General features: G+C 43.8%; 1 long non-coding RNA gene across 1 annotated transcript; it reads right to left on the bottom strand.

Annotated features, from left to right (window-relative positions):
• Positions 1-49,251: 49,251 nt before the first annotated feature.
• On the bottom strand, positions 49,252-70,489 carry LOC134969995 (uncharacterized). The gene is made up of 3 exons (XR_010189605.1): positions 70,435-70,489; positions 53,430-53,484; positions 49,252-50,155 (listed from the first exon to the last, which is right to left on the bottom strand). It is a non-coding gene; the product is annotated as an uncharacterized LOC134969995 (long non-coding RNA).
• Between the last annotated feature and the right edge of the window lie 1,600 nt (positions 70,490-72,089).

Raw genomic sequence — 72,089 nt, 5'->3', positions numbered from 1 at the left:
CTCTGTGCCCCCCAGTGGGACTGTGGCAACGGAGGTACATAATGACCCACCGTGGGCCGCTTTTTCCACGCTTCTACATACGCTAGTTAATAAACTAACACCCCCTATAAAACCCCCTATGCCGGGACAACCGTATGTGATCCCTGCAGCTAACCCGCCGTGGGCGGACGATTTATCTGCTCAATTGAAGAAATTGTACCAGTCCCTGACTACTAAAAAGTCTGACCATCGCTCGCCTAAGTCCAAGTTGTCCTCTACATACCTCTGTGTCGTCAAGTATACTATCCATCCATACCTGTGGTGCATTTTAGTTGTGCGCAGTATATATAGTAGGAGGACAGTGCAGAATTTTGCTGACCACCAGTATATAATATATAGCAGTACGGTATAGTAGTCCACTGCTCTACCTCTGTGTCGTCAAGTATACTACAAAAGTTCAGTAAAATGACCCAAAAATCAAAATTAAAAGCGTCTGATGAGAAGTGTAAACTTGCCAATTTGCCGTTTACAACACGGAGTGGCATGGAACGGCTGAGGCCCTGGCCTATGTTCATGGCTAGTGGTTCAGATTCACATGAGGATGGAAGCACTCATCCTCTCGCTAGAAAACTGCAGTGCCACTCCTAGATGGGCCAGGTGTTTGTGTCGGCCACTTGGGTCACTTAGCTTAGCCACACAGCTACCTCATTGCACCTCTTTTTTTCTTTGCATAATGTGCTGTTTGGGGACTATTTTTTTTAAATCTGCCATCCTGTCTGACACTGCAGTGCCACTCCTAGATGGGCCAGGTGTTTGTGTCGGCCACTTGGGTCGCTTAACTTAGCCATCCAGCAACCTTGGTGCACCTCTTTCTTTTCTTTTGCAATAAATCCAAAGACAAAAAGTAACAAGTACAAGGTAAAAGGTAGAGCAACTCACTGTAGTTAGAGAGTTAGAATCCACTGGTAGTGCTGGCTGGTAGTGGAAAGCACAAAACCTCTCAATGAACATGTACCCATTTTATAGCTGAGTAAATCAAGACAGAGAGGAGAAGACAAAAGATGGTGGTAGGGATAGTGAAAGGAACAAGAGGGAAGAGGCCCTGCCTGTGAATTTACATTCTAAAGGCAATAGGAGTGGGGTAACATTCTAAAGCTCTAATAATCATCAGAAGCAACTTCTCTTCAGTCTACTCTGCTGTACACAATATACAACCTGTATCTAATTGTCTCGGGTACACTGTGACCTCTCAAGTCAGTCTCTATTGTCAGGAGGAGCTATTGGTCATCCTACATATTCAAAGACTCTTGTACTTGATGCTGACTTGGGTGTACACCTGTTTGCGAGCATATCTTGCAAGTATTCACACTGCACCTTCTCCAGAACCAAGCATACACAACTATTGGTAATGTAAAATCATGCACATTTCAGGTGTAACCATTAATATGCCGGTTTCCGGGTACATAAGATGCACCAAGTATAGTCTGATGCAAACGAAATTAAACAGATAAGAGGAGAGTGCACAGCAAAAAGACATGTCACTCTGTATACAGGTGAATATACACATTTATTTCCATTACACACAATGCAGGAGCAAAAGTAGCGAATTCGCACTGAACTCAACAACAGGACCTGTGTGTCCATCTATGCTGTGGTTTACCTACATACTGTACAACTTTCTACTGATGCATCTTCTGTTTCTGCTGTTGTATGATATCTTTAATTGGAACCCTCAATGCAGTCATGAAACTATTATTTAATCCTGCCAACATCCCCCTCTAAGCTACAGTATCACTACCTGAGATTAAGGCTTGGGAAAATCCAAGTATTAACAGGTGTATCGTATTCCAAGGGATGAAGTTGTCCTCAACATTAGTTCTTATAACTGAAGTGAAGAGGTTTGTGACATTGAAAGGCCAAATCACTGGAAAATCTCATGGGAATCGAGTAGCACCACAAGACAACCCAAGTTCTGGCGTTACAGTCTTTACACTCAGGTATTGCTTTTCTATTACATGGACTGGTTCTCTATATATTTTCAATATTGACAAGAATATCAATATGGTTGTAATTAGTGATGAGCGGGTTCGGTTCCTTGGAATCCGAACCCCCCCCCCCAACTTCACCCATTTTACACGGTTAACCCGAGCGCGCACGAACGTCATCATCCCGCTGTCGGATTCTCGCGAGATTCGTATTCTATATAAGGAGCCACGCGTCGCCGCTATTTTCACTCGTGCATTGGAGATGATAGGGAGAGGATGTGCAGCGTTCTCTCAGTTTCTGTGTTCAGTGTGCTGCAAATATCTGTGCTCAGTGTGCTGAAAATATCTACGTTCTCTGCCTGAAAAACGCTCCATATCTGTGCTGCACTGTAGTATATAGTAGGAGGACAGTGCAGAATTTTGCTGACCAGTGACCAGTGCCACCAGTATTATATAGCAGTATGGTACAGTAGTCCACTGTTCTACCTACCTCTGTGTCGTCAAGTAGACTATCCATCCATACCTGTGGTGCATTTTAGTTGTGCGCAGTATATATAGTAGGAGGACAGTGCAGAATTTTGCTGACCACCAGTATATAATATATAGCAGTACGGTACAGTAGTCCACTGCTCTACCTACCTCTGTGTCATCAAGTATACTATTCATCCATACCTGTGGTGCATTTTAGTTGTGCGCAGTATATATAGTAGGAGGACAGTGCAGAATTTTGCTGACCACCAGTATATAATATATAGTAGTACGGTACAGTAGGCCACTGCTCTACCTACCTCTGTGTCGTCAAGTATACTATCCATCCATACCTGTGGTGCATTTTAGTTGTGCGCACTATATATAGTAGGAGGACAGTGCAGAATTTTGCTGACCACCAGTATATAATATATAGCAGTATGGTACAGTAGTCCACTGCTCTACCTACCTCTGTGTCGTCAAGTATACTATCCATCCATACCTGTGGTGCATTTTAGTTGTGCGCAGTATATATAGTAGGAGGACAGTGCAGAATTTTGCTGACCACCAGTATATAATATATAGCAGTACGGTACAGTAGTCCACTGCTCTACCGACCTCTGTGTCGTCAAGTATACTATCCATCCATACCTGTGGTGCATTTTAGTTGTGCGCAGTATATATAGTAGGAGGACAGTGCAGAATTTTGCTGACCACCAGTATATAATATATAGCAGTACGGTATAGTAGTCCACTGCTCTACCTCTGTGTCGTCAAGTATACTACAAAAGTTCAGTAAAATAACCCAAAAATCAAAATTAAAAGTGTCTGACGAGAAGTGTAAACTTGCCAATATGCCGTTTACAACACGGAGTGGCAAGGAACGGCTGAGGCCCTGGCCTATGTTCATGGCTAGTGGTTCAGATTCACATGAGGATGGAAGCACTCATCCTCTCGCTAGAAAACTGCAGTGCCACTCCTAGATGGGCCAGGTGTTTGTGTCGGCCACTTGGGTCACTTAGCTTAGCCACACAGCTACCTAATTGCACCTCTTTTTTTCTTTGCATCATGTGCTGTTTGGAGACTATTTTAAAAAAATCTGCCATCCTGTCTGACACTGCAGTGCCACTCCTAGAACTAGATGGGCCAGTTGTTTGTGTCGGCCACTTGGGTCGCTTAACTTAGCCATCCAGCGACCTTGGTGAACCTATTTTTTTCTTTGCATCATGTGCTGTTTGGGGACTATTTTTTTAAATCTGCCATCCTATCTGACACTGCAGTGCCACTCCTAGATGGACCAGGTGTTTGTGTCGGCCACTTGGGTCACTTAGCTTAGCCACACAGCTACATCATTGCAACTCTTTTTTTTCTTTGCATCATGTGCTGTTTGGGGACTATTTTTTTAAAATCTGCCATCCTGTCTGACACTGCAGTGCCACTCCTAGATTGGCCAGGTGTTTGTGTCGGCCACTTGGGTCGCTTAGCTTAGCCATCCAGCGACCTTGGTGCACCTCTTTTTTTCTTTGCATCATGTGCTGTTTGGGGACCATTTTTTTAAAATCTGCCATCCTGTCTGACACTGCAGTGCCACTCCTAGATGGGCCAGGTGTTTGTGTCGGCCACTTGGGTCGCTTAGCTTAGCCATCCAGCGACCTTGGTGCACCTCTTTTTTTCTTTGCATCATGTGCTGTTTGGGGACCATTTTTTTAAATCTACCATCCTGTCTGACACTGCAGTGCCACTCCTAGATGGGCCAGGTGTTTGTGTCGGCCACTTGGGTCACTTAGCTTAGTCACACAGCTACCTCATTGCACCTCTTTTTTTCTTTGCATCATGTGCTGTTTGGGGACTATTTTTTAAATCTGCCATCCTGTCTGACACTGCAGTGCCACTCCTAGATGGGCCAGGTGTTTGTGTCGGCCACTTGGGTCGCTTCGCTTAGTCACACAGCTACCTCATTGCACCTCTTTTTTTCTTTGCATCATGTGCTGTTTGGGGACTATTTTTTTAAATCTGCCATCCTGTCTGACACTGCAGTGCCACTCCTAGATTGGCCAGGTGTTTGTGTCGGCCACTTGGGTCGCTTAGCTTAGTCACACAGCTACCTCATTGTACCTCTTTTTTTCTTTGCATCATGTGCTGTTTGGGGACTATTTTTTAAATCTGCCATCCTGTCTGACACTGCAGTGCCACTCCTAGATGGGCCAGGTGTTTGTGTCGGCCACTTGGGTCGCTTAGCTTAGCCATCCAGCGACCTTGGTGCACCTCTTTTTTTCTTTGCATCATGTGCTGTTTGGGAACTATTTTTTTAAATCTGCCATCCTGTCTGACACTGAAGTGCCACTCCTAGATGGGCCAGGTGTTTGTGTCAGCCACTTGGGTCGCTTAGCTTAGCCACACAGCTACCTCATTGCACCTCTTTTTTTCTTTGCATCATGTGCTGTTTGGGGACTATTTTTTAAATCGGCCATCCTGTCTGACACTGCAGTGCCACTCCTAGATGGGCCAGATGTTTGTGTCGGCCACTTGGGTCGCTTAGCTTAACCACACAGCTACCTCATTGCACCTCTTTTTTTCTTTGCATCATGTGCTGTTTGGGGACTATTTTTTAAATTCTATGATTTAAGCTGTTTTTGAGGGTTTTTTTGTAAAAAAAAATCCTGAATCCAAAACACACCCGAATCCGACAAAAAAATTTCAGGGAGGTTTTGCCAAAACGCGTCAGAATCCAAAACACGGCCGCGGATATGAATCCAAAACCAAAACACAAAACCCGAAAAATTTCCAGTGCACATCACTAGTTGTAATAATGTCGACATGCTTGCCATGTTGATATTGGTCACATCAACTTACATCATGTCAATACCGATAAAATGTTCCCGGTGGTCCAGTAGTGACTAACCTGGTTTGGTGTGTCCGGTGGCTCCAGAAGTGTCTTCCGACTCTGGTGGACAGCTGGCAGTGACTGATCCTGTGGTGCTTCCAATGGTGAGTAAAATTAATCCCTAACCCTCTCCCTATAGCCTAATCCTAATCTCCCCTCTACAGCCTAACCCTCCCTCTACACAATGTGTCTGGCACTCACGCTTTGAAGAATACAACAGGTCCGGTGCACAAACTCTCAAACGAGCATATGGATCCCACACAATTGAGGCACTCTGCGGAAATAACTGACAACACCACTGCCGGTACAGTCAACATTTCAGGGACCTCTCCCTTTTATCAAGACACAACCAGCACTAATACAAGAAGAAATATATATACAAAAACAATCTCTTATCCAACACCAATCAATGAGCAGAATCCGCTCCCCCCAGCCGCCGGTGCATGTCTCCACAGCTGCAGCTCATGCCGCTGAGATCAGCGTCCAGGCGGGGGGGGCGCGGCCCTCGCCTGCTGAGTATAGGTTGCCTAGCAACATTCCCCACACCGTTCACCAGCCAACCGCCGCAGCCTGAAGCCGCTGACCTCACTTGCGCATCACTTCCCCCGTGGGCGCGGCTCGGCTGAACGGCATCTGACTGGCCCGTTGCCACGAGGGGTTGCCTGGCAACCACTCTAAACAGGAAAAAGTCACGGATCCCAGATCACACCAAATGTGCAGATGAAATACACATCGTGAAAACAAGACATGACATAAAAAAAGAACCTGACTATGTAGACCCTAAGGTGTTCTGATCGTTCTCCCTCACTGACAGTGGGGGACGACCAGACGCAATAGAAAATGTACTATACGAACTATATACATGGAACCAGAATAATACTTATATGAAGCTACCCTTACTAGTGCAGCTCCAAATGACAGCATGGACTCGCAAATCTATCTACTAGTGTACTATTGTAGGTGAAACAGCACCACATTTCTGTAATCAATGGCTAAAAGAATCAAACCAGCCAAACCCAGCCTCTCTATACAGATATTACAAAAAGCAACTGAAGCTTAACGCTTCGTTAAGACCATGGGGATGCACCGTCTGCAATTTGTGTATCTACCATGCCTCTTTCTGTAACAGGGTTTTACCCCTGTCACCCCCCCTCACTCTATCCGGGATGTGATCAATAATTTTGTAGCGGATGGTCGCCAGGGAGTGATGACAATTCTTGAAATGTCTTGCCACCGGCTGATCACTTCCTTTCCCCTCTAGTGCTGCCCGAATGCTGGATCTGTGTAATGCAAATCTTTCCTTGACCTGACTTACACTTTTTCAACATATAGCAAGCCACATGGGCACTTGATGTAATAGACGATAAATTTGCTGGTACAAGTAAGGGCATATTTAATCTTGAAGGATTTCCCTGATCTGGGATGTAGAAACGTATCCCCTGTTTCCAGGCAACTACAGGTTGTACATCCCGTACATCTGTAGTTCCCGAGTTGGCGTGTAAGGAAATGTGATGGCTTTTCCGGACCTAAATTCGAAATATCGTTATGTACTACAAAGTCCTTCACGTTACGTCCTCGCCTATATGAAGCCATCAATGAGGTATTTTTTCAATGAGGCTAATTCTTTGTCCCTGGAGATCACAGGCCAAATCCCTTTGGCCCTGCTATATAGATGTTTACGGGCAGTTGTGTAGTCCTGTGTCCACACCATCCGAGACTGTTCATCCATGCGTGTTTTAGTCCTTAGTGCCTCATGTCGTGAAATTGCTAAAGATTTTTGCATGGCTTTTTGAAGAGAATCTGTGGTATACCCACTGGCTTTAAATTTTTCTGCCATGTTTGAAATCTGTATGCAAGCATCCTGCTCGTCGCTGCAAATTCGCCTTATGCGCAGAAATTGGGAAAACGGAAGGCTCCACTTAGTAGGTTCCGGATGAAAGCTGTTTGCTCTTAGGACCGTATTTCGGTCGGTGGGCTTGTAATACATGCTTGTATTAATACTGAAGTCAGACCCTAGTGAAACAGCTACATCAAGATAGTGGATCTTTTCGAAACTATATTCAAAGGTGAATTTAATAGCAGAGTCCTTTGCATTAATAGATGTCACCATATCTTCAAATTCTGCTTCCGTCCCCGTCCAAACCATGAAGATGTCATCTATGTAGCGACGGAAAAGTAGGATATTATCTGCATAACCTTCGTCTCCAAAGAACAGGTGTTTCTCTACTTCGCTCATAAATACGTTGGCGAAACTGGGTGCCACACATGATCCCACCATCTCTTACCCAACACTAATCAATGAGCAGAATCCGCTCTCCCCAGCCGCCGGTGCATGACTCCACAGCTGCAGCTCATGCCGCTGAAATCAGCGTCCAGGCGGGGGGGCGCGGCCCTCGCCTGCTGAGTATAGGTTGCCTAGCAACATTCCCCACATCGTTCACCAGCCAACCGCCGCAGCCTGAAGCCGCTGACCTCACTTGCGCATCACTTCCCCCGTGGGCGCGGCTCAGCTGAACGGCATCTGACTGGCCCGTTCACCAGTATTCCCCACGAGAGGGGCCTACAGGCGATGGAAACATTCCTGAGGAATCAACCAGATTATTGTGGTCCCGATATTGGCTTTTTTATTACCCTCCTAGGTCTCACATTAGGGAGAAATTATTTCCTGTTTGATAACAAGATCAACCACCAACGGACTGGGTGCGCCGTGGGATCATGTGTGGCACCCAGTTTCGCCAACGTATTTATGAGCGATGTAGAGAAACACCTGTTCTTTGGAGACGAAGGTTATGCAGATAATATCCTACTTTTCCGTCGCTACATAGATGACATCTTCATGGTTTGGATGGGGACGGAAGCAGAATTTGAAGATATGATGACATCTATTAATGCAAAGGACTCTGCTATTAAATTCACCTTTGAATATAGTTTCGAAAAGATCCACTATCTTGATGTAGCTGTTTCACTAGGGTCTGACTTCAGTATTAATACAAGCATGTATTACAAGCCCATCGACCGAAATACGGTCCTAAGAGCAAACAGCTTTCATCCGGAACCTACTAAGTGGAGCCTTCCGTTTTCCCAATTTCTGCGCATAAGGCGAATTTGCAGCGACGAGGAGGATGCTTGCATACAGATTTCAAACATGGCAGAAAAATTTAAAGCCAGGGGGTATACCACAGATTCCCTTCAAAAAGCCATGCAAAAATCTTTAGCAATTTCACGACATGAGGCGCTAAGGACTAAAACACGCATGGATGAACAGTCTCGGATGGTGTGGACACAGGACTACACAACTGCCAGTAAACATCTATATAGCAGGGCCAAAGGGATTTGGCCTATGATCTCCAGGGACAAAGAATTAGCCTCATTGAAAAATACCTCATTGATGGCTTCATATAGGCGAGGACGTAACGTGAAGGACTTTGTAGTACACAACGATATTTCGAATTTAGGTCCAGAAAAGACATCACATTTCCTTACACGCCAACCCGGGAACTACAGATGTACGGGATGTACGACCTGTAGTTGCCTGGAAACAGGGGATACGTTTCTACATCCCAGATCAGGGAAACCCTTCAAGATTAAATATGCCCTTACTTGTACCAGCAAATTTATCGTCTATTACATCAAGTGCCCATGTGGCTTGCTATATGTTGGAAAAAGTGTAAGTCAGTTCAAGGAAAGAATTGCGTTACACAGATCCAGCATTCGGGCAGCACTAGAGGGGAAAGGAAGTGATCAGCCGGTGGCAAGACATTTCAAGAATTGTCATCACTCCCTGGCGACCATCCGCTACAAAATTATTGATCACATCCCGGATAGAGTGAGGGGGGGTGACAGGGGTAATACCCTGTTACAGAAAGAGGCATGGTGGATACACAAATTGCAGACGGTGCATCCCCATGGTCTTAACGAAGCGTTAAGCTCCAGTTGCTTTTTGTAATATCTGTATAGAGAGGCTGGGTTTGGCTGGTTTGATTCTTTTAGCCATTGATTACAGAAATGTGGTGCTGTTTCACCTACAATAGTACACTAGTAGATAGATTTGCGAGTCCATGCTGTCATTTGGAGCTGCACTAGTAAGGGTAGCTTCATATAAGTATTATACTGGTTCCATGTATATAGTTCGTATAGTACATTTTCTATTGCGTCTGGTCGTCCCCCACTGTCAGTGAGGGAGGATGATCAGAACACCTTAGGGTCTACATAGTCAGGTTCTTTTTTATGTCATGTCTTGTTTTCCCGATGTGTATTTCATCTGCACATTTGGTGTGATCTGGGATCCGTGACTTTTTCCTGTTTAGAGTGGTTGCCAGGCAACCCCTCGCAGTGACGGGCCAGTCAGATGCCGTTCAGCCGAGCCGCGCCCACGGGGGATGTGATGCGCAAGTGAGGTCAGCGGCTTCAGGTTGCGGCGGTTGGCTGGTGAACGGTGTGGGGAATGTTGCTAGGCAACCTATACTCAGCAGGCGAGGGCCGCGCCCCCCCGCCTGGACGCTGATCTCAGCGGCATGAGCTGCAGCTGTGGAGTCATGCACCGGCGGCTGGGGAGAGCGGATTCTGCTCATTGATTGGTGTTGGGTAAGAGATTGTTTTTGTATATATATTTCTTCTTGTATTGGAGAAGTCCCTGAAACGTTGACTGTACCGGCAGTGGTGTCGTCAGTTATTTCCGCCGAGTGCCTCCATTGTGTGGGATCTATATATATATACATATATATATATATACATATATATATATATATATATATATATTTATATTTATATAATATCTATCTCAAGGGTCCCAGCCCATTCACTCTCTAATGGTTAGGGAAACTAATGTGGTGGCTGGCCATACCCACTCTGGAGACTGGTCACACCCCTAAATGTGGGCCCCTACAACTGCATTCCCCCGGTGAGCCATTCTTGCCCCAGTCCAACACTGTCCAGGTCCATGCCTCCTGTGCTTAGGCCTTGCCCCCTGACAAGTACCTTAGGCCCAGCCAGGCTCTATACTGCCCTGGCTGGGAGGCATGCCATGCTCCTGTGAGTGGGTGCTTCTCATGTAATAGACACGCCCCAAAAGAGGTGTGGCTATGCCCCCAGCATGCTGTGGCCACACACCCTCCAGGGGGGCCCACGAAGTTGTTGTACTGGGGCCCAGGATTTCTCTTGGCAGCCCTGGTTGTAAACCCCCTTACAAGCTAAACCGCTTACAAGCTAATTTATAAACATATTGAAGACAAAGTGCAAATGAATGCCTATTGAACACCACTACTAGATTTATCCTAATCACAGTATGTTCCATTTATAACTATTATTTTGGCCCCATTTAACATTAAGAAAAAGGTGTGCAATACAGCACCTGCTATCGCTGCCGATCGCAACGCTGTTTAGGTAACTGCTACTAGTGGTTACCACTACCATGCCAAGCGGCGAGCAGTATAGTTATTTAACCAGGTAGTATTTTTTTTTCTTCCCTCTTGCTGTTGACGATTGAAGAGGATTAGTACAGAGAGCAGGAGGGAGGGGCGGAGATCAGGTGGGTTACATGCTCCTGATATGCCAGTGGCAAGACAGCAGCTCAAAGCAGGGGGTCTAAGGGAGGTTTCAGTATCCTCCAGGCATCTACAGTGACCAATAATGAGGACCAGTTGCATGAGAATCCAATTTGATGGAGGTGTGAGACCGCCAGATGCAATCCCTGGTTTCAGTCCCGGCTGGAACCAGGTGGTGCTAGGGTTCATGGGAAGGTCAATGTGGCCAGTTCAGAGCCAGATCTCAGCAGCTGAGTGTGGAGATCATTCAGTGGTCCGTTGTTATGACCTATGTCGATGCTGTGTCTTTGTATGCAAGCAGTGGATCTGAGAAGCTGGTGGTAGGTGTCTCTGTACAATAGATGGCACCTGCAACATTTACATATCTTCTCAGATTCAGATCCTTCTGATGATGCAGCATAGATGTGATTAACATCCACCTCTGAATCAGTCCCAATTACCTCTAGTACTGTACAGACATGTAGCATGAATAAGCCGAATCCACAGGCAAATGGATCCGATATGAATCACAGAGACCAATCTTATTAAATGAAGTCTAATATGAGAAAAATACAGTGCTTATATACAAAAAACAATTAATAAGAATGACATACAAAGATAGTTTTAGGCAAATACTTTTCTTATAAACAAAAGGAAAAATTGAACAGCCTTATATAAACATGAATCTGTGGGAAGACACAGGAATATGGAAGAAATTAAGTCCTAAATTTTGTTCAAAGTTTTGAATTCGGAATATGGCACTCATCCCTATATGGATGTCAGGGAGACCCCTCCCCCACCCTCTTTACTTGGCCTTCTGTGTCAATGCAAATTAGCCAACATCCTGCTCGTCAACACAACATTCTTTTGGTTTGGAGGGCAGGGTGACACTCCCCAGGCCATCCTCGTGTTGCTGAAAAGAGCAACCCCAAAATGTATAAGACACCATAGTTATCAGTCTGTTGGATCATTTGCTAGCAGTCCCAATGGGCTATACACGAGTCTGCCAGCCTCCTCCCATCTAGTATCTTCTTAGACAACTAACCACAAGGGGGAAATTACACATCAAGGGTCACTCACAGAAGAAGAAATACACTTAATAAAGGGTTACATGTTACATCTCATGATCCTTAAGATTGTCACAACAGCACCCTACAACCACCACAAACTATTAATAACTTATCTACATAGCTTTATTAGCCCCTACTGCAGTATACTCATACTAATCCTCATAATATATCCTTAACATACCACACACTATGTTACATTAGTACCTATACTCCCATATCACATTAATACTGCATCACCACACTTTCCTGCTAGCCTGTTTTGCAACTGATAGCTGTGAATCAGACTCGTCTGTCTGCTTCTTGCCTAGCATCTGCCACCTGCCCTATGTGTGCTGTAATGTGGAGGAGGAGCAGCACAGATTAAAGGGAAAAGTGAGGGAGAGAGAGGTAAAGGGATATTTTCTGCAGTTATTTTAAAAATAAATTGCTTAGTCATAGCAAATGACACTTTTTATTTTCTTCACAGTTCCTGTATCTTTTAGGGTTAGATTTGCTATATTTTGTAATCTGTATTCATTTGAATTATCTGCTAAACTGTCTTTTACTGTATATGTTTTACACTCCTTGTATTTGCATAGTAAATTTTCAGTACATTCTTGGTTTTTTTCTTTTTACATTGCTTTTCGTTATTGAGCATGGAGCAAACAAAAACCAAAGCACAGTACAGCAGTGAAAATATGGCAGTACCAATAAATATACAAAGAATAGTAAACAATGAAATCTAAAACAGGTTAGGTCCATACATGACTAAGGCAAAGTAGGCATGACTGGCACGGATGAAGACAAAGATAATATTCACACTTAATAGTTGAGGGCAAGGCAATAGGGGCGTCATACAACAGCTGTCTGACTTCGTACCATTGCGTTGAATGAAAGCATTGGTGCAGTTTCTGTTTAATACTGTCAGACAAAGAATACGTGAACAATTCCCAGGTATTATAACAAATTTCTGTGCTCTCCTCTTTATGAATAGTGGCCTCAAGCCAAACCATCCGGAAAGCCTAAAACAATTTGGCCCTAAATAAAGACATGGATGGTGTTCACTATGAATCCACAATTTCAGAACACATATGTCAGCAACCGCTGATTGAATTATCAGCAATTTTTAATATTCTGTAACACCATAATCAAGGAAGGAGCAATCCCCAAAATCATCCATTCCACTGTTGAGAGGCAATAATTAAGGAGATAAGTCATGGCAAAACCATAACCCTGTCTCCAGAAACAAGATACAAGAGGACATACAACATGCAATGTAAAAACATAGCATCAGGGTTACCATACTTAGGACAGGCCCCGGATTTGGAAATACCTATTAAAACTCTCAATGTGGAAAAAGATATTCATGGTAATTATTAAAAAACTATTCCCTATATATCATAGAGGACATTGGGGTAGATATATGGAGCAGTGAGAAGAGTGGAGAAGTGAGCCAGTGGAGAAGATTCCCATGACAACCAATCAGCTGTTACCTATAATTTTATAAATGCACTAGATAAATGTTACTTCAAAGATGCTTGGTTGCCATTGGCAATTACACCACTGGCCCACTTCTCCACTCGTTTCACTGCTTCATACATCCATTGTGTGTAAAGAATACTAAAATGTTTTAAGAAGATGATCCAGTGTAACGTGGTTGAAAGTTTGAAACCATGAGGCCAAACCACTTTTGGTCTATTTCAGGTCCATGGGTGTATGTAAAAGTTTATAATGAATTAAAATGACTTTTCTACCCCTGAGAAGCCTAGATAACATTGTGTCCAAAGTGTTGGACCAATCTAGGAAAGAGAAGTGTCTAATCACTGAACTAACATAATGCTGGGCTTGATAGAATGCTCAGGCCTGAGAGCATGGTATGGTGTACATGTCTACTACTGCTTGATTTTGGAGGGAAAACCAAGCTTCAATATCAACCAGTGTCTAAATATTAATAATGCCTTTAGAATGCCAGGAGGTGAAGGTCAATGCAGATTGTCCATTTTAAAATTCAGGATTAGCCAGCAATGGCAAGAATAAAGAGTGATGGCTATTGTACCCCAATGAAGTCTGGTGAAGTGCCACGCAGTACAAGAAGATATTACCAATGGATTTTGAGAAATGTCATTAGGAAGCTCCTGTTTATGGTAATCCAGAAAAGAAAGGAGATGTTGGTTGGGTAAAAAAGATTGGTCAATATCGGCTGTGGTCTCCAAATCCGAACCATGAGCCCAGTCCTGAATATTATGAACTATCCCTGCACGACTGTATAATTTCAAATTTGAGAAATTAACTCCCTTATTAGCTGGAGTTTGTTGCAAGTTTAGCAAACTTTTGTTTTGTCAAATGATTTTATGAAAAGCACTATAAAGTAGTCTTTCATCTGATGTGGATAACAGAATGGGCAACATCTGAAGAATCCCAAAACTCAGAAAGCGTGAGAAAAAGTGGCGCAACTAAGCACTTCTAGAGACGTATATTAAGGTTAGCTTACACGATGGTGGATTGATACAGTAATCCAAACTTCAGATAAATAACAATACACCTTCCATATATATGGATACTAAAAAGACGACACAAGAACACAAAACATAGTGTAATCCAATTAAGCCAATGCTGTATCTTTTATTGGTTACTGGTCCAACTCACATGGCATAGATGGTATATTTGCATGTAGAAACCATAAACTTTGTATATGACTGTTTCCACTTCATGAAGATGCAAGACGTGAATACTCCAATGGGCACTTAAAATAAGAAATAGCAATAGTGCAATACCGTCTGTGTGTGATTAAAAGACTATATTTTAGTAAAAACACTCACAAACACAGGTTAAAAACCAACATGGAAACAGAGAGGTGTTGCATGGACATCAGGGACTACAGGAGACAACAGCCAGCAGCATAGATGTATAGTCACCACAAGTCCCGGTTACTTGGGGATGCCCCCAAGCTGTCAGATATGTCCTCCGAATCCCCAGTCAGTCCAGCACGAACAGTCCCGGCTTAAGCGCTTTCGGATAATAAATCCTTCATCAGAAGCGTGATGGGACATGCACGCTCACATCCCTAAATAGCAGCCTAATTCTAAACTGAAAAACTGCTGTGGATCATCCGGCTGAACGGGTCCGTGGCGTAGGAAATTACGTTTGCGTTCCACTCCCGTCCCGGAAGCCGTATTACCGGAAATGATGTATGCGGGTCAGCAATGGGCGTGCTATGCGTTCCATTCGGCTCTATTAGCGATCCACATTCGGTTTCTAGTCCATGACTCCAAAGGAGTCCATACATAGCTCCACACATAAAAAAGATAATGAAGAATTATACAACACAGCAGGAATATCGATATTTAAACCACCTCTATTAAAAGATGAAAAAAATAAGAAGTAAAACGGGCAAAGATGTTCACTTTAAGACCAGAGAAGAGATACACTATTTAAACAATTAAAAAATTAAAACTATCATCATAAAAACCATTTGAGTTCGAAATCGGTATTAAGACCTGCAGGTACTAGGGTTTTTAGTTTATAAATCCACTTCATCTCAGTTTTGGATAATGCAATGTCAATTTCCTTATTGCGTGGGGTAGGATTAACAGTTCGGATACCCCAAAAGGATTTAAAGTGGCAGGGTTTGCATGCATGTTTCAATTTAAAGTGTCTGGAAACTGTATGGGTGTCTAATCCCTTTTAAACATTATAGATATGTTCGGACAATCTTGTTTTCAGGTTCCTACCCATCTTACCAACATTTATTAGACCGCAATCACACTCCAATGCATAAATGATGTTTCTAGAATTGCACGTAATAAAGTCTCTTATCGGGTAAGAGACACCCCCTACTGTAAATTCTTTTATTTTACTTGCACCCTTTGTGCACTTACACATAGCACAAAGGCCACATCTGTAAAACCCTATACTTCTAATACTAGTCCTCTTAGGGGCCTCAATTGAACTACGTACTAACTCGTCCTTAAGCGATTTGGATCTTCTATGAATAAAATCCGGCTTAGATGGTAATAATGGACCCAAAACAGAATCTTTACCAAGCACCTTCCAATGTCTTTTCATTATAAATTAAATTTCTCTTTTGTTAGTTGAAATTTGAAATAAAAGACCACTGGTAAGCCTTTTCTCTAGGTTCCCTTCGATTAGTACCCCGTATTAAATCTCTCCTATCCACAGCTTTTGTTTTCTCCTGGGCTTTTGATAAGACATCTTCATTATAACCTTTCTCAATAAACCGATCATGTAGTTCACTAAGTTGTATATCACACGTGCTCAAATCAGTGCAATTACGTTTAACTCTTAGAAATTGGCTATACGGGATCCCATCTAGCCAATGGTCGTGATGTTGGCTAGCCCTTTCAATAAAACTGTTTGAGTCAGTAGGTTTACGATATAATTTTGTATTCAATAAGCCATTCGTTATATAAATACAAAGATCTAGATACATTATCTCATCCCGGCTCATAGTGGTAGTTAGTCTAATATTAAATTGATTAACATTAAGCTTTTCGATAAATAAATCTAACTCCTTTGAGTCCCCATTCCATACAAATAGTAAATCATCAATGTAGCGATGCCATAGCACCAGGCCCGCCCCGAGCCGCTCTCCATGCCACACTACCTGTTCTTCCCAGTAGGCCATGAAGAGGTTAGCATAGCTCGGGGCGAACCTGGTGCCCATAGCAGTCCCCACACGTTGAAGATAATAATTGCCGTTAAAAACAAAATAATTATTCCTTAATATAAATTTAATGCCATCTAAAATTAAAACCTTTAAATCCACGGTATAGTCAGATGATTCAAGAAAGAAAGATACTGCCTCTATACCTTTATCTTCTTCTATAATTGTATAGAGTGAAGACACATCAGAACTCACAAGTACGAAATTATCTTTCCATTCCAATTCATCCAGTATAGTCAAAAGCTGTCCTGTGTCTTTCAAATAGGATTTCGTTTGCTTAACTAGGGGTTGTAAATAGTGATCTATCATCATTGAAAGATAAGAGGTAATGCTGTTCGTCCCCGATACTATGGGTCTATCTGGTGGGCAGACCGGATCCTTATGGATCTTAGGTAAAGAGTAGATGGTGGGGATTGTAGGATGTTCAATGTTTATAAATTCAAACTCATCCTTTGTTATAACACCCTTGGACAATGCTTCTGTGGTCCATCTACGTAATGATTCACTGATTTTTAAAGTGAGGTCTACTTTTATTTTTAAATAAGTGATCCCATCACCAAGTTGACGGTCTCTTTCAGCTATATAGTCTACTTTATCCATCAATACAAGACTACCCCCTTGTCAGCTGGCTTTATGATGATACTCTCATCACTCCTCAGGGATTTCAAGGCAAACCATTCTTTTTTGGTTAGGTTACACTTCTTACGTTTCTTTCTTAAAGTCTGTTCAACATCGTCTAATACAAGTTTGCTAAAGCAGTCAATAAAACTGCCTTTCGCAAATGATGGGTAAAAGGACGATTTAGGTTTGTATTGGGAACCGGAGGGAACTTCGGTATCACCCAAACCATCATCCTTTTTATTAGCAAAAAACCTCCTCAGAGTCAGTTTGCGTACAAATTTCTGCAAGTCAACATAAAACTCAAAGGGCTCTAATTGACTAGTAGGGGCAAACTTCAACCCTCTAGTTAAGACTTTTGTCTCATCTACTGTAAGAACTCTCACTTAGATTGAATATCTTTACTGTATTTGGATTGATATTTGGAATTTTCTCCTTATCTTTGATACATTTTTTCTTAACTCCTCCCCTTTTCCCCCTTTTAGTTTTTTTATTAGCCTGATGGGGATTTAAGGGTTTGGTTTTCACTAAAACACCCTTCTTCGTGGTGGATTCCTGTCTAAAAAATGAGTCCTCTGTGGTTTTTCTCCTCTTTGATTCCACCTTTTGTAAAGGGTATCATCATCCACAGAGTACATCTCTTTTCTATCCCTCCAATTAAAACTTTCTTCCCTTCTATCTGGCCTTCTAAAATTCTTCTTCCTATAATCATCTCCGAATTTATTCTGTGCATTTCTTCTCCATATTCTATTAGATGTATTCATTCTTTTCCTTCCTCTATATCTTACTTCTTGCCATTCACTCTGTCTATCCGGAATTGATTCTCTAAAACTATCCCTTCTATCTCTAGTAGGTTTGAGATTTCCTTTAACTGATACATCATTATTGGTGTTCTCAATAGGATTCTCAAACTGATTTTTATCCTGATTTTTATCCTTATTTTTATCCCTAAGATATTTCCTTTTCTTCTCTCTTTAATTTCCCTTGTCTCTTTGTTCAATTTTCGCACTATTTCTATTTCTGCTTCTTTTACATCTTCTAAGTCTAACAGAGGTTCTAACGTAGTTCGAAGGCCCAAGATCTAGTCCATGACTTTCTAGTCCATGACTCTAAAGGAGTCCATAAATAGCTCCACACATAAAAAAGATAATATAGACTTATACAACACAGCAGGAATATCGATATTTAAACCACCTCTATTAAAAGATGAAAAAAAAGAAGTAAAACGCGCAAAGATGTTCACTTTAAGACCAGAGAAGAGATACACTATTTAAACAATTAAAAAATTAAAACTATCATCATAAAAACCATTTGAGTTCGAAATCGGTATTAGGACCTGCAGGTACTAGGGTTTTTAGTTTGGTTAGTATTTTTTCACCTATCTAATCTTGCTGCTAATATGTTCACGTTTAGAGACAATAGAAGAGATATCTTTGATGAATTGTTTGGGGATGAGGTTTCTGATGTTAATTTATGTGATGAAGATTTAGCGTATATCTTACATAATTTAGATGTAGCTCTCCTTAAAGAAAATCATTTATGGTGGGAAATAAATACACTTGAAAGGTACCAAATGGAACAATTAATTCCTAAGGGCCTGAAATTATCCAAAATTCCCACCTTCAATGTCTCCAATGAGGAGTTCAGGCAAGAATGGGAGTCTATTTTGGATAATTGTTCCCATAAACTGATAGATCTTATACTAAGAGAGAGGAAAAAAGACTTACAGGCTTTAAATAATGAGATCTTGGGCCTTCGAACTACGTTAGAACCTCTGTTAGACTTAGAAGATGTAAAAGAAGCAGAAATAGAAATAGTGCGAAAATTGAAGAAAGAGACAAGGGAAATTAAAGAGAGAAAGAAAAGGAAATATCTTAGGGATAAAAATAACGATAAAATCAGGACCGTCAACTTGGTGATGGGATCACTTATTTAAAAATAAAAGTAGACCCCACTTTAAAAGTCAGTGAATCATTACATGGATGGACCACAAAGGATGAGTTTGAATTTATAAACATTGAACATCCTACAATCCCCATCATCTACTGTTTACCTAAGATCCATAAGGATCCGGTCCGCCCACCAGGTAGACCCATAGTATCGGGGACGAACAGCATTGCCTCTAATCTTTCAATGATGATAGATCACTATTTACAACCCCTAGTTAACCAAACAAAATCCTATTTGAAAGATACAGGACAGCTTTTGACTATACTGGATGAATTGGAATGGAAAGATAATTTCGTACTTGTGAGTTCTGATGTGTCTTCACTCTATACAATTATAGAAGAAGATAAAGGTATAGAGGCAGTATCTTTCTTGAATCATCTGACTATACCGTGGATTTAAAGATTTTCATTTTAGATGGCATTACATTTATATTAAGGATTAATTATTTTGTTTTTAACAGCAATTATTATCTTCAACGTGTGGGGACTGCTATGGGCACCAGGTTCACCCCGAGCTATGCTAACCTCTTCATGGCCTACTGGGAAGAACAGGTAGTGTGGCATGGAGAGCGGCTCGGGGCGGGCCTGGTGCTATGGCGTCGCTACATTGATGATTTACTATTTGTATGGAATGGGGACTCAAAGGAGTTAGATTTATTTATCGAAAAGCTTAATGTTAATCAATTTAATATTAGACTGACTACCACTATGAGCCGGGATGAGATAATGTATCTAGATCTTTGTATTTATATAACGAATGGCTTATTGAATACAAAATTATATCGTAAACCTACCGACTCAAACAGTTCTCTTGAAAGGGCTAGCCAACATCACGACCATTGGCTAGATGGGATCCCGTATAGCCAATTTCTAAGAGTTAAACGTAATTGCACTGATTTGAGCACGTGCGATATACAACTTAGTGAATTACATGATCGGTTTATTGAGAAAGGTTATAGTGAGGATGTCTTATCAAAAGCCCAGGAGAAAACAAAAGCTGTGGATAGGAGAAATTTAATACAGGGTACTAATCGAAGGGAACCTAGAGAAAAGGATTACCAGTGGTCTTTTATTTCAAATTTCAATTCACAATATAGAGAAATTGAATTTATAATGAAAAGACATTGGAAGGTGCTTGGTAAAGATCCTGTTTTGGGTCCATTATTACCATCTAAGCCTGATTTTATTTATAGAAGATCCAAATCGCTTAAGGACAAGTTAGTACGTAGTTCAATTGAGGCCCCTAAGAGGACTAGTATTAGAAGTATAGTGTGTTACAGATGTGGCCGTTGTGCTATGTGTAAGTGCACAAAGGGTGCAAGTAAAATAAAAGAATTTACAGTAGGGGGTGTCTCTTACCCGATAGACTTTATTACATGCAATTCTAGAAACGTCATTTATGCATTGGAGTGTGATTGCGGTCTAATATATGTTGGTAAGACGGGTAGGAACCTGAAAACAAGATTGTCCGAACATATCTATAATGTTAAAAAGGGATTAGACACCCATACAGTTTCCAGACACTTTAAATTGAAACATGCATGCAAACCCTGCCACTTTAAATCCTTTTGGGGTATCCAAACTGTTAATAGTGTATCTCTTCTCTGGTCTTAAAGTGAACATCTTTGCCCGTTTTACTTCTTATTTTTTCCATCTTTTAATAGAGGTGGTTTAAATATCGATATTCCTGCTGTGTTGTATAATTCTATATTATCTTTTTTATGTGTGGAGCTATTTATGGACTCCTTTGGAGTCATGGACTAGAAACCGAATGTGGATCGCTAATAGAGCCGAATGGAACGCATAGCACGCCCATTGCTGACCCGCATATGTCATTTCCGGTAATACGGCTTTCGGGACGATCCACAGATGTTTTTCAGTTTAGAATTAGGCTGCTATTTAAGGCTGTGAGCGTGCATGTCCCATCACGCTTCTGATGAAGGATTTATTATCCGAAAGCGCTTAAGCCGGGACTGTTCGTGCTGGAGTGACTGGTGATTCGGAGGATATATCTGACAGCGTGGGGGCATCCCCAAGTAACTGGGACTTGTGGTGACTATACATCTATGCTGCTGGCTGTTGTCTCCTGTAGTCCCTGATGTCCATGCAACACCTCTCTGTTTCCATGTTGGTTTTTAACCTGTGTTTGTGAGTGTTTTTATTAAAATATAGTCTTTTAATCACACACAGACGGTATTGCACTATTGCTATTTCTTATTTTAAGTGCCCATTGGAGTATTCACGTCTTGCATCTTCATGAAGTGGAAACAGTCATATACAAAGTTTATGGTTTCTACATGCAAATATACCATCTATGCCATGTGAGTGGGACCAGTAACCAATAAAAGATACACCATTTGGCTTAATTGGATTACACTATGTTTTGTGTTCTTGTGTCGTCTTTTTAGTATCCATATATATGGAAGGTGTATTGTTATTTATCTGAAGTTTGGATTACTGTATCAATCCACCATCGTGTAATAACCTTAATATACGTCTCTAGAAGTGCTTAGTCGCGCCACTTTTTCTCACGCTTTCTGTGTTTTGGGATTTATGTTGAAACCACGGTGAAGGTTTCTCTTGTGGGACTGAAGGCTGCCACTTAGTATAAGCGCAAGAAAGATTTCTTCTTTGTTTGGTTAACATCTGAAGAATATACAAAAGTTTAGGGAATGTGATAATTACAAGAAGGTGTATCCTGCTCATGTAAGATAATATTAAATGATTCCAGTGGTTGGGTTCTCCCAATGCCTCCTTAATAACCCTAGGTAGACTGAGAGAATACAGGGCCCGGATCCTTTTGGGTAAGTGAATTCCCAAGTATTTCAGTAATATCGGAGCCCATTTAATCCGAAAATCTACACCTCAGGAGGAGCACATGGCAGGACCCAGCAATGCCTGAGATTTGTCATGTTTAATGGTAAAACCAGAAACCAGCCCATAGTCTTCAAATTTAGACTAAATGGAAAATAAAGGGTCTGGAGATGAAACATATAATAATAAATCACCCACAAAAGCAAATAACTTTGCTTCCTGAGGTCCATTGGCATTTCTATAGGGATCAGTACGTAATCCCGCTGGACGGGATCCCGGCGGTCGAAATACCGACGCCGGAATCCCGACCGCACAATCCCGACAGGGGTGGCGAGCGGAACGCAGCCCCTTGCGGGCTCGCTTCGCTCGCCACGCTGCGGGCACGGTGCCTCGCTACGCTCGGCACACTATTATATTCTCCCTCTATGGGTGTCATGGACACCCACGGAGGGAGAATATGACGGGATTGTGGCGGTCGGGATTCCGGCGTCGGTATTTCGACCGCCGGGATCCCATCCAGCGGGATGTTGACCGCCTCCCTTTCTATAATGGGTGCAATATTTGTGCCCAGGCCCGGCGCTACCCGCTCAGCAAAGGGATGCAGAGCAGGTAGGCGACAGACCAGGAGAGGCGCTGTCTCTGCTCTGCATCCCCGCTGCTGCGCTGGCCTGTCCCCCCCCCCCTGCTGCTGCTGCCGGCTGCTTTGCCTGTCACACTATATGACAGGCAGCAGCGCCGGCAGCTTGGAGCCTCCTCTCCCCCTCACCTGTGATAGCGGGGTTGGTCAGGTTGGTCCGGGCCAAAAGGGGTATGTGGCTACATGGGAATGGGGGCGGAGCTACACGGGACCAGGCTGCTGCTGCTATGGCCAGCCAGACTGTTAGGTAAGTGAAGGGAAAGAGAGAGAGAGAGAGAGAGAGTGTGTGTGTGTGTGTGTGTATATGGGTGTGTGTGTGTGTATATATATATATATATGGGTGTGTGTGTGTGTGTGTGTGTGTGTATATGTGTGTGGGGGGGTTGTTTGTATAAGTGCCATTTCTATGGGCATTACATATAAGCGTCACTACCACTATGGGCATTACATATAAGCGTCACTACCACTATGGGCATTACATATAAGCGTCACTACCACTATGGGCATTACATATAAGCGCCACTACTACTATGCACATTACATAAAAGCGCCACTGCTACTATGCGCATTACGTATAAGCGGCACTACTGCTATGGGCATTATGTAAAAGCGTCACTGCTACTATGCGCATTACGTATAAGCGGCACTACTGCTATGGTCATTATGTAAAAGCTTCACTGCTACTATGCGCATTACGTATAAGCGGCACTACTGCTATGGGCATTACATATAAGCGGCACTACTACTATGGACATTACGTAAAAGCAGCAATGCTACTATGGGCATTATGTAAAAGTGGCACTACTATGGGCATTACGTAAAAGCAGTACTGCTACTATGTGCATTACGTATAAGCGGTGCTACTACTGTGGGCATTATGTTTAAACGGTGCTACTACTATGGACATTATGCATAAGAGGCACTACTACAATGGGCATTACATATAAGGGGCGCTAATACTATTGGTGTTACGTATAAGTGGTGCTACTACTATGGGCATTACGTATAAGGGGCGCTGCTACTATGGCCATTATGTATACAGGGCGCTACTACTATCTATGGGCATTATGTGTATAAGCGGCACTACTACTTGCTGTGTAATGTGAACACGATTGTGCTACTGTGTGACGCTAATTGAAATGGGGGTACTTTGTGTGGCCACGCCCATTCCTTGTGAGACCACACCCTTTTTTCCAGCGCACGCTGTCCCTTATAAAGTGTGGGAGGGCACAAATTTATAGTTTGCAGGAGGGCGCCGAACACCCTAGCACCGGCCCTGCATGGGCCCCTGGGTCCAGGGGGGCTCCATGCTGCACCCATATTTTAATACTTACCTTTCAGAGTCCAGCGTCAGGCTCTGCAGTCAAAATGGGCACTGCACATGCGCAGTAGTCAAATTGATCTATGGAACATGGAGGTTGCCATGTTTCCGGTGACCTGCGCATGTGCAGTAGACTGCGGCACAATGCCGGGGAGACTACAGTGCCATGCAGAGGAGGTGGCCCACCCGCAGGTGCACACGTACCCCCTCCTCTGTTAAAACACCCCTGCCGAGGTCTCATCTGTATTCAACGAAAAGTGGTCCATGATTGCAATGTTCTTAAAAAGGTATCAATAGCAGTATTAAAAGTAAGAGGGAGAAGGGACAACCTTGCCCTGTGCCTGGTGTCATAGTGATATTGGAACTGCTTTCACCATTAATAACCAAGATATCAACAGGGAAGAGTAAAAAACTGGAAGAACTCAACACCAAAAGCTCTAATCTCAAATATCCACTCAGCAAGCAAATTCATGACACAGTGTCAAATGCTTTCTTAGCATCAAGGCTGAGAGCACATCTGAAAAGTTTTGTTCTGTAAGAAAGCCACCATAATTGCAGCCAATGCTGTGCAGACCCCCTTGACAGAAAACTGATCATGCGTAAAGCCAAGTAAGTAAGGATATGAGATGGAAGGAACTGAAGACGGTTCACCATGATTTTAGATAACAATTTAAAATCCTGGTTGAGAAGTGTAATGGGTCTATATGAAGAAACCAACACTAGGTTTCTGCCAGGTTTGTGAAGCAAAGTGGTATGTGCATCTGTAAAGTGAGGAAAAGAGATCTAATCTTTATGTATTATGTAGAGACACTAAGATGGGAACAACTTGGGGTTTCACAAGTTTGTAGTAGTCCTCTGAAAATCCATCGGAGCTAGGGGATTCTTTTTTTTTTTGGGGGGGGGGCTGAGAAATTTCCATACTTACAGTACCTACAACTCTTATAGGTCAGCATTAGGAAATTAACACTGGGCAGGGGAAAGTTTATGAAACTTAGCTACTCCATGTAAAAGAGTGTGTAATTGGAGATCACTGGGTGGGGCCGCCATATATAAATTGTGTAATAAATATGAAATCTGGAAAAATCTCAGCCGTAGAATGGACTATCGTGTTAGTGAGTGGATCACGTATACCTGCGATGTGGTGTCATGTTAACCAACAATCGTCTGGCCATATTACCTCAGTGATAATAGTGAGGTGCTGCATAGTCAGCCTTCCATTTCGAATTTGCTAAAAGGAAACTTTCAAGAAGTTGGTGTTTGTGCTGTAATTAGCCTTGGATAGATCAGGTGGTCAGGAAACATAAAGCTGATATGCCAGGACCATAGAGGAATGAAGGGATTCATATTTCTGATGGTATTCCTGTCTCCCCCTGGCTTGATAGGTGATCATGTGATCATGTGACCCCTAAGGACTGCCTTGTACTTCGCCCCAAAGATGGCTGGACCATCCCAGTTCTTTAGATTATTGTTGGTAAATTCTTGCCATTTGGACAATAAATATTGCTGAAAATGAGCTGAGTGGCTAAGAGACGACGCCAGAAAGCTGAAGAGACTCTAGAGAAGTTAGTGAATGGGTGCATGATTGGAAATAAGAATATCATGAATATCTGTAGACACCCCTTTTTGAACACTTGATCAAAATGAAATAAATAAATAAAATAATAATAATTCTGGAGAAAGATCTATGCATGTGTGAAGTGTATGTCCTATCTGAAGGATTAGATATTTGCCAGACATCATGAAAGCCATTAACATTGCCCAACAATTACAAAACCTCACCTCCTGGCACTGCCTGGTGTGGTATGAGATTAGAGCGATCGAGCAAAGGGTCGGCTACACTATGAAAATCCCCCTGAGTATATAAGTTAGGGTTAGGGTGTTGCAGTAATAAATTTGATATGTATAAAAGAAATCTGGAATTAAGCAGTGTAGGGGCATATATATTCAACAGAGTATACAGTTAATCACATACAAGTACATAAAGCTATATATAGCTACCCTCCTGGTCAATTATAGAGTTAGTAATTGTAAATCATAATGAAGGCATCTGTGAAATAAAATTGCTACACCACGTTTCTTTGAGACACAGGGGGCAGAGATACATTCCTGTACCCAGGTGTCACACAAAGACAGGCAGCCCAATGTGTCTCTTGTAAACCTACCACATCAGTAGAAAGATGTTTCAGGTTGGTAGCTACCCTTCTATGTTCTACAGGGTAGTTGAGGCCATGGACATTCCATGATACCATTTGAACATGTTTGGAAACATGATTATGAGGAGCATTCACTTTAGCATCACGGCAGCGTCATAGCAGTCTGCACCCCACTCGGCATCCCACACAGCGGCCAGGTGATGGGCAGCACATTCCCACATCTCCTCAGTGCCACCAAGTAACCAACAACTCTTTTACCAAGGCGGATCAGCAGTCCTGGAAGTAGGAGCACCATCGGCACGGAGAGCATCCACTGCAGAAGGGCCCATGGCAGAGACAAATGTGAAGCCAGCCAACAGTCAGTGCAGGAGATCCTCCAGGCAGAACAGCCCCAGCCAAGAAAGTCCCCCAAAGTACCGGGCATAGGTAAGGCGGGCTCTGTAGATCGGGTCCCAAGAAACGTGCTGGTCCGCGTAGTTAAGATGGTGACCACCCCAATCCCTCCATCACTTATGGAGCTGGGTTCTAAGGGATACATGGTGCAGGGAGCTGGCAACAATAACAGCTCTTGCCTTCCATTATTCCTGAGTGATGTAAAGGCTGGGTCTAAATCCCGCACCTTAAAATTGTTATAATTGTGTGAAAGCCCAGGAACTCTGGTAAAATGCGGTTGCTAGTGTGGCCCACCCACCAGAAAATCCAGTACATTCTAGTTTTACAGATGTAAATGTTACGCACACCAGTGCTAACAGGAGTATACCGGTGTATGAACAGAGAGGGAAGCGAAGCAAACGAACTCACAGACAGTATAACATAACATACACAGGAGGTGATGGAATAACTAATAAACACAAAGTGAACGGAGAAGCCCAAAGGCTCAGGAATAGGGTGTCTCCCTAGTGTCAGGAATGCTCAGATGGAATAGAGCGGACAATGAAGCGATGTGTAGTGATTTAACATGTGGAGCACCTGAAATGATGTTGCTAAGAGCAACAGAAAAAACCCCAAAGGGTTACCAACGGGTGTGGGAATAAACTCCTTGGTCAGAGATAGAAATATAGACACAAGGAGAGTATCCACAATCCTAACCCCCACTTGCAGGGCACAGGTTCAGCTTACTGCCACTAAACTGACACCTGGACGCCCTGCACAGTGAGGGAGGATTAAGCAAGCAGGTCTGAGAGTACAGCCGCAAACCTGCTGGGTTCACAGAATAGCAAAAGAACCCCAGCAGGTCAAACAACTGACTCCAGTCTTACTGCTAGGTCCGGATTGGCAGAATGAAGTACCGAATCCCAAGGCCTATTCGCAGTAAGCAACAAGTAAATACAAAGTCACACAGTACTAGCTAACTCTCTGGAACTGACTAACAAACAAAGATTCAGCAGCATTTGCCTAGCCTGAGAGGATGGTTTATATAGCAGGTGCTGTCCACGCCCCACTCAGACCTCACAGACTGTGAGCACAAAACCAGCGCCGGATTCCCTGCCGTGCACAGAGCCTGTAACTACTACACAGTAAAAACCCGGACCGGAGTATCAGCTGCGCTCAGGTTACTTCGCTAACACTTGCCTCCCGGTTGCCATGGCGATGTGGCAGCACAGAGCAGGAGATCCTAACAGTAAATGCTCATGTTTTTCCATCACCATCCATATTTATATTTATAATCTTATTGTGAGGACTGTTGTAATTATTAGAAGGGGCGTTAGACTGCAACCCTTAATTCTAAACATAATAAGAGGTGCTACCATGCTGAGACTTCTAGTACCACGAAGAAAAAAGAGAATATGCAGGTGCACAATCTAATCTGACTCTAAATATGCCAGATTCTTATGGTCGGTGAGAATTGAGACCACAAACTTAGCCCCCTCAAGCCAGTGTCTCCACTCCCCTAGTGCATCCTTTATAGCCAACAATTCCCGGTTACCCACATCATAATTCATCTCGGCAGATGAAAATTTACGGGAAAAGTAAGCACAGGGATGAAGGCGATTATCAGACACCCCCATCTGAGAGAGCACTGCCCCAATACCTATCTCAGAGGCATCCACTTCTACCACAAAAGGACGCTCTGGATCTGGGTGTCGCAGCACCTTGGCCGAGACAAATGCCCTTTTGAGACGGGCAAAGGCCGCTTTGGCCTCACAAGACCAGTGAGCAACATCCGCCCCTTTCTTAGTGAGTACCACCAAGGGGGCCACTATAGACGAAAATCCAGCGATAAACCGTCTATAAAAATTTGCAAAGCCCAGAAAACGCTGAAGCGCCTTCAAACTAGTGGGCTGCACCCAATCCAGGACTGCCTGTACCTTAGAACCCTCCATTTGGAAACCTTCTGAGGAGATAATATACCCTAGAAATGCGATTTGCTGGACTTCAAACTCGCACTTCTCCAGCTTCGCCCCAAGCTGGTGGCCTCTGAGTTTCTGGAGGACTAAGCGTACATGCTTCTGATGTTCCTCCAGGGAATGAGAGAAGATTAGGATGTCATCTAGATAAACAACTAAGAATCTATCCAAATATTCCCTGAGCACATCGTTCATGAATTCCTGGAAGACTGCCGGGGCATTAGAGAGCCCAAAAGGCATCACCAAATATTCATAATGCCCTGAGTGGGTATTAAAGGCAGTCTTCCATTCATCCCCCTCTCTTATTCGGATTAGATTGTAAGCACCGCGTAGGTCAATCTTAGAAAAAATGGTGGCAGTACGAAGCTGGTCAAACAAAACCGAAATGAGAGGCAGTGGGTACGAGTGTTTAATCGTGATACGGTTCAATTCCCTGAAGTCGATGCAGGGTCGCAACGAACCGTCCTTTTTACCCACGAAAAAGAACCCCGACCCAACTGGGGACTGTGAGGGTCTGATAAATCCCTTAGCCAAGTTTTCCTGAATGTACTCTGCCATAGCCTGAGTCTCAGGACGTGACAGGGAGTACAACCTGCTCTTGGGAAGCTTAGCATCCGGCAACAAATCAATGGCACAGTCATAGGGGCGATGGGGAGGTAGTACCTCCGCAACTTTTTTGGAGAACACATCCGCAAAATCTGCATAACATCCTGGCAATCCTGGCAAACTTAGCTGCGAGAGCCTGACTGGAAGGCTCAAGCAACTCCTGAAACAATCACTACCCCAACTAAGAATCTCCCCAGAGACCCAGTTAAATTGAGGGTTATGGGCCCTTAACCAGGGTAACCCCAAAACCAATGGGGCAAAAGAACAGACAGTCACATAAAAAGACAATTTTTCAGAGTGTGTGGCTCCAATAAACAAAGGAATTTGGCTGGTGCAGGAGGTAATTTTACCCTGGGACAATGGTTCCCCGTTTAACCCACAGATCTCAATCTCTGATGCCAAAGGTACTGAGGGAACAGAGTGTTCCAGGGCGAATTGACGGTCCATGAAATCCCCATCGGCCCCACTGTCAACAAAGGCCTCAGTCTTGACAGTTTGACCGAGGATCTCCAAAGTCACCGGAATGAGAAAAGTCTTTTTGGGAAATTCTGACTTCTGGCCTGACAGGATATTTCCCATCACCCTCAGGCCCTGAAGTTTTCCGGTTTTTCTGGGCATGATACTACAACATGACCTTTATTCCCACAGTACAAACACAAATCCTGCTGTCTCCTCCGCGTCTTCTCACGCGAGGGGAGGCGGGTAGCCCCAATCTGCATAGGCTCCTCGGAATATTCCTCAGAGTCTGCGGTTCCCTTGGGAAAAAAGGAAACTGCGGTCTCCCTTTCAAGCCTACGCTCTCTCAGCCGTCTATCCACCCGGATGGATAACTGCATGAGCTGATCTGAGCTATCAGGCGAGGGATATTGTACCAGTTGGTCCTTTATCTGGTCAGAAAGGCCCCTTCGGTACTGGTTTCTCAGGGCTGGGTCATTCCACTGGGTATCATGAGCCAACCTCCGAAACTCCGTACTATAAACCTCAGCTGGCCGTCGCCCTTGCTTAAGAACCGTAATCTGAGCCTCGGCTGAAGCCATCTTGTCAGGGTCATCATACAAAATGCCCAGTGCCGTAAAAAAAGCATCAACACTTTTAAGCGACGGACAGTCAGGCTGTAACCCATATGCCCAGACCTGTGGGTCTCCTTGAAGCAAGGAAATCACCATGCCCACCCGCTGAATCTCCGACCCAGAAGACTGGGGCCTAAGCCTGAAATATAGCTTACAGCTCTCCTTGAAACAAAAGAACTGCGAGCGATCTCCAGAAAAACGATCCGGGAGATTTACTTTCGGCTCCTTAACCCCTGAACTTGCCGCTGCTGCTGCGGGAGCTCCGCTAGCGGCCTGCGGGTGTTCATTTTAATGGACATCTCATTAAATTGTCGAGTCAGGACCCGCACCTGATCGATCACCTTTGGCAAAGTATTTTGAGGGGTATGCTCCATATTCCCACAAAATTTCAACAGGAGTAAGGCTGCTGAATATGTTACGCACACCAGTGCTAACAGGAGTATACCGGTGTATGAACAGAGAGGGAAGCGAAGCAAACGAACTCACAGACAGTATAACATAACATACACAGGAGGTGATGGAATAACTAATAAACACAAAGTGAACGGAGAAGCCCAAAGGCTCAGGAATAGGGTGTCTCCCTAGTGTCAGGAATGCTCAGATGGAATAGAGCGGACAATGAAGCGATGTGTAGTGATTTAACATGTGGAGCACCTGAAATGATGTTGCTAAGAGCAACAGAAAAAACCCCAAAGGGTTACCAATGGGTGTGGGAATAAACTCCTTGGTCAGAGATAGAAATATAGACACAAGGAGAGTATCCACAATCCTAACCCCCACTTGCAGGGCACAGGTTCAGCTTACTGCCACTAAACTGACACCTGGACGCCCTGCACAGTGAGGGAGGATTAAGCAAGCAGGTCTGAGAGTACAGCCGCAAACCTGCTGGGTTCACAGAATAGCAAAAGAACCCCAGCAGGTCAAACAACTGACTCCAGTCTTACTGCTAGGTCCGGATTGGCAGAATGAAGTACCGAATCCCAAGGCCTATTCGCAGTAAGCAACAAGTAAATACAAAGTCACACAGTACTAGCTAACTCTCTGGAACTGACTAACAAACAAAGATTCAGCAGCATTTGCCTAGCCTGAGAGGATGGTTTATATAGCAGGTGCTGTCCACGCCCCACTCAGACCTCACAGACTGTGAGCACAAAACCAGCGCCGGATTCCCTGCCGTGCACAGAGCCTGTAACTACTACACAGTAAAAACCCGGACCGGAGTATCAGCTGCGCTCAGGTTACTTCGCTAACACTTGCCTCCCGGTTGCCATGGCGACGTGGCAGCACAGAGCAGGAGATCCTAACAGTAAATGCTCATGTTTTTCCATCACCATCCATATTTATATTTATAATCTTATTGTGAGGACTGTTGTAATTATTAGAAGGGGCGTTAGACTGCAAACCTTAATTCTAAACATAATAAGAGGTGCTACCATGCTGAGACTTCTAGTACCACGAAGAAAAAAGAGAATATGCAGGTGCACAATCTAATCTGACTCTAAATATGCCAGATTCTTATGGTCGGTGAGAATTGAGACCACAAACTTAGCCCCCTCAAGCCAGTGTCTCCACTCCCCTAGTGCATCCTTTATAGCCAACAATTCCCGGTTACCCACATCATAATTCATCTCGGCAGACGAAAATTTACGGGAAAAGTAAGCACAGGGATGAAGGCGATTATCAGACACCCCCATCTGAGAGAGCACTGCCCCAATACCTATCTCAGAGGCTTCCACTTCTACCACAAAAGGACGCTCTGGATCTGGGTGTCGCAGCACCTTGGCCGAGACAAATGCCCTTTTGAGATGGGCAAAGGCCGCTTTGGCCTCACAAGACCAGTGAGCAACATCCGCCCCTTTCTTAGTGAGTACCACCAAGGGGGCCACTATAGACGAAAATCCAGCGATAAACCGTCTATAAAAATTTGCAAAGCCCAGAAAACGCTGAAGCGCCTTCAAACTAGTGGGCTGCACCCAATCCAGGACTGCCTGTACCTTAGAACCCTCCATTTGGAAACCTTCTGAGGAGATAATATACCCTAGAAATGCGATTTGCTGGACTTCAAACTCGCACTTCTCCAGCTTCGCCCCAAGCTGGTGGCCTCTGAGTTTCTGGAGGACTAAGCGTACATGCTTCTGATGTTCCTCCAGGGAATGAGAGAAGATTAGGATGTCATCTAGATAAACAACTAAGAATCTATCCAAATATTCCCTGAGCACATCGTTCATGAATTCCTGGAAGACTGCCGGGGCATTAGAGAGCCCAAAAGGCATCACCAAATATTCATAATGCCCTGAGTGGGTATTAAAGGCAGTCTTCCATTCATCCCCCTCTCTTATTCGGATTAGATTGTAAGCACCGCGTAGGTCAATCTTAGAAAAAATGGTGGCAGTACGAAGCTGGTCAAACAAAACCGAAATGAGAAGCAGTGGGTACGAGTGTTTAATCGTGATACGGTTCAATTCCCTGAAGTCGATGCAGGGTCGCAACGAACCGTCCTTTTTACCCACGAAAAAGAACCCCGACCCAACTGGGGACTGTGAGGGTCTGATAAATCCCTTAGCCAAGTTCTCCTGAATGTACTCTGCCATAGCCTGAGTCTCAGGACGTGACAGGGAGTACAACCTGCTCTTGGGAAGCTTAGCATCCGGCAACAAATCAATGGCACAGTCATAGGGGCGATGGGGAGGTAGTACCTCCGCAACTTTTTTGGAGAACACATCCGCAAAATCTGCATAACATCCTGGCAATCCTGGCAAACTTAGCTGCGAGAGCCTGACTGGAAGGCTCAAGCAACTCCTGAAACAATCACTACCCCAACTAAGAATCTCCCCAGAGACCCAGTTAAATTGAGGGTTATGGGCCCTTAACCAGGGTAACCCCAAAACCAATGGGGCAAAAGAACAGACAGTCACATAAAAAGACAATTTTTCAGAGTGTGTGGCTCCAATAAACAAAGGAATTTGGCTGGTGCAGGAGGTAATTTTACCCTGGGACAATGGTTCCCCGTTTAACCCACAGATCTCAATCTCTGATGCCAAAGGTACTGAGGGAACAGAGTGTTCCAGGGCGAATTGACGGTCCATGAAATCCCCATCGGCCCCACTGTCAGCAAAGGCCTCAGTCTTGACAGTTTGACCGAGGATCTCCAAAGTCACCGGAATGAGAAAAGTCTTTTTGGGAAATTCTGACTTCTGGCCTGACAGGATATTTCCCATCACCCTCAGGCCCTGAAGTTTTCCGGTTTTTCTGGGCATGATACTACAACATGACCTTTATTCCCACAGTACAAACACAAACCCTGCTGTCTCCTCCGCGTCTTCTCACGCGAGGAGAGGCGGGTAGCCCCAATCTGCATAGGCTCATCGGAATATTCCTCAGAGTCTGAGGTTCCCTTTGGAAAAAAGGAAACTGCGGTCTCCCTTTCAAGCCTACGCTCTCTCAGCCGTCTATCCACCCGGATGGATAACTGCATGAGCTGATCTGAGCTATCAGGCGAGGGATATTGTACCAGTTGGTCCTTTATCTGGTCAGAAAGGCCCCTTCGGTACTGGTTTCTCAGGGCTGGGTCATTCCACTGGGTATCATGAGCCAACCTCCGAAACTCCGTACTATAAACCTCAGCTAGCCGTCGCCCTTGCTTAAGAACCGTAATCTGAGCCTCGGCTGAAGCCATCTTGTCAGGGTCATCATACAAAATGCCCAGTGCCGTAAAAAAAGCATCAACACTTTTAAGCGACGGACAGTCAGGCTGTAACCCATATGCCCAGACCTGTGGGTCTCCTTGTAGCAAGGAAATCACCATGCCCACCCGCTGAATCTCCGACCCAGAAGACTGGGGCCTAAGCCTGAAATATAGCTTACAGCTCTCCTTGAAACAAAAGAACTGCGAGCGATCTCCAGAAAAAACGATCCGGGAGATTTACTTTCGGCTCCTTAACCCCTGAACTTGCCGCTGCTGCTGCGGGAGCTCCGCTAGCGGCCTGCGGGTGTTCATTTTAATGGACATCTCATTAAATTGTCGAGTCAGGACCCGCACCTGATCGACCACCTTTGGCAAAGTATTTTGAGGGGTATGCTCCATATTCCCACAAAATTTCAACAGGAGTAAGGCTGCTGAATATGTTACGCACACCAGTGCTAACAGGAGTATACCGGTGTATGAACAGAGAGGGAAGCGAAGCAAATGAACTCACAGACAGTATAACATAACATACACAGGAGGTGATGGAATAACTAATAAACACAAAGTGAACGGAGAAGCCCAAAGGCTCAGGAATAGGGTGTCTCCCTAGTGTCAGGAATGCTCAGATGGAATAGAGCAGACAATGAAGCGATGTGTAGTGATTTAACATGTGGAGCACCTGAAATGATGTTGCTAAGAGCAACAGAAAAAAACCCAAAGGGTTACCAACGGGTGTGGGAATAAACTCCTTGGTCAGAGATAGAAATATAGACACAAGGAGAGTATCCACAATCCTAACCCCCACTTGCAGGGCACAGGTTCAGCTTACTGCCACTAAACTGACACCTGGACGCCCTGCACAGTGAGGGAGGATTAAGCAAGCAGGTCTGAGAGTACAGCCGCAAACCTGCTGGGTTCACAGAATAGCAAAAGAACCCCAGCAGGTCAAACAACTGACTCCAGTCTTACTGCTAGGTCCGGATTGGCAGAATGAAGTACCGAATCCCAAGGCCTATTCGCAGTAAGCAACAAGTAAATATAAAGTCACACAGTACTAGCTAACTCTCTGGAACTGCCTAACAAACAAAGATTCAGCAGCATTTGCCTAGCCTGAGAGGATGGTTTATATAGCAGGTGCTGTCCACGCCCCACTCAGACCTCACAGACTGTGAGCACAAAACCAGCGCCGGATTCCCTGCCGTGCACAGAGCCTGTAACTACTACACAGTAAAAACCCGGACTGGAGTATCAGCTGCGCTCAGGTTACTTCGCTAACACTTGCCTCCCGGTTGCCATGGCGACGTGGCAGCACAGAGCAGGAGATCCTAACAGTAAATGCTCATGTTTTTCCATCACCATCCATATCTATATTTATAATCTTATTGTGAGGACTGTTGTAATTATTAGAAGGGGCGTTAGACTGCAAACCTTAATTCTAAACATAATAAGAGGTGCTACCATGCTGAGACTTCTAGTACCACGAAGAAAAAAGAGAATATGCAGGTGCACAATCTAAACACTAAGAACACTGGCAATCAGAACAATTATAATAAACGTAACTTGGAGTAAAATTTAGCTATTTTTGGCTGTTGGGTTGTGCTGGCCCGAGGAATCCTGTGCTCTGGACTTGAACCTTAGGAATGTTAGGGACCCTCCTAATGAGGTCACCTGGTTGTGGTAGATAGCATAATTTTTTTGCCTAAAAATATGGGCCTAAGGACCTAAACTTTACTCCATGTTTGGAAAGAACACTCATCTAAACAATTACAAAATAAAAATATCAGAAATAGAAAAATGAAAATGTTTTCATATTAATGAATTAATTGATTTTCTAAAGTTTCACAATTATTAAAAACAGCCACCACCTCTTGAGACACAACCCAAAAGAACCCTAGAAAAATATGTGCAAAAAGATACAAGGAGCCACAGAACTCTAATAAAAATAAATAAAATAGTAAGACATCAGAATACTGTAAGGAATTTTGACGTGGGAAAGGGTAAATCATAAGAAAAAGCACTGGCAATTAATTCAACTGGGATTTTTATGGCCTTCACCCTCTGCCGCTTGCCCTGCTGTGATACCTGGACAGGTAATATCGACCATGACTTGATTGTTACAGAAATTGATGAACATACAAATTTTACATACACAGTTTTGATTTATAGCAACAATCTTCTTCACATATACAAATGAATGTATTGTAGCTATAAACTTTAAACAATTGAAAACAATTTAAATCTTTTTCTGCACTATTGACTATGCTTAATAGGTGGAAGAACTTTGTTTCTCTTTCCTGGCTTACTTAAAATCTTTTGCATAATTAATGCTATCTCTTTGGCACTTATCTTAGTATACTCATCATCTGGGGATTTATACTCCTCAGATACAACAGATTCATAATTTTGCATAGTAGAATTCTGGTCTGGAGACCCCACCCTCTCTGTCATGGCTGAACTGGTACTTCCCTCATTGTCTTCCTTTCTATTAGTGCAGGGGTTCTCAAACTCGGTCCTCAGGACCCCACACAGTGCATGTTTTGCAGGTAACCTAGCAGGTGCACAGGTGTATTAATTACTCACAGACACATTTTAAAAGGTCCACAGGTGGAGCTAATTATCTCACTTGCGATTCTGTGAGGAGACCTGCAAAACATGCACTGTGTGGGGTCCTGAGGACCGAGTTTGAGAACCTGTGTATTAGTGGCACGCTCATCTGGTTGGTTGGTGTGAACTATGTTGGAATGGGTGTCCTCCACTCTGAGTTCACTACAACATGGTGGTTCCTGAGGAAATTGTGGTCAGATTATTACCTGCAGACCCTGTTGCACCAATCCAGTTTGCTCCTCAACTGGTTGACCAACTCCTATGTCCATGAACTCACTTTGCACTAGGACATTGGGACACAGATAGTATGGTTGGTAGCAATGCTTCCAATACAGCTGTTGATTAACCCTCTCTACCTCCACCACACTTTCAACTTCTTCTGTCTTCTCTCTACCTTCACTGTGTCTATGTTTTTTGTCCTGGTAGTTACATGGAGGACATCTGCGATGTGAATAGTGCGAATAATAATTGAAATCTGCTGCATATTTGGTGCCTTGAACTAAAACACCACAGGAACAGTTACATTATCTACCTGAACACCTTGCTCTCCTTCAACTACATAAACAGTCTCTCCATCTCCCAGGCTCAAATTATATTTTCTGAGGTATTCCGCTTGATTGCTGTGTAATGCACAAATTTATTTCACTTGGTGTCATCTTGATTTATGAACCGATAACCATGTCACCCATGGACCCATATGACTTTGCCTAAAATCTTGCTTGCACTGGTGGGCATGACATCACCTGCAGAAGGCAAGATTTCAGCTTTCATTTGGTTCTGCACTATTGAGCTGGGATTCACACCTCTGAGTTGTTCTTCCTCTAAGAGTAGACCTTTTGTCTCTATTGCTCCTGAGGTCCTTGACCTCAGGACTTCTGAGTCTGACATTTTCTAGGTGGTAGCAATTGCACTCAACATAATAACACTTGTTGCAGTGCCTAAGGACAGGCAGATCATGTTAGTTGAACTTGTCAGAAGCTTGATGTTCATAATTCCAAGTTGTTTCCCCTTTTTTGTCATAACAGGGCCTTCTTCAAGATCACTTCCTTTATGGGCTTATCCTTGAAGCTTATTATTTCTTTACACATATCTGTCATGCACTGAGTAAGATCTGCAATTTGTTCTTTTAAAGCAACGAACAGATCTGTTGTAGCTAATGATTGGATGTGTTGGGTTGATGATTCAAATTTTTCTGTGGTCTGCATTTGTCCAGAATTGATTCCCAAAAATTTGATAGCAGTTTCCTAAAAATCTAAGAAACTACTATTTGGGTCTTGAGGGTTAGGACTGCAATATGGCGGTTGGGATGCCGGCAGTCAGAATACCGACCATGGTATCTCGGTGATTAGAATCCTGACAAGAGCCCCCTCTGGTCCCCTAACCCTCCCCTCTAGCAGCCTAAACCCAACCCCCCCTCCCCCACAGCCTAACCTTAACCCTCCCCAGTGGTGCCTAAACCTAACCTACCCTCCCCGCAAACTAAACCTAAACCTCCCTGGGGGGCTGCCTAAACCTAACTCCCCCTCCCTGCAGCCTAAACCTATCCCCCCTGGGACGCAGCCTAACCCCCCCATCCAGGGCCAACATGACCCATTCCAGGAGGGACAAGATGCTTTTCACATGGACTTCCCTCTTAATATATGATTATAGTGACCTGTGTTGAACTATTTAATTGATAAGAAAGGTATTTCAACACAGGTGATTGCAATCATAACTTAAGAAGGAAGTCCAGGTAGAGAGCATTTTGTCCCTCAAGGAATGGGTCATGTTTGGATGTATGGATTGTGTATAGTATATTAAATTTAGCCCAATTGTGTATGTTAGATTTAAACTAAACACCTAATTGAAAGACAACTATTTTATAAAATGTTCTTGTAGTGGAATAAAGACAGCTTAAACAACCTTAAAATACACATGGAAAAATAAAATCTATAATTTATCTTGTCACATGCAAAAATAGCAGCAGACTCTGTATTACTTACACACTGGGAAAGGACTCATGAGGACTCTGAGTGTGTGTTTGTGTGTGTGTCTCTCTCTCTCTCTCCCCTCATTAGATAACAAGTTACACAGAACTCAGACACCCAGGTGTAGAGAGAGATGTAAGTGACACAGGGATCCCACCCTGTGTCACTTACAGCTCTATCGACCCTCCTATCTCTCCTCTGGTTGGGAAGCTCTATCAATAGTTCATGAAATCTGATACTCCTGTGTCTATGGCTGCATTGCATACTGTCCTGCTTGCATTCTGGCTGTCTGGTTCTGTTGCTGCATAAGAGGGAAAGCTAGTGATGTCAGTGTGCTCTGGCCGGGGGGGGGGGGGGCTCTAACAAAGGGGGACCTGGGGTACAGCATGCCCTGCATCCCCCCCTTAATCTATCTATGGTGTCATCTGCAGTTAGTGTGGGGACGGGTGTGTGTCATCTGTAGTGTGTGTGGAGACAGGTGTGTGTTGAATCTGTAGTGAGTGCGGGAACAGGACTCTGTGTGAGTGGCTACAGTAGTGAGACGTCGTGTACAGATATGTTCCTGCTCTCCCTCCCCAGCTGCTGCTGACTGTATCACTGATGACTGTATTGTCCTGTGTAACCTGCTGCACCAGGCCAGCGGTGTTCTGCAGGTAAAAGGGCAATGGGGGACACCTCACCAAGAAGTTAGTATCCACCAGTTTATGCACAACACTATGGAGATGGCTGTGACCTGGCTATTACTGTATGTATGTTCTCCCTGTGTTTGCATTGATGTAGTGCAAGGACATAAGAGTTAAATTGTGTGTAGGGGGTAAGACGGGCTCCCGGCACTGAGACCACCGTTTGTGCCTCTGTCCTCACCGCACGTCACCGGTACTTCCCTAACAGAAGCGTCTCTTCGGGTAGGGATAAATTTAAAAACAAATCTAGTTTCAACCCCACTTATGAAAGAGGGAAATTCATCAACTGCTTTAATGAAATCATTAATGATGAGATTGAAAAATTACTTAAAAAGAAAAAAAGGGTAAAATGTAATTTATCAAAAAAAGAATATGAAGCAGTTAGGGCTTTAAAAGAAGACAAAAATATTATTATAAAACAGGCAGACACGGGTGGGGGGGTGGTCCTTATGAATAAATCAGAATATGTGGAAGAGATGATGAAGCCGCTAAAAACAGGCAATACCTATAGGAAATTAAAATCTGACCCAACACAAACAATTAGTGATGCATTATTAACGTTAACAACAAATGCATTACAAGATGGGGTAATAAACGAAAAGGAACATGATTTCCTCAATATAAAAGAACCTTCTGTTCCAACTATATACGTTTTGCCAAAAATTCACAAGGACCCCCTATACCCTCCCGGTCGCCCCATTATATCGGGCTGTAATAGCCTGACTTCTAATCTATCAGCGTTAATTGATTTCTTTTTACAACCCTTAGTTTTAGAGACCCCAGCTTACTTGAAAGACACTGGTGATGCCTTAAGAGTCATCAATGAATTTACTCACACCAATTCCAGTATTATATGTAGTGCTGACGTTAGCACACTATATACTATTATTAGCAAAGAAAAGGGCATCCAAGCTGTGTCCTATTTTCTTAATAAAAGTCAATATGATGAACCAACAAAGAAATTCATTCTAGATGGGATTGCTTTTATTTTGGACAATAATTATTTTTATTTCGACGGAACATATTATGTCCAACAAGTGGGCACTGCCATGGGTACCAAATTCGCCCCCAGTTATGCCAATCTATATATGGCATATTGGGAGGATCTCACGATCTTCAAAGAGGATCGTCTGGGGGCGAGTCTGGTATCCTGGCATCGATACATCAATTATATTTTGTTCCTATGGAATGGGAGTGAGGAAAGCCTTGTTGCCTTCTCAGATGACTTAAATACAAATGAATATGATATTCATCTAACCTTCAATACTAGTGTAGAAGAAATCCCTTTTTTAGATTTATGTATTTATGTAGAAAATTGTGTTTTTAAAACAAAGACTTTTAGAAAAATAACAGATTCAAATAGCTACATAGAAAGAGAAAGTTCCCACCACCACAATTGGTTAGAGGGTATCCCCTTCAGCCAATATATGAGAATAAAAAGAAATTGTACTGACCCAGTTGTATGCGAGAGTCAAATAAAAGAGACCACTGATAGATTTCTGTGTAAAGGATATCCTGAGAAATTGCTTGATAGGGCACAAAGTAAAGTAGGAAACATATTAAGAGAGGATCTTCTCATACAAAAGCCCAAACAAAAAAGCACTGATGAGAATCGGAATAATTGGGCATTTATAAGTCAATATAACCCCCTATTTAAGGATATTGAAAATATCTTCAAGAAAAACTGGCATCTCTTAAAAAAAGACCCCGTTTTGGGGAAAATAATACCAGAAGGTCCATCATTTATATATAGAAAAGCACCATCTCTGCAAGACAAATTAGTCAGGAGTACTTTAGATGATGGAATCAGAGTCAGTAATAGAACAAAGGGATTCCATAGGTGTGGACAATGTCTAATGTGTCGGACAGTCAAAAGTCCATTAAACAAATTCACAAATTTTACTGTAAACGGTGAAACTCATAACATCCATGATTTTATCACCTGTCACTTTAAGAATATAATTTATATCATTGAGTGTACTTGCGGCCTTACTTATGTCGGCAAGACAAGTAGAAATTTAAAGACACGCCTTGCCGAACATATATACAATATACGTAAGGGCTTGGAGTCACACTCACTCACTAATCATTTTAAGAATTATCATGATAAGAAAGAGTGTCAAATAAAAAGCTTTTTAGGGATTCAACAAATTAAGCCAACTTGGAAAACAAGAGACATGGAGAGTAGGTTGGCAAAATCAGAGATGAGATGGATTTTTAATTTAGGTACCCTTCAACCAAAGGGTCTGAATACAGATTTCGAAATGAAGTGGTTTTTAACTTAGATTTTTAGATTTTTAATTTTTACTGTGTAAACATTTTTTCTTTATCTGCTAATCATCTTTTTTCTTTTTCTTTTTCTTTTGGGTATCACCGTTTTGGACTCATTGGACTTCTTTTTATACCTATCAGAGACATATGAATTTTACTCCTAATGCTGCTTAGTTATTATTGTGGAATGCATTCTGCATCTTGGAACGCACATTTCAGGAAGTATGGACTTAATTAGAATGCACGACTACATTAGCCAAAAGTTATTATTGTTTTCCTGTATTGCCGTGTTTGACGGGATGAATAGGAAATGACGTGTTGTGCGATGGAACGCACAACGTAATTTCCTTTACTAGTTCACAATCCGCCGCGTCGCCAGCTCTGTTTTCCGGGACAGGAAGTGACGTGCTGTGCTGTGGAACGCACGCCGCTGCTTCCTGCCTGTGGTGCCGGCGCGGATGAATGGTGAATACACGTGAACTTACACACACCTGAGACTTTTTCAGAACAACGAACAGGGGTATATATATGCCTCTTAATTCATTTAGCCACTAAACGCTTCTGAGGAAGAACCCGTTGGTTCGAAATGCATTAAGCAGCAGTGGCTACTCCTGGATTGACTGGAATTGGAATCTCCCTGAGAACCCCCTTGAGCATCCGGAACTCTGTGGGACCTCTGCGAGACTTATCTTTTGATAAGTATATGTGACTCCATTTACCAGCATCTTATTACAAGCTCCTTTTTATTCTATGTTTGTGAGTGCATTTGGTGCTAATTAAATTGTTTATTTGCACATCAGGTTTTGCACTATTGCACTTTATTATTTTCCAGCCTTCCTTGCTACAAGAAAGAAGTATGGATTTTACCAATTGTTCCTAATCGTGAACCATCTATATTGTGATATGCTCTCAAAAAACCTATGTTTGTGAGTTCAATATACAGATCATTAAAAGGAAATTCTCCATTTTATTGGCGTACTTGCACTATTGCTTTTTTTCTTTTCTAGTTATACCATCTAAGGGATCATTCCCCTTTGGTTCATTGGTTCTTTCATTTGATCATATGAAAGCTTCGTATCCAGAACTTTGCATCTTTGTACAGTGTAAGCGCAATCATACATTTTATTTACTATATACTCCTTGACCAACCTGTAATACTTGGTTTTGACTCTATACTGTTCATGGACGCCAAATGTGGTAACCTCAAGCTTGCTCAATACTTGACAGGTTTGTTGACTAAATATGTGGTGGATATGTAGAGGGTTCCCTCCCACTACTTTCCGAAATACCCACTCTTTTCCAGAGAGGCAAATTTCCCTACAGAATGTAACTTTAATACAGCTTAATCGCAATAGTATATACAATTGTTTCAAATTATTTCAATTTTATTTAACAGGAATGAATCAGCAGATGTCACCTCTGGCGACCTTTTCTACAACGAAAACAGGTAAGTGCATACAACATATATTTTAACAACACTACAAATAAATTAAAAGTCAACAAATTATTCCGAGGTTACAATATACTTTAAGTGCTAATTAAACTGTTGCGTTCTTTTCACAACTATTTACAATTTATAACTTGCACAATACATTAATTTATCTTCACCAATATATTAATGTTATACTGAATTATAAGTAACTTTGGTTTAACCAAAATGTTTTTTACGTTGTCCTAGATAATAAGCTTGGTGGTGTACACAATTTCCTTGCTTTCTCTTGTAACGTATGCAGGATAATAACAATAGCCATTGTAAGCTTAAATCACGTTAGAAGAAACTGCTATTACAAGTCATTGTAAGGTTAGGCTTTTCCAATGAATTTCTTACTTAAACAGTTGTGGCTGTCACAAAGCTTGAATTTCTTTTCCATGTTAACAATAATGATATTCTGCTTAGCAAGAGCACAAAACATAGAAGTGTTTATTTAACTGCACAAATCTGTTGGATATAATTTGATAAGTCAGTGTTAGGCAGCGGTTACAGCAGGGGGGGGGGAATGGGGTCAAACGGAGTTCCATCACTTGTAATGGTGGGTGGAGCTAGTTCCACCTCCGCCATGGCCCTGCACAGTAATTCCAACAGAAAAGCCCTCCCCACCAATAGATGATGTGGGTGGCACTAGCGTCACTGCAAGCTGCAGTCATATCCCCCTTGCTCAGTTCCTATTGGCTCCATGGTCCTTCACTGCCTGTGGCCTGCCCCTCCTGATACTCACACACGCACTGTGTCTGTCGGACAGCATTCATCCCCTCATCAGGTCGCAGCAATTTCCTTTTCTGGCACAGTATATGTGATGTAATGCCATCACTGCCCCTGAAGTGAAGAAGAGCCATGAATTGGGGCAGGCTCTGTGCATGCTAAAGACAAGTGGATAAATGTATGAAGCAGTGATAAGAGAGGAGAAGTGAGCCAGTGGAGAAGCTGCCCATGACAACCAGTCAGCTGCTCTGTATAATTTTATAGTATGGAAATTCTAAATGTTACTTCAATAGCATGGGCAACTTCTCCACTGGCTCACTTCTCCTCTCTTATCACTGCTTCATACATTTACCCCACAGTGAGAGGGTGTTGGAGGGAGACACAGAGGAAGCTTCTGGAGGGACACAGGGCATGTAGCTGCTGGAGGGACATGCAGTGAGCTGATGGAGTGACAGAGGCAGATATGTGTATAAGAGGCACTACTGTGGGCATTATGTGTATAAGACACATTACTACTGTGGGCATTATGTGTATAAGAGGCACTACTGTTGGTGTTATGTGCAAGTGGCCCTAATATTGTGGGCATTATGTGTATAAGTGGCACTGCTTCTGTGGGCATTATGCGCAGGGGGCACTACTGTGTGTCATAACATGAATAAGGGGCATTACTGTGTGGTGTAACATGAATCAGGAACACTACATGCAGTGTAATGTGAATAAGATTATGCTTCTATGTGGTGGAATTTTAATTGAAGGTACTATTGTGTGACCATGCCCCTTCTTTATGAGGCTACACCCCTTTTTTGCAATGTGTGCTTTCGGCGCACACTGTACCTTTAGGAAGTATTTGTGGTAGGGCACAAAGTTATAGTTTGCAGGGGCGAGGGGGTGCTAAAAACCCTAGATCTGGCTCCTCCTAATGGAAGAAGGGGGTTAGGTGGCTGGGGAAATGAGCTCCACTTTAATCCCTGGTGTTAGGACATCTTGTTTTATTACTAAGTACAAGATGGGACTGGATCTCTCCTCTTTCATTTCTTGACAGTACTCAGTTGCTAGGAGGGAGTATCTTCAGCACCATCTCCACAGATGGATCACACTTTCCAGATATCTTTCCTGGACAGCCTGTCAATCTCACTGGCTACAACTTGTATTCGGGTCTCACTTGAGTGGCGTCTCCTCTTCCCTGTAATTTTCTTTAATTAGCTGCTGCTCTGGAGCTCTGATATGGACGAGCTCCTGCTCTGTCTGACTATTGTCACCAACTGACGTTAAACCTCTGTGGGTACTAGCTTCAATACAGTCTGACGCACAGACTTTACCCTTCGTGGCATGTGTGTGTCATCTGTAGTTAGTGTGGGGACAGGTGTGTGCTGCAGCTGAGGAGACCACTGTGAGGAGACATGCTGTGGAGAGCAAAGCTACTGCTGAGGAGACCGCTATGAGGAGACACGCTGTGGAGAGCAAAGCTACTGCTTTGGAGACCGCTATGAGGAGACACGCTGTGGAGAGCGGAGCTGCCACTGAAGAAACTGCTGTGAGAGCCGCCAGCCGCTGCAGTGACACCAGCCTTCCCAGTACTGGGAGAAGCTGCCTGGAAAGGTCTCAGGTGATAGAGGGGAGTGGGTGAGGCCGCTGATAGTAGGTACTTACCTCTGACGCACAGACACTCCAGCTAATGACCTCAGTTAGAAACCCAGAGTCACCCAGCTCCGCATTCACAGCTGAATAGGGGCCAGATGAGAGAGAGAGAGAGAGAGAGAGAGAGAGAGAGAGAGAGAGAGAGAGAGAGAGGGAGAGGGAGAGGCGCTCTTCCTTTTACTTGGCAGACACAGCTATTAAGAGTACTGGACAGTATTAAATATTGTACCATTCAATAGGGGAGTCCATTTAATGACCAGCACGACCCTTTTTGGATATAATTTACCTCAGGAAAGGCAGGCGCCAGGTAGCAAAAGAAACTCTAAACTGCCTTAGTGAACAAGGTGACAGGAAAAAGCGGACCCTTTGTGTATTTTAGACACTCCACTGCTTGTATCAGCCAGCTTTATTATATCTTGCCTGCAATCTATCTGCACCTTTCATGTGACGCTGAACTGTATTGTGAACACACTCTAGCTATTCAGAGCCTCAGCTACTAATTTATGGGGTAATTCAGTGTTGATCGCAGCAGCAAATTTGTTAGCAGTTGGGCAAAGCCATGTGCACTGCAGGTGTGGCAGATATAACATTTGCAGAGAGAGTTAGATTTGGGTGGGTTATTTTGTTTCTGTGCAGGGTAAATACTGGCTGCTTTATTTTTACACTGCAATTCAGATTTCAATTTAAACACACCCCTCCCAAATCTAACTCACTCTGCACATGTTATATCTGCCCCTCCTGCAGTGCATATGGGGGGTCATTCCGAGTTGTTCGCTCGCAAGCTGCTTTTAGCAGATTTACTCACGCTAAGCCGCCGCCTACTGGGAGTGAATCTTAGCTTCTTAAAATTGCGAACGACGTATTCGCAATATTGCGATTACACCTCTCTTAGCAGTTTCTGAGTAGCTCCAGACCTACTCGGCATCTGCGATCAGTTCAGTGCTTGTCGTTCCTGGTTTGACGTCACAAACACACCCAGCGTTCGCCCAGACACTCCTCCGTTTCTCCAGCCACTCCCGCGTTTTTCCCAGAAACGGTAGCGTTTTTCCGCACACACCCATAAAACGGCCAGTTTCCGCCCAGTAACACCCACTTCCTGTCAATCACACTACGATCACCAGAATGATGAAAAAGCCGTGAGTAAAATTCCTAACTGCATAGCAAATTTACTTGGCGCAGTCGCACTGCGGACATTGCGCATGCGCACTAAGCGGAAAATCGCTGCAATGCGAAGAAAATTACCGAGCGAACAACTCGGAATGACCCCCATGGTTTTGCCCAATTGCTAACAGATATGTTTCTGCGATCAACTCTGAATTAGGCCCAATGTGCACTGCAGGTGTGGCAGATATAACATTTGCAGAGAGAGTAATTGTCCCTACATACTGGCAGATCTCACTGCATGATATGAACGTTCTCGTTCATTAATGAGCGAGAACTCGTTCATATCGTGCAGTGTGTAGGCACCAACGATTAACGATGCACGGCCCCACTTTGTTAATCGTTGGTGCCCCGTCGCTTATGCATGCAGGCCAATATGGACAATCTTGTCCATATTAGCATGCACAGCTATGGAGCCGGGTGACGGGGGGAGTAAAGAAACCTCCCTCCCCCCCACTGCCGGGTCGCCCGTCGTCCGTATCCGCCGTCCGGCAGCTCAGCGGTGGATTGCCTAGTGTGTAGGGCCCTTTAGATTTGGGTGGGTTATTTTGTTTCTGTGCAGGGTAAATACTGGCTGCTTTATTTTTACACTGCAATTTAGATTTCACTTTGAACACACCACACCCAAATCTAACTCTCTCTGCACATGTTATATGTGCCCCCCCTGCAATGCATATGGTTTTGCCCAACTGCTAACAAATTTGCTGCTGCCATCCACTCTGAATTACCTCCATAGCCTGCAACTACCAGATGTACTTCAATTCTTACGGCTTTGGGGGTAATTCTGAGTTGATCGTAGCAGCAAGTTTGTTAGCAATTGGGCAAAACCATGTGCACTGCAGGAGGGGCAGATATAACATTTGCAGAGAGTTAGACACTCTCGTGGACACTCGCTCAGGTTAGAGAGGAGATTCCACACAATAGGGCATAAAGGCTTTTTTGCGGTAAGGATGATACGTGTTTGGAATTCCCTGCCTGAGGGAGTTGTAATGGCCAACTCAGTCAACACCTTTAAGAATGTGTTAGATAAATTCCTAATGGACAAGGATATCCAGGGTTACGGGGCATAGTCACGCACTATGGTTATTATAAAAAAGAGGGATTAATCGGAACGGCAGTCAGCAACTTCAGTCAAAATTTTATACAAAATAATCGTGCATAGGAGACCACAAATAGGTTGAACCCAATGTACAATTGTCTTTTTTCAACCTTAGATACTATGTTACTATGTTAGATTTGGGTGGGGTGTATTCAAACTGAAATCTAAATTGCAGTGTAAAAATAAAGCAGCCAGTAATAACCCTGCACAGAAACAATATAACCCTCCCAAATCTAACTCTCTCTGCAAATGTTATATCTGCCCCCCCTGCAGTGCACATGGTTTTGCCCAATTGCTAACAAACTTGCTGCTGCGATCAACTCAGAATTACACCTTTGACTAAAAACTGATCTTTAGTTGCATTCTCATTGAACCCTGGTGCTACCTGTACGTTATCGGTCCTCTGACCTACTCATCTGCAATCACCTGAGTGCCTGCATCTTTCACACCTACAGTACCCGCTTTTAAGTTTTAGACTGCATGAATTTGTTAGCCGGTTCCCACTGTGACTAGCCAGAGTCCTATGCTTACTGCTTGCAACCAATTCACATACCTGTCTGTTTGGATACGTTATCACATACTACTGACTGAACTTAGTTGAGTACTTGCATACCCCGTCCGCTTTGCATGGAACAGTACTCTTCATACTGTGCCTCAGTTACTGACTGCCAGCAACTAACTTGACATGCTAACGTTGAGCTTGCAATTAATATATCTTTTACGCTTCTGAACTTTAGTATATTCCTACTGCTTCTGAACTTGAACTTTTAACTATGTATAGGCATTGGTTTGACTAACTTGCATCTTGAGAAGGGTTAAACTGCTACCCATAGGATGTTTAGAGTCACTTCATGTGATTAATATCTTAGTGTAAAAGTGAACGGTATATTGTGGTCTTACACCTGTGCAAGGACATTTCATGCTGATATTTGCAATACTACTGTATGTTCAAGTTTGTATTACTTGCTTTATGTTATGAATTGCTTTGCCTTTTAACTAATTAATTCCTTAGCGGTGACCGTTCTGATCCTGAGTAATATATCTTTCTGTCACCGTCCTAACGTGTGGTGACTATTGTGTTGGGTCATCTGTGGTAATGGTTCCTCGTCCCTCTGGTGTTCCCGCAGTGAGATCCGGTTCAGGAGGTGATTCTGGGTGAAGAATCCAGGTACGTCCACCGACACCTGCACTCTCAATAACACTGTCTCCACCGATACTTATCTGTTACACCTGCTCTCCCTCCCCAGCTGCTGCTGCTGACTGTATCACTGATGACTGTATTGTCCTGTGTAACCTGCTGCACCAAGCCAGCGGTGTTCTGCAGGTAAAGGGGCAATGAGGGGCACCTCACCCAGAAGTTAGTATCCACCAGTTTACGCACAACACTATGGAGATGGCTGTGACCTGGCTATTACTGTATGTATGTTCTCCCTGTGTTTGCATTGATGTAGTGCAGGGACATGAGAGTTAAATTGTGTAGGGGGTAAGACAGGCTCCCGACGCTGAGACCACCATTTGTGCCTCCCCAGCCTCTGTCCTCACTGCACATCACCGGTACCCCCCTATCAGAAACGTCTGCTTGACCAGCCTGTAATACTTGGTTTTGACTCTATACTGTTCATGGACGCCAAATGTGGTAACCTCAAGCTTGCTCAATACTTGACAGGTGTGTTAACTAAATATGTGGTGGATATGTAGAGGGTTCCCTCCCACTACTTTCCGAAATACCCACTCTTTTCCAGAGAGGCAAATTTCCCTACAGAATGTAACTTTAATACAGCTTAATCGCAATAGTATATACAATTGTTTCAAATTATTTCAATTTTATTTAACAGGAATGAATCAGCAGATGTCACCTCTGGCGACCTTTTCTACAACGAAAACAGGTAAGTGCATACAACATATATTTTAACAACACTACAAATAAATTAAAAGTCAAAAAATTATTCCGAGGTTACAATATACTTTAAGTGCTAATTAAACTGTTGCATTCTTTTCACAACTATTTACAATTTATAACTTGCACAATACATTAATTTATCTTTACCAATATATTAATGTTATACTGAATTATAAGTAACTTTGGTTTAACCAAAATGTTTTTTACATTGTCCTAGATAATAAGCTTGGTGGTGTACACAATTTCCTTGCTTTCTCTTGTAACGTACGCAGGATAATAACAATAGCCATTGTAAGCTTAAATCACGTTAGAAGAAACTGCTATTACAAGTCATTGTAAGGTTAGGCTTTTCCAATGAATTTCTTACTTAAACAGTTGTGGCTGTCACAAAGCTTGAATTTCTTTTCCATGTTAACAATAATGATATTCTGCTTAGCAAGAGCACAAAACATAGAAGTGTTTATTTAACTGCACAAATCTGCTGGCTATAATTTGATAAGTCAGTGTTAGTCAGCGGTTACAGCAGGGGGGAATGGGGTCAAACTGAGTTCCATCACTTGTAATGGTGGGTGGAGCTAGTTCCACCTCCGTCATGGCCCTGCACAGTAATTCCAACAGAAAAGCCCTCCCCACCATCTGAGGCAATAGATGATGTGGGTAGTGCTAGCGTCACTGACAAGCTGCAGCCATGTCCCCCTTCGTCAGTTCCTATTGGCTCCATGGTCCTTCACTGCCTGTGGCCTGCCCCTCCTGGTACTCACACACACACTGTGTCTGTCGGACTGCATTCATCCCCTCATCAGGTCGCAGCGGTTTCCTTTTCTGGCACAACATATGTGATGGTGATGCCATCACTGCCCCTGAAGTGAAAAAGAGCCATGAATTGGGGCAGGCTATGTGCATGCTGAAGACAAGGGGGTAAATGTATGAAGCAGTGATAAGAGAGGAGAAGTGAGACAGGGGAGAAGCTGCCATGACAACCAATCAGCTGCTCTGTATAATTTTATAGTATGGAAATTATAAATGTCACTTCAATGCCATGGGCAACTTCTCCACTGGCTCACTTCTCCTCTCTTATCACTGCTTCATACATTTACCCCATGGTGAGAGGGGGCTGGAGGGAGACACAGAGGTGGGGAAGCTTCTGGAGGGACACAGGGCATGGAGCTGCTGGAGGGACATGGGCGGTGAGCTGCTTGAGTGACAGAGGCAGAGGTATAAGAGGCACTACTGTGGGCATTATGTGTATAAGACACACTACTACTGTGGGCATTATGTGTATAAGAGGCACTGCTGTTGGTGTTATGTGTAAGGGGCACTAATATTGTGGGCATTATGTGTATAAGTGGCACTGCTTCTGTGGGCATTATGTGTAGGGGGCACTACTGTGTGTCGTAACGTGAATAAGGGACATTACTGTGTGGTGTAACATGAATCAGGAGCACTACATGCAGTGTAATGTGAATAAGATTATGCTTCTATTTGGTGGAATTTGAATTGAAAGTACTATTGTGTGACCATGCCCCTTCCTTGTGAGGCCACACCCCTTTTTTGCAATGTGTGCTTTTGGCGCACACTGGGGGTCATTCCGAGTTGTTCGTTCGTTATTTTTTTCTCGCAACGGAGCGATTAGTCGCTAATGCGCATGCGCAATGTCCGCAGTGCGACTGCGCCAAGTAAATCTGCTATGCAGTTAGGTATTTTACTCATGGCATTACAAGGTTTTTTCTTCGTTCTGGTGATCGTAATGTGATTGACAGGAAGTGGGTGTTTCTGGGTGGAAACAGGCCGTTTTACGGGTGTGTGCGAAAAAACGCTACCGTTTCTGGGAAAAAAGCGGGAGTGGCTGGAGAAACGGAGGAGTGTCTGGCCGAACGCTGGGTGTGTTTGTGACGTCAAACCAGGAACGACAAGCACTGAACTGATCGCAGATGGCGAGTTAGTGTCGAGCTACTCAGAAACTGCTAAGAAGTGTCTATTCACAATTTTGCTAATCTTTCGTTCGCAATTTTGATAAGCTAAGATTCACTCCCAGTAGGCGGCGGCTTAGCGTGTGCAAAGCTGCTAAAAGCAGCTTGCGAGCGAACAACTCAGAATGAGGGCCACTGTCCCTTTAGGAAGTATGGTAGGTAGGGCACAAATTTATAGTTTGCAGGGGTGAGTGGGTGCTAAAAACCCTAGATCTGGCCCTGGCTCCTCCTAATGGAGGTAGATGGCTGGAGAAATGAGCTCCACTTTAATCCCTGGTGTTAGGACAACTTGTTTTACTACTAAGTACAAGATGGGACTGGATCTCTCCTCTTTCACGTCTTGACAGTACTCAGTTACTAGGAGGGAGTATCTTCAGCACCATCTCCACAGATGGATCACACTTTCCAGATATCTCTCCTGGACAGCCTGTCAATCTCACTGGCCACAACTTGTATTTGGGTCTCACGTGATTGGCATCTCCTCTTCCCTGTAATTCTCTTTAATTAGTGGCTTCTCTGGAGCTCTGATATGGACGAGCTCCTGCTCTGTCTGACTATTGTCACCAATTGACGTTAAACCTCTGTGGGTACCAGCTTCAATACAGTCTGATGCACAGCCTTTACCCTTTGTGGCATGCCCTGCTATGATACCTGGACAGTATAGGGATATCACAGAGTGTTTAAATAAACTCCACTAGATACTACTTATAGTAGAACATATCTGAATCTATTAAAAGTATATAAGCTTTCTTACAGGCAAATGGTGCTCCAACTCTATATTAAGAAACTGTATGCCTTACAATTGTTTACTTTTTTTGCCCAAACACTGTATATTTCCCTATTGCACCATGATATTTTAGAAACTTCTAAGTGGAAAAATATTGATTTAATAATAGTTTTTAGCAAATGAGAGAATATATGAAGAACTGGGAGAAGGCTCCGGTGGTACAGTGTCTCACTTCAGAATATATTGCAATATTTAACTAGATGTTTCACATTATTTAAATATATATCAATTATTGATGATATATAAGGTTTTACTGTATATACTGTACTTGGAACAATATGTTGAACCTTTATGCATTTAATAATTACATAACTAGAAGAAAAATGTAACACAATGAAGACATTGAAGAGGTAAAGGTTTTTCCTCTCACAATACCAATATTTTCTAACCTTTAGGTAAAGGGATGAGAAAAGTACCGATAAAGCAAATGGATATGAAAAATATCTTGTAGAAGGAAACATTCACTTGTTAGTGACAGTATTGATCATCAACAAGGACTATTTGCACATACAGAAAAAGTATATTAATGATTTATACATGAAAAAACACATCCAGACATCATTAGAAGCAGGGTTAGATCTTGCCAGAAGGGAAACAATGAACCACAAAGGATGGCAGCCCAGTATTTTTCACAACCAGAACTAGGCTTTATCAGCCAAGGCTGGTGGCTCCATAGCAAGGAGACACACAGTGTGGCGCACATGCCACTTTTTGGAACATCTACTGTGGCTTTATCCATACAGTATATGCACAGGTTTGAACATCTTACAGTAATAATCATATAGGCAGCTATTCTTTGTTTTCATTATACATATTTTATATTTTCTGTTTTTATTTGTGTGGGCGCATCTTCCTGTCTTGTTATCTTGGAGTGCAAACTTCACACAAGACTGGCACAGGATTATATGCTGGATCACAAATACAAAATGATAGAGGTGTGCTCTGCACTGCCTCTGTTACTTACAGCACCAACACCAGACAATAGAACCTGGGGTGGATCTTTGCTGCAGCACAACCTCTGACGTGTGCCTTTTGCACATGCTTGGCTTCCTGCCGCTGCCTGGAAGTGAAAGGTCATGTCTCTGAAAATTCCATTTTAAACTAACGCCTGTGCCTACTCACACTGACCTTTATATGCACTGTGTCACTACTGCACTATTTATATAAACTATTTTATTTCCACCACTGTTAATATAGTCACACTGTATATTGTGAGTGCATACCCGGCGCACCACAATGCCCAGAAATCCTACAAATGCTCCTGGCTGCAAATGGAAATTCCAGATAACCTGGACCTTCTATTAATCCTGTGCAGATCTGTTTCTACCTGGTTAATAAACCTTCACCTAGTTAAGCCAATCTGCCATATGTACTAACCTCCATTAGCAAATGCTTCCACCTTCCACATTCCATAGTACAGTACCTGCCAATACTAAAAAGATCTACATTGAATGATTGAAATGTCACAGTATATGTTTGATGGTATCACATTATACAGCCTACCTGTCTTTATTTCTATTCTTCATTATTACCTCTAGTATAAAAAAGACCCTTTGAGCGACTAACTTTAAGAGACTAACTGCCACCCCATTGCTATTTGGTTTGTGTTTTATCATGAACTTTTCTCAAAATGTATTATTTATACAAATTATTTGTTCATGGTGAATACATTGAGTTTGAGTATTTGACCTCAACCCCCTCTTACAGTATACTTGTATTGACTCCAAACATCTCAATAATTAAAACAATAGGAACAATCTGATTTAACAGATAATCTAAATCAGCTGGATTGTACTAGATGTAGTGTATCTATTAATAAGTAATTAACAATTTAAATGTATTTATTTAAGATATTCCTAGAAATTACTTTTTATTAATGCTTTTTGGTATTATTTTACAACATATGCCCCTGCTCTGTATTTAATAGTTTAAGGATATTAATTTAGAAAGAGGAGGCTGCAGATCTCTTAATTTCAGGGCCACACATTCACGCGCGCACACACACACACGCGCGCGCGCGCGCACACACACACACACACACACACACACACACACACACACACACACACACACACACACACAATGTACTAGTAGCTTAGACCAGTCTATTGTTGGGTCACTAGCTACAGTGCCCTACCATTTTTTTCTTTCTCCCTGTCTCAAGTTATTTCTTTGTTTCTCTGACGTCCTAGTGGATGCTGGGTACTCCGTAAGGACCATGGGGTATAGACGGGCTCCGCAGGAGACTGGGCACTCTTAAAAGAAAGATTAGGTACTATATCTGGTGTGCACTGGCTCCTCCCTCTATGCCCCTCCTCCAGACCTCAGTTAGTATCTGTGCCCGGCCAGAGCTGGATGCACCCTAGGGGCTCTCCTGAGCTTCCTAGAAAAGAAAGTATTTGTTAGGTTTTTTATTTTCAGTGAGATCTGCTGGCAACAGACTCACTGCTACGTGGGACTGAGGGGAGAGAAGCGAACCTACCTGCTTGCAGCTAGCTTGGGCTTCTAAGGCTACTGGACACCATTAGCTCCAGAGGGATCGAACACAGGCCCAGTCCTCGGTCGTCCGGTCCCGGAGCCGCGCCGCCGTCCCCCTTGCAGAGCCAGAAGAACGAAGAGAAGTTGAAAATCGGTGGCTGAAGACTCCGGTCTTCATTAAGGTAGCGCACAGCACTGCAGCTGTGCGCCATTGCTCCCTTAGCACACCACACACTCCGGTCACTGATGGGTGCAGGGCGCTGGGGGGGGCGCCCTGGGCAGCAATTAGATTACCTTACTTGGCGAAAAGCACATAATACAGTCTGATAAACTGTATATGTGCATTAACCCCCGCCATTAAAGTACATAAAAGGACAGAAGCCCGCCGCTGAGGGGGCCGGGCCTTCTTCGTCAGCACACCGGCGCCATTTTCTCTTCACAGCTCAGCTGGAAGGAAGCTCCCCATGCTCTCCCCTGCAGTATCCTGGTACACAAAGGGTAAAAAAGAGAGGGGGGGCACATAAATTTAGGCGCAAAACTGTGTATATAAGCTGCTATAGGGGAAAAATCACTCAGTATAGTGTACATCCCTGTATTATATAGCGCTGTGGTGTGTGCTGGCATACTCTCTCTCTGTCTCTCCAAAGGGCCTGGTGGGGGAACTGTCTTCAAATAGAGCATCCCCTGTGTGTGTGTGGTGTGTCGGTACGCGTGTGTCGACATGTCTGAGGTAAAAGGCTCCTCTAAGGAGATGATAGAGCGGATAAGTGTGTGGGAGGGTGTCTCCGTCAACAACGCCGACACCTGTTTGGATATGTGTAAGTGCTGAGGTAAAATTATTGCACAAAAGGTTAGGGAACAGAAAGGAAATCTACCCTGGTCTGTCCCTATGTCACAGAGTCCTTCAGAGTCTCTCTATGTTCACTATCCAAAATAACAAAGTATTCACACGGAGTTTAACTCTACTGTCGACTACGATAATGCAAAGTTACAGCCAAGAGGGCTAAAAGATATTCAATATATGATTATTGGAATAAAAGATGATTTGCATATCACTGATGACTCATCTGTCCCTGACACGAGAGTACACATGTTAAGGGGAAGAATGCTGAGGTAAATTTCCCTCCTCTCATGAGGAAAAAGAGCGGGAATCTCCAGACAAGAGACGGCAGCTTCCCACAAGAGAATTCTCAGGCTGTATCCTTTCCCCACTAGGGCCAGGATGTGTTGAGAATCTTCCCCTTGGGTGTCCTGTTTGCACTAGCTATTCTCAGGGATCCTGCAGATAGCGTGCACATTCTAGTATACTACCCAGACGGGCGATTGTGTCGGCATGGGTTTATAGCGCTGTGGCAGCGTGGACAGGTACCTTATCAGCAGAGATTGAGACCCTAGTATGCATATAAAGATTTTAATATGCTGTCTTAAGTGATAGATATATAATTATAAAGCATGCCCAAAGGAACATGAGTATACTGGGTCCTAGAGACAAAAGCTATGTCGATTTCTGCTTGACGTGTCCTGTAGAATATACATTGGACAGATGATGCTGTTTAAGAGGCATATGGAAGGCTGAGGATTGTGTGGAGAAAGGTTCTCGGGCCTGGTCTCCACAGTTATAGCTGGTAATTCTGATATTTTGCCTTATATTCCTGCACAGCCTAGGAAAGCACGACATTATTAAATGCAGCTTTTTGAATAAAGAAACAAGAAAGTCTGAGGTGCGTCCTTTCTTGTCAGAGCCGGGGGCAGAGAAAAGAAGCTATACAACACAGCTAGTCCCCAGGATCAGAAGTCCTCCCCGGCCTCTACAAAAATCCACTGCATGTCGCTGGGGCTCCACAGGCGGAGCTAGGCCCGGTGGGGACACGCCTTCGTAAGTTCAGCCACAAGTGGGTTCACTCCCTGTTAGATCCCTGGGCAATAGAAATTGTATCGCAGGGATACAGGCTGGACTGTGAGAAGATGCCCCCTCACCGAGGACCCGGCGGGCTTCCCCCCAAGAGAGGGAGCCAGTGTTAACTGCAATTCGTAAATTGTATCTTCAACAGGTGGTGGTCAAGGGTCCCCTCCTTCAACAAGAGGGTGTTATTATTCGACCAATGGTTTAATCCCGAAACCAGACGGTTCGGTTAGACCCATATTGAATTAAAATCCCTGAACATATATCTGAAAAGGTTCAGGTTCAAGATGGAATCGCTAAGAGCGGTCATTGCAAGCCTGAAATGAATCGGGACATAAGGGTTGCATACCTTCGTGTCCCCATTTATCCACCTCATCAGGCGTACCTCAGAATTGCGGTACGGGATTGTCATTACCAATTTCACCAAGGTAATGGCGGATATGATGGTGCTCCTGCAGAAGCAAGGTGTCACTATTATCACATACTTGGATGATCTCCTCATAAAAGCGAGATCAAGAGAGCAGTTGCTGGACAGCATATCACCTTCTCTGGAAGTGAAACGGCAACACGACTGGATTCTATATATTCCAAAGTCGCAGTTGGTTCCTACAGCTCATCTGCCTTGCCTAGGCATGATCCTAGACACAGACCAGAAGAGGGTTTATCTCCCGATAGAGAGAGCTCAGGAGCTCATGACACTGGTCAGGAATCCATTGAAAACCAAAACAGGTGTCAGTGCATCACTGTACTCGAGTCCTGGGAAGGATGATGGCATCATACGAGGCCATCCCCTTCGGCTGGTTCCCATGGAACTTACTGGACAAGTGGTCCGGATCACATCTTCAGATGCATCGGTTAATCACCCTATTCCCCAGGGCCAGGGTGTCTCTCCTGTGGTGGCTGCGGAGTGCTCACCTTCTCGAGGGCCGCAGATTCGGCATTCAGGACTGGGTCCTGGTGACCACGGATGCAAGCCTCCGAGGGTGGGGGGCAGTTACACAGGGAAGAAAATTCCAAGGTTTGTGGTCAAGCCAACAGACTTGCCTTCACATCAATATCCTGGAACTAAGGGCCATATACAACGCCCTAAGTCAAGCGGAGTTCCTGCTTCGCAACCAACCGGTTCTGATCCAGTCAGACCGCAGGGGCTCATGTAAACCGCCAGGGCGGCACAAGGAGCAGGGTGGCGAGGGTAGAAGCCACCAGAATTCTTCGCTGGGCGGAGAATCAAGTAAGCGCACTGTCAGCAGTGTTCATTCCGGGAGTGGACACGACCTCCACCCGGGAAAGTGTTGACTTCATCAGGAAGTCTTCACGCAGTTTTGCAAATTGATGGAAACTGCCTCAGGTGGACTACATGGCGTCCCACCTCAATAAAAAGATAAAAAAGATTTTACGCTGGGTCAAGGGACTCTCAGGCGATAGCTGTGGTCGCACTAGTAACACCGTGGGTGTTCCAGTCGGTCTATATATTCCTTCCTCTTCCTCTCAGACCCAAGGGCTGAGAATTGTAATAAACGGAGGAGTGTGAACAATATTCTTTGCTCCGGATTGGCCAAGAAAGACTCGGTACCCGGAACTGCAAGAAATGCTCTCAGAGGACCCATGGCCTCTGCCTCTCAGTCAGGACATGTTGCAACAGGGACCCTGTCTGATCCAAGACTTACCGCGGCTGCGTTGGACGGCATGGCGGTTGAACGCCGGATCCTAGCGGAAAAGGGCATTCCGGATGCAGTTATTCCTACGCTGATAAAGGCTAGGAAAGACATGACAGCAAGACTTTTTCACTGTATATGGCGAAAATAGGTTGCTTGGTGTGTGGCCGGGAAGGCCCTACAGAGGAATTCCAGGGGGGTCGATTCCTGCACTTCCTACAGTCAGGAGTGACTATGGGCCTAAAATTAGGATCCATGAAGGCCAAGATTTCGGCCCTATCCCTTTTTCTCTCAAAAAGAACTGGCTTCACTGCCTGAAGTTCGGATGTTGTTACAGGGGTGCTGCATATTCAGCCCCTTTTGTGCCTCCAGTGGCACCTTGGGATCTTAACGTGTGTTGGATTCCTAAAATCCCACTGGTTTGAGCCACTTAAGACCGTGGAGCTAAAATATCTCACGTGGAAAGTGGTCATGCTTTTGGCCTTAGCTTGGACTAGGCGTGTGTCAGAATTGGTGGCTTTGTCATGTAAAAGCCCATATCTGATCTTCCATATGGAAAGGGCAGAATGGAGGACTCGTCCCCAATTTCTCCCTAAGGTGGTATCATCGTTTCATTTGAACCAACCTATTGTGGTGCCTGCGGCTACTAGGGACTTGGAGGATTCCAAGTTGCTGGACGTAGTCCGGGCCCTGAAACTTTATGTTTCCAGGACGGCTAGAGTCAGAAAAACTGACTCGCTATTTATCCTGCATGCACCCAACAAGCTGGGTGCTCCTGCTTCAAAGCAGACTATTGCTCGCTGGATCTGTAGCACCATTCAGCTTGCACATTCTGCGGCTGGACTGCCGCATCCTAAATCAGTAAAAGCCCATTCCACGAGGAAGGTGGGCTCATCTTGGGCGGCTGCCCGAGGGGTCTCGGCTTTACAACTTTGCCGAGCTGCTACTTGGTCGGGTTCAAACACTTTTGCAAAATTCTACAAGTTTGATACCCTGGCTGAGGAGGACCTTGAGTTTGCTCATTCGGTGCTGCAGAGTCATCCGCACTCTCCCGCCCGTTTGGGAGCTTTGGTATAATCCCCATGGTCCTTACGGAGTACCCAGCATCCACTAGGACGTCAGAGAAAATAAGAATTTACTCACCGGTAATTCTATTTCTCGTAGTCCGTAGTGGATGCTGGGAGCCCGTCCCAAGTGCGGACTCTCTGCAATACATGTATATAGTTATTGCTTAACTAAAGGGTTATTGTATGAGCCATCTGTTGAGAGAGGCTCAGTTATTGTTCATACTGTTAACTGGGTAAGTTTATCACGAGTTATACGGTGTGATTGGTGTGGCTGGTGTGAGTCTTACCCTGGATTCCAAATCCTTTCCTAGTAATGTCAGCTCTTCCGCGCACAGTTTCCCTAACTGAGGTCTGGAGGAGGGGCATAGAGGGAGGAGCCAGTGCACACCAGATATAGTACCTAATCTTTCTTTTAAGAGTGCCCAGTCTTCTGCGGAGCCCGTCTATCCCCCCCCATGGTCCTTACGGAGTACCCAGCATCCACTACGGACTACGAGAAATAGAATTACCGGTGAGTAAATTCTTATTTTTTCCCCACTATCCACCCCTCTCTCTCTCTTTTCCCCACCACCCCTGTTCTCTATCTTCCCACTGCAATATATTCCTCTATCTCCTTCCCCATTCTCTTCCCACCGCCTATCTCCCTCTACCTCTCACCCCCTTACTATTACAGTCTTCTCTCTCTTTCCCTGTCTCTCTTTCACCCTTCTCTCTATCCGTGCCCACAGCTGTCTCTTTTCTACTTCTCTCTTAGCAGCTCACCTGATGGTTCCTCCCAGTGGTCTCAGTTGCCTTATATCTCACTGGCAGGCATCATGTTTTTGATGTGCTTGCTTGCTCAGTATACAAAGAAATATATCTCCTTTTTCAATGCTCACTGTCCCCATACTCGTCTTTTTACCTTTTATCTACACAGTATAGCGGGGCTCTTTGGAGGAGACTATCCTAACAGAAATATGTTGTAGATGCTGGAGGACGGGATTTAGAAGAGGGTGGTTGACTATTGCCAGAACAACTGCATCCAGGTCTGTGAAGAAATGGATACAAGTGGCGGGATAGTAAGAATAGCGAGAACAGGAACCCCCTGTTTGTGAAATTTTCTAAGCAGCAGTTTTGGTAGTTTTCTGATGGTTTATTGAACCAACAATTTACAAAAAAAAATGTTTTAGAAATCTCCCGCTAAAACATTACTGTCACAATTTTTAAAATGTAAGATAGTATCCATCCACTGTACTAAGCGGAGGTATGGGAAATAACAATAAAATGGTGTCTAAATCACTAAATTAATGAATAGCTTTTTAGTAGGTTATCAGTAAGATAAAGAGAAAACACAGTACACTTATAATTAGGGCCCATCATTATTTATCGAACTAGCTGTTCTACCCGTTCTTTGCATGGGAGTTTCTGATTTTCATGGTTGTAAATATAAATGTAAAAAATCTGGTAAATCTGTAGAGATGTAAATTTGAGACGTCTTAATGTAAGTAAATATTAATCCATGGTTCTTGGCATTACCCGAAAAGCACCCATAGCAGATACGGTAAAAAGTGACAGGACCATTTTTGTAGTTTATTAAATTCTACACACTGGAGGTGCAATACAAATTTTTGATCCGATTGTCCGTTTCGGCGTTATCTTTCCCGCAAGGCAAGCCACGCATCGGTTATTATGCCAACCCCCCTTTTCATCCCCTTAGGTGAGGTTTACTAAAATTCTAATTACGTAGTTTTCCTATTTCCCACCTGCAGAATACCTATGTTAAATTTCAGCTTCCTAACATATCGAGAAGTAAGAGAATTAGTGATGTTAGTCAGTCAGTGAGTGAGTGAGGGCTTTTCGCATATATATATATATATTGAGAGAGAGAGAGAGAGAGAGAGAGAGAGAGGGAGGCAGATAATATTAATAATTCATTTATGGAGCAACATTATTTTATAAATATATTAGGGGAAAAAGTAATTATTTCAATTTATTATTATAAAGGGGAAATATAGATTAATTATTGATTGGTGTTAAATATTTTTTTTTTTTTTTTTTGGGGAGGGGGTTCTAGAGCATTTGCAGTATGAAAATACAGAAAATATGCTCAGTAAGATAAACTGCAACTGACAAGATACAGGAAGAGTAATATTACGAGGAAACTGATACCATTACCCAGCAATAAGGGTTTATTTTGGTTTTGTGTAATTTGTTTAGTTATTACCGTCCAAAATAAATTAAACATGACATTTAATGATACAATTTAAAATGGTCGAGTTCAGAACCTTACATGGTTTCTAAATTTGTAATGATTGGTTGTTCAGCCTTTTTAGGGATTTCCCTTTGACACTCCTTTGTGGGCTGTAATCAGACTGATTCTGTTGGTCCTGGTGATTACTTGGATACCTGATCTGTTCTACTTAGTGGAGCTCATTTACCTGTGCTATCTGGAAGTTCTGTCAGCATGTCTCCACAGTTCAAATAATCTGTTCTATTCTGAAAACCTGTACCTGTCATTTCTTCATTATGCAAATTACCTGTGCTACTTGGAATATTTGCCAAGTAGTCTCCACAGTTCAACTAATCTGTTCTGTTTAGAAAACCTGTTACCTGCCAGCATTTATTAACTGTACAATTTACCTGCGTTATTTGGAAGATCTGCCAGCATGTTTCCACAGTTCAACTAATCTGTTCTATTCAGTCAGCATTTCTTTAATGTGCAAATTACATGTGCTATTCGGAAGACCTGTCCAGTAGGGTAGCCAATCCCAGGATCGGGGGGATCCTGGGATTTAGGCCAAAAATCGTCCGGGATTCAATCCCAGGATTGAAAGCTCCAATTTCGGGGATTAAGGGATGAGGTGGCCCTTTAATGCTGGTCAGCGTTAAGCACACTCAGGATGCTCAATGCTGCCCAGCTCACTCCTCCCAACTCCCCTTGTGCAGCGGACTCTGAGGTCACGCTGAGTAGTCACCACCTGTCAGGCACCGCGCCGCCTGATGGGTAGCTGGCCTGGGTAGCTGCCCGTCACCAGCTGCCGAGTGTGGAGGAAGATTCCCACCCAAATGCCCTGCTAGATTGGTGAGTTATGTGTGCGGGGTGGGTGGGGAGAGGCAGGACAGGGGGGGGAGGGGGGCGGGGGGACACATTGAAAAAGTCAATCCCGGGATTGACCATTTTTCAATCCCGATTCCTGGGATTGAAAAAATGGCCCAGGATTGGCCACCCTACTGTCCAGCATATCTCTGTATAGCAATTATCTGTGCTATCTAGATCCCTGCTAGTATACTCTTCAGCATAAATTACCAGTGCAAGTTTGAAGATCGATTTAGCTGTGTTATCTAGTTTATCCTATTTAGTTGATATATTCAGCTAGTGCATTTAGTTCTTAGTGCCATTTATTTAAATGGTACATTTAGCTGGTGGTTTTAGTTACAGTATTTATACCATTTAGTCTTTCTGAAGTGTGCTGTTCCCTTTAAATATATCTGTCTGTGAACTTGAGCCTGCACTACTTAAAGACTTGGCAGCCAATTACCAGTGACTGATGGTAGTTCCAGGAAATGGGGCTGTTATTGGTGAAGTTCTTGACAAGTTGGTTCTGCTAGCTCAGGCTGAGTCATACACAGAAGCAAACACAGTAGAGACCACATCATCCTGGTGCTAATTATCCTAATACTCCAACACTCCAACCATCTGCAGTCAGAGTGGGGCTAATATAAAATTAAAACTGCTAACATCTGAGATCATGATCACATGATACAGGAATAAAGCCAGGGAAGGGGTTCAGTATGATTGGCTGATGGACGGGATGCCAGCTGTCTGTATACCGACAACAGCATCCCGTCCATCAGAATCCCGACAGACCCCCATTAAGCCCCCTAACCCTTACCTTTTCCCTACCCTAACCCTCCCTTGTAGGCGCCTAATTCTAACCCTCCCCGGTGGTGCCTAACCCTCCCCGCTTTGTGCGTAACCCTAACCTTCCTTTCCCCGGTGCCTAAACCTAACCCTCCCCGCTAGGTGCCTAACTCTATCCTCCCCTGCTAAGTGCCTAATCCTAACCCTCCCTGCCTGGTACCTAACCCTAACCTTCCCATCCCTGATCCCTAACCCCTCTTCTGGTGGCTAAACCTAACCGCCCGGCTCACCAAGGCTACTACCACCCGTGGGTGTCAATGACACCCATAGAATGGGAATAGATCCCCTGGCGAGTGAAGCGAGCCACTAAGCCTGCAGCATGGTGAGCGCAGCGCTTGCCCCGCTACTGGCATTCTGGCGGGCAGGATGCTGCTGTCAGGATATTGAGAGCCGGCATCCCGTCCACCGGTATAACGTATGTAACCCCTTTGTACAGTCTCATATGTATTAATATCTGTCATGACTGTGATTTTGTGAACCCGGTGTTAGTGCAGTCTGTGCGGGCAACTGGGGAACTATGTGAATATTAGGCTGGTCTGTAGGAATCAGTGAGAAGAAGGAGCAATCCCTGACCAGGGATCGAACCCGGGCCTCGGCAGAGGAAGCCGTATCCTGACCACTGGATCACCGGGGACTTTGATAGCAGGATGAATGTATAGGTGAGACTGTACTGGATATAGTGTCACAGGAGTAGGTGCTTATGTACTCGAGGTTACTGGCAAGATGGTAAGACGGACTGGTTACTGGTGAGACTGGGATGCAACTGTAATGCGTGCTGGTAGACGGATATAACTGGAAACGCAACTGAAAGTAGGACGATGACTGTGGCTATAACTCTAATACGAGGCTGAAGAACCCTGCGGCTGTGACGGTAGAACACTGCAGCTGTGGTTTCCAGTTGAGACTGTGGAACACTGCACCGTGCCTTTAAGATGAAACACTGCAACTGTGCATTTAAGTGGAGACTGCGGAACACTGTACTGTGCCTTTAAGATGAAACACTGCAACTGTGCCTTTAAGTGGAGATGGTGGAATACTGTACTGTGCTTTTAAGATGAAACACTGCAACTGTGCCTTTAAGTGGAGATGGTGGAATACTGTACTGTGCCTTTAAGTTGAAACTTGTGGAAATACTGGATATCAATGGCAACACAAATGTAATCCAAACTGGGTAACAAAGAATCAGAGTTTTTACAGGAACCAGAGTACAAGGGTTACCTTTAGGGAGCTCAGCTTCAAAGCTCACACAGAGGAACTGGCCCAGTTTCCAACTCAGTCTCCCGACTTATACTTCCTGGTCCTTGGAGATTGGTGCGCAGTGTCAGGTGATGCAGAGAGTCTCAGGCTGACAGAGGATTGGACAGCTCTGGGTCAGGTGAACAGTCACTGTCATGTGAGTACTCTAGCATAGGCTGTGATGTGGAGTGAGGCCTAGCAGGCTGAGAGAACACTGAAGCCTGAACTTCTGCAAAACATAGGATGCTGGCTTTTAGGCCTAAACTTCAGATTGCTGAATTCAGACTCACACAGGAGATCACCACAGGTGGAGCTCGTTAACTATTACCTTCCAGGCAGAGAACTCAGGAAACTCATGGTATTGGAGAGCTGTTTATCCCAGTGAGCAGAAAGATGCAGGATCCAAGACAGAGATGGCCGAGGTAAGTCACCAAACATGAAAACTACAGTCAGGATTGTGACAATATCCTTTTGAAGATATGGCCTCCAGAATTGAGCACAGTATTCTAGATGAGGCCGTACTAATGACCTGTACAGTGGCATTATTACTTCTTTCTTTCTGCTGCTGATTCCTGTCCCTATGTAACCAAGCATCTGACTAGCCTTCCTCATTGCTTTGTTACATTGCTTACCTGCCTTAAAGTCACCTGAAATAGTGACTCCTAGATCCCTTTCCTCCTCAGTAGTTTCCAGTATAGTGCCTATCAATACTTTATTTAGCTTTTGGATTTTTGAGACCCAAGTGCATGATTTTGAATTTTCTGGCATTAAACTGTAATTGCCATGCTCTTAACCATTCATCTAGTCCAGGCCTGGCCAACCTGTGGCTCTCCAGATGTTATGAAACTACACATCCCAGCATGCCCTGCCACAGTTTTAGCATTCCCTAATAGCAAAACAGTGGCAAGGCATGATGGGCCTTGTAGTTTTACAACAGCTGGAGAGCCACAGGTTGGCCAGGCCTGATCTAGTCTATCTAGATCCTCAATCATTTGTTTTACCCCTCTTGGTGTGTCTACCCTGTTGCATACCTTTGTGTCATCTGCAAAAAGGAAAACTTTCCCTTTAATTACATTTTTGCCATATATATGACTTAGGGCTTAATTCAGACCTGATCGCTAGGGTACGTTTTTTGCATCCCTGCGATCAGGTAGTCGTCACCTACAGGGGGAGGGGGAAATCGCTGTGCAGGGGTGCGATCGCATGTGCAGGAGATATCTTTTGCAAGATAAGTAGTGTACTTTTAATAATTTCTTTTCTTTTTGGTTGTCACCTTTTTATATATTTTGAACACTAGTAGGCACTCCATCTCTTTCCTATTCTACGCGTCTAGTACGCGTCTAGTTTCCCTTCGTGGAGAGGTCCTTTATTGTGCGGTGCGCGATGACGTCATCGCACACCGCACATCATTTCAGTCTGTACAGGGGGCGTAAATTACCACGCCCCCTGTACGAAGCCACGCCCCCTAATGCCTCCCAGGGAGCCAGAAGCCCCGGAACCGGCCCTGGCTTTAACCTCCAGAAATTGTCATCTTCTAAAACATTTTGTATGCATAAGTAAAGAACATTATGTTATGCTGATAGGCATGCATAACAAAACATTATTTGAAAACGAACGAAAGAAAGGAAAGTCTACCACACCTGCAATTGTGAGACCCTAATCCCTGGCTTGGGTGTAATATCTTTGTCCCTTCTGGAAAATCTAGACATACTGTAAACTTCCTCACAGTTTATTAATACACATATTCACCTTTTTATAATATAACTACAATCTTACTATAGATAATTGGAGAACTTTATCATATCCCTGAATAAATCTCTTTTTTTGACAGAACACAAGAAGCCTTGATCTGCATTCCTAAAAGTTTTGAGTTATTGTATTTCACAAACTCTTAATTTCTCCTCAGAAAGCTGTCTGAAATGGGTCTGAATTACATGTTTATTTGGCACAGACGTACTTAATCGGTTTTTGTAGTCTTAAAATAACTATTGTTAATTTAGGTCACTTGAGATGTTGCTGGAATCAACCTCTGCTTAGCTTCTCCCTTCATACTTTGGATTATATTTTCCCAGGGCTACTCGGAAATCCCATATTGTTCTTCTCCCAGCCACAGATAATATATTGCAACGAGCAAGTCTGGTGTTATGTACTGTAATTTGAAGTGTTCAAAATATATTCTAATAACATATCTAGGTGAAATCGCTGTGCACAGTCTACCCCCCTATTGAGTGTCCTATCTATAGATCAGTGTTTCCCAACTCCAGTCCACAGTGACCCCTAACAGAGTATGTTTTACACTTCTCCAGGGACGTATTAAGGGGGATAATTCAGAGTTGATTGCAGCAGCAAATTTGTTAGCAGTTGGACAAAACCATGTGCACTGCAGGTGTGGCAGATATAACATTTGCAGGGAGAGTTAGATTTGGGTGGGTTATTTTGTTTCTGTGCTGGGTAAATAGTGGCTGCTTTATTTTTACACTGCAATTTAGATTTCAGTTTGAACACACCCCACCCATATCTAACTCTCTCTGTACATGTTATATCTGCCCCCCCCCCCCCTGCAGTGCACATGGTTTTGCCCAACTGCTAACAAATTTGCTGCTGCAATCAACTCTGAATTAGGCCCTAAGAGAGGAGGAGGCCCATGTGCAGTCTCCAACAAGGGCCCCCTCCTCTCTCTCGCTGGCAGCCTGGTAGCGTAGTAAGTGTCGTAGCGCTGGAGTGTTGCTAGAGTCTACTGCGCATGCGCAGAACTCCGGGAAAATATGCAGCAGACAATTTCCCAGCGATTCCCCCCTACCATGTATGCGCAAAACTCAGTGAAAATGGACACCGCACCATTTTTCTGGTGATTTTGCAGGGCTGCCATAGCATCACTGGCCTCAAGGGGCACGTGTGTACCACACAGACTTCACCCATTATAGATACGCAACTGAGTTCTCCTTATTATCAGACGTGAAATAATTAGCAAGACCTGTGGATCTTTTAAAATGTAACAGCCAGTAAAGGCTACACATCAGCACAGGGGCTGTCTAATGCGCCTGTGCAGGCCTCCAGGATAATGGAGCCCAGACTTCCTTCCCGCTGTGCCATTTTCACAGTGATTTCTGTTGCTCTGCAGCACTGGCTGCATGGGACTTTTAAGTGGTATATATAACTATGGGTGCAGGGTGTGCAGTGTGTGCAGTGTGGGCCCTCTGGGGCCCGTGCAGAAACATCACTTACCAAGGTGACACCACGGTGCGATACCTTAGAGTCCTACCGCACGTCATAGATGCACACCTTAAAAATGGGGCACGGCTTCATGGGATGAGGCATGGCTTCGCATCGCGACCCTCGTTTTCATCACTCCAGTGTTTCGGGAGATATGGGCTGCCCCCTGGAGACTGCTGTGGCTGCAGTATCAACTTCTACACTGTGACAGGAGTCGGGTGCTGCAGGTAATGCCACAGTGCAGCAACCGACTCCTGGGGTGCTGCACCCCTCGCACCCCACTTATGTTGCTACTCATGCCCATGTGTACTGGTCACCCTGCACCCATTACACTGCCCACAAAACAAAATATTTTTGTTTGGTGCCTGGGATGTTAGTATTGATTTTGGTTATATTCAGCGGGCTAATTCCAAATACGAAAACAGTTTTTCTCTATCAGCCATACTTTTAGCACGTGCCCAGGCCGCATCACATTGCCATCTGGGCGACCTTCAGTCTGAACAGGACGTCTTTCGTACTGGTTTCAAAAACTTTCTTGGCAACCAGAAAGCTCAAAACTATGCTGAGCTAGTAAACAACATGCTCATTAATTTCAGAGACCTTGGCTGTAATATGAGCATAAACTTAATTACTTACACAGTCACTTGGACCATTTCCCAGAAAATTTGGGTGATATGATTGAAGAGTAAGGTGAAAGATTTCACCAGGACATTAAAACAATAGCAGATCGCTACAAGGGAAGATGGGATATACATATGATGGCAGATAACAGCTGGAACTTACAAAGAGACTGTCCAAACAAAGTCCATTCAAGAATGTTCCACAAAGGAAGCTTCCTAATCTACTTTTCTTTTCATTATGGTTTCATTTTATTATTTTAAAGAAAGTGTTATTTGAGTCACTATAGTGTTACTGTAATGTTAGTATGATTAATTGATGTCACTAAAATATTCTAGAAAATATTTTTAGACTGTTTTTTAACGTTTTATGTTTTATTATGTGAATCATAGGCCTAATATGAAATAGGATAATACAACTCAGACGATGTTTATATCTCAAAAATTAGAGCTGATAAGCAAAAATTAATGTTCTATTTGAAATCAGCACAAAATTTTTTACATAAAATCAGCTAAAAAATCCTCTGCACCAAAACATGTGTTGGGCTGTGAATTATAGATACGCCAATATTTGTGCACCTGCTTGAAGATCTAGTAAAACATACACTATTAGGGGTCCCTGAGGACTGGAGTTCGGAAACACTGCTATAGATCTTTAGAGGAAACTATTTCATGCCTCCCAACATGACCCTCTCCAGGAGGGACAGAATGCTCTGCTCCTGGACTTCCCTCTTAATTTATGATTGCCATTACCTGTGCTGAAAAATCTTTCTTATTCATTAACCTGTTCAATACAGGTGCAGGCAAATATAAATTAAGAGAAAAGTCCAGAAGCAGAGCATTGTATTCCCCCTGGAGAGGGTCATGTTGGGAGGTATGCAATTTACTTGATAGTTTTATAAATTGTTGTTAATTATGACTGATTAGATGAATGAAGACTTCTCTGTCTTCATAATTGCATCTGTGATCTTTTATCACTTAGGACTGGTAGTCAAACAAGATGTGTGCTGTAAAGGATAAATAAGACGCCACACTTGGCTCTTGTTTGTCTGTGTGTGTGTTGGATGATTAAGGGGAGAAAAGAGTAAACAAACAACAAATAGTACAAACGTAACATAAAAGCCGGCGGGGGACGAGCAAATTAGTGTGGATAAAGAAAAACTCTTATGCTCCGATATCCAGTTAAAAGTTCAATTATGTTACTGTATGGATCTGTTCATTTAACTATTTGGTGTTAAATAGTGCTTATCAGAGATCATTACGTTTGTATTATTTTTGTTTGTATAACTATGCTACATTGTAATACAAATTGATTTTAGAATAGACATTTATTAGACAAACACCCTAACGTCACCATCATTGTGTAATAAATTAACCCAATAGGTGCCAATTCACATCCACTTCAGTACCAAGTGAGTTTAACAGCACTCCCCCACCTCCTTTATCAGTCAACACGCACAAACAAGAGGTGAGCACAGCATTTTATTAATCCTATATAGACCCCACTGACATGTCTGCTGCCCAACACATCATAGTGGTTTCCGCCACTATAGTGAGCGTACCCCATAACCTTTCAAAAGATGTGTATTGTTACATGTTAGGGCACCCATCCATTGCACAAGTAAACTGTGTTTAACATACAGATAAATTCAATGTTATTTTAGTTATTCCTCAGGCTAACGCTACCACTCAGTTCAATCCTCCGAGATATGTAATAGTAAGAATTTTAGCCCTACAACATCATGCATATTCCTGGGCCCCTCTATGGGATGCATAGGTGCTGGAAAGGGGGTGAGGGTGCTGCTTCCCCCTCCACAAATATTTAAGAGGCGCCAACCAAAGTACTGGGTCACGGGGAGCAGTGCGACCATCATCTACTGTTAATACGGGCAGTGTCAAGATGGAGATAATGCCCTTTTCTCTGTTCCACCTCCTCCCTCCCAGCTCCATCCCCTGCATCAAGCTCCAACTCCTACAGTGTGTGACTAATTACTGTGGTCTGGGGCCATCCTTGTGCCTTTATCACCTCTAACTTCATATGTTCCTCCCCCCTTCCCCCTCAGCTCCCCTTTGTCCTCCAAACTCCTTCCCTTGTGGCACCCCATGACAGCCTCCCATTTTCAACCAGGTACAGATAAAAATGTATCCTGTAAAATCTCATTACCTTCCATGCACAGCCTCAGCCAGAGTGTGAGCTATGAGTGGATCCTACTGCTTCATCTTCTACATAATGTCACTCACATGTTACAGTGATGCAGTGTGGCAGCATGAGAAGACACAGGTATTATTAAGATGAAAAGTTAGTTACTTACTGTAGACTTCTTCTCCATCACCGATATCAGCACCTGAAGACATCAATGTCTGCTTTACCTTACGTAAAGCAGGAAGAGCTCTATGTCAGAATGTTCATTTGTCAATAAAGATTGTTCAAATGTAATTTTTTTCCCCATACAGCAGCAACAGCTGTGGTGCATGTGCAGTCTGTCCTACTCATAAGAGTGAGGCCTCTACTCTCGAATCTGCCTTCCCCAGATTTCGCAAATGCGCACACAACAGTAAGGATAGGTTAAGCATCTCTGCACAATTCGCAGATAGGATGACTGACTATAGTAATAGCCTTAAATAGTTAGAGCCATTAAGAAGCAACACATCTGCAGTGTGGAGATTAAGGCTGGGTCCGGACTAGGATGATTGTTGGCCCGGATTTCCATTTGGCCTGGACCATGGGGCAGATGTATTAACCTGGAGAAGTGATAAAGCAGTGATAAATAAGTGATAAGTGCAAGGTGATAACGCACCAGCCAATCATTACGGATTTGAAAAATTACAGTTAGGAGCTGACTGGCTGGTGCGTTATCACCTTGCACTTATCCCTTCTTTATCCCTTCTCCAGGTTAATACATCTCATGGGAAGACTGGCTGTACAAACTACACAATGTAATGAATGATGGAATAGGAGGTCATTACAGTTTACATTCCACATATGATATCCAGGCCTGGTGACGGGTGATACAAAGGGTATACCCTTCTTGGGCCCTGAGTTTCCGAGAAGCCCGAAGTTTCAGGGACACAAAGCAGGGCCGTGGCGCCCAATAGTGATTTAAGTGATTAAAAAGTGATTAAGCTGCAGCATAGTGGAAGTGGGCAGGGCTTCGCAGCTAATGCCCTCAGCGCTCTATGGGGGTCATTCTGAGTTGATCGCTCACTGCCGATTTTTGCAGTGCAGCGATCAGGTGAAAAAACTGCATTTATGCGCATGCATATGGGCTGCAATGTGCACGCGCGACGTACAGATACAAAGCTCTTTGTGGTTGTGCTCAGAGTCTAGTGAAGTTTTCCTTCGCACTGATGGCCGCAAGAAGATTGACAGGAAGGGGGAATTTCTGGGTGTCAACTGACCGTTTCAGGGAGTGTTTATAAAAACGCAGGCGTGTCTGGAAAAATGCAGGAGGGGCGGGGCGTACGCTGGGCGGGTGTATGACGTCAAATCCGGACACGAATAGGCTGAAGTGATCGCAAGCGCTGAGTAGGTTTAGAGCTACTCTGAAACTCCACAAACTTTTTTTACAGAGCTCGGCTGCACAAGCATTCGCACTTCTGCTAAGCTAAAATACACTCCACAGTGGGCGGCGACAATGTGTTTGCACAGCTGCTATAAACTGCTAGCGAGCGATCAACTCGGAATGATCCCCTATAATCTCATAAAGTTTCCAGCTTTTGAATGTAGCGCATGGTGCTGCTGGGAATTAAAGTCTCTGTGGCGTTTCAGCTCAAGGACGGATTGAGGGGACCAGGCAGAGCCCAGGAAGGGAGAGAGAGCAGATCAGTGGCAGCGCTCTATAGCGACGGAAACTGGGGAAGTCACAGCACTCGTTCTCCGCTTTAGTGCATTGGTGGTAAGGGAACACTGTGGCTCGGGGTAACATAGCAGCAGAATTTGTAGGCAGGATTCTCTGTCCTGGGCAGG

The sequence above is a fragment of the Pseudophryne corroboree genome, chromosome 11 (assembly GCF_028390025.1).
Source record: "Pseudophryne corroboree isolate aPseCor3 chromosome 11, aPseCor3.hap2, whole genome shotgun sequence".
Classification (NCBI taxonomy): domain Eukaryota; kingdom Metazoa; phylum Chordata; class Amphibia; order Anura; family Myobatrachidae; genus Pseudophryne; species Pseudophryne corroboree.
The sequence above is the reverse complement of the archived record's forward strand: the minus strand, read 5'-3'. Positions and strand labels throughout refer to the sequence as shown.